The 70,084-nt window shown below is 32.3% G+C and overlaps 8 protein-coding genes across 13 annotated transcripts; 4 read left to right on the top strand and 4 right to left on the bottom strand.

Annotated features, from left to right (window-relative positions):
* Positions 1–1,121: 1,121 nt before the first annotated feature.
* On the bottom strand, positions 1,122–6,426 carry LOC7486676 (uncharacterized protein At1g10890). 3 transcript variants are annotated; one of them, XM_024608450.2, is made up of 5 exons: positions 6,299–6,426; positions 5,970–6,144; positions 4,671–4,892; positions 2,417–2,636; positions 1,122–1,765 (listed from the first exon to the last, which is right to left on the bottom strand). In XM_024608450.2, the coding sequence occupies exons 2-5, from the start codon at positions 6,092–6,094 to the stop codon at positions 1,499–1,501; spliced, it is 834 nt and encodes a 277-aa protein (XP_024464218.1). In that variant the 5' UTR covers positions 6,095–6,144; positions 6,299–6,426; the 3' UTR covers positions 1,122–1,498. The 3 variants fall into 3 exon arrangements, with proteins under 3 accessions (XP_024464218.1, XP_024464223.1, XP_024464230.1); XM_024608455.2 differs by having other exon boundaries at positions 5,970–6,199; positions 6,299–6,351; XM_024608462.2 differs by lacking the exon at positions 6,299–6,426 and having other exon boundaries at positions 4,671–5,056; positions 5,970–6,286.
* Positions 6,427–11,742: 5,316 nt separating this feature from the next.
* On the top strand, positions 11,743–14,200 carry LOC7473007 (transmembrane emp24 domain-containing protein p24delta3). The gene is made up of 4 exons (XM_002298137.4): positions 11,743–12,099; positions 12,952–13,164; positions 13,654–13,730; positions 13,834–14,200. Exons 1-4 carry the CDS (start codon positions 11,887–11,889, stop codon positions 13,976–13,978), a joined length of 648 nt encoding a protein of 215 aa, XP_002298173.3. The 5' UTR covers positions 11,743–11,886; the 3' UTR covers positions 13,979–14,200.
* Positions 14,201–18,377: 4,177 nt separating this feature from the next.
* On the bottom strand, positions 18,378–20,906 carry LOC7486677 (F-box protein At1g10780). The gene is made up of 4 exons (XM_002299633.4): positions 20,595–20,906; positions 19,354–20,096; positions 18,917–19,197; positions 18,378–18,804 (listed from the first exon to the last, which is right to left on the bottom strand). Exons 2-4 carry the CDS (start codon positions 20,093–20,095, stop codon positions 18,568–18,570), a joined length of 1,260 nt encoding a protein of 419 aa, XP_002299669.2. The 5' UTR covers position 20,096; positions 20,595–20,906; the 3' UTR covers positions 18,378–18,567.
* Positions 20,907–31,245: 10,339 nt separating this feature from the next.
* LOC7473008 (uncharacterized) lies at positions 31,246–36,460 on the top strand. Of its 2 annotated transcripts, none has more exons than XM_024593895.2 (5): positions 31,246–31,867; positions 33,375–33,484; positions 33,577–33,945; positions 34,431–35,021; positions 35,751–36,460. In XM_024593895.2, the coding sequence occupies exons 1-5, from the start codon at positions 31,459–31,461 to the stop codon at positions 35,754–35,756; spliced, it is 1,485 nt and encodes a 494-aa protein (XP_024449663.1). In that variant the 5' UTR covers positions 31,246–31,458; the 3' UTR covers positions 35,757–36,460. The 2 variants fall into 2 exon arrangements, with proteins under 2 accessions (XP_024449663.1, XP_024449662.1); XM_024593894.2 differs by having other exon boundaries at positions 31,260–31,867; positions 34,431–34,953.
* Positions 36,461–37,254: 794 nt separating this feature from the next.
* Positions 37,255–42,085, top strand: LOC7486678 (protein RETICULATA-RELATED 1, chloroplastic). Its single transcript, XM_002298139.4, has 8 exons — positions 37,255–37,854; positions 38,820–38,984; positions 39,093–39,185; positions 39,262–39,377; positions 40,060–40,158; positions 40,246–40,548; positions 40,686–40,850; positions 41,454–42,085. Exons 1-8 carry the CDS (start codon positions 37,483–37,485, stop codon positions 41,734–41,736), a joined length of 1,596 nt encoding a protein of 531 aa, XP_002298175.2. The 5' UTR covers positions 37,255–37,482; the 3' UTR covers positions 41,737–42,085.
* A 2,059-nt stretch (positions 42,086–44,144) lies between these two features.
* LOC18094904 (pathogenesis-related thaumatin-like protein 3.5) lies at positions 44,145–45,558 on the top strand. The gene is made up of 3 exons (XM_006369294.3): positions 44,145–44,448; positions 44,534–45,203; positions 45,329–45,558. Exons 1-3 carry the CDS (start codon positions 44,361–44,363, stop codon positions 45,468–45,470), a joined length of 900 nt encoding a protein of 299 aa, XP_006369356.1. The 5' UTR covers positions 44,145–44,360; the 3' UTR covers positions 45,471–45,558.
* A 199-nt stretch (positions 45,559–45,757) lies between these two features.
* LOC7486681 (uncharacterized) lies at positions 45,758–60,426 on the bottom strand. 3 transcript variants are annotated; one of them, XM_024604106.2, is made up of 11 exons: positions 60,203–60,426; positions 59,808–60,048; positions 59,520–59,667; positions 58,747–58,839; positions 56,578–56,735; positions 54,108–54,273; positions 52,382–52,518; positions 49,016–49,703; positions 48,207–48,319; positions 46,981–47,236; positions 45,758–46,314 (listed from the first exon to the last, which is right to left on the bottom strand). In XM_024604106.2, the coding sequence occupies exons 1-11, from the start codon at positions 60,348–60,350 to the stop codon at positions 46,042–46,044; spliced, it is 2,421 nt and encodes an 806-aa protein (XP_024459874.1). In that variant the 5' UTR covers positions 60,351–60,426; the 3' UTR covers positions 45,758–46,041. The 3 variants fall into 3 exon arrangements, with proteins under 3 accessions (XP_024459874.1, XP_024459881.1, XP_024459887.1); XM_024604113.2 differs by having other exon boundaries at positions 59,808–60,042; XM_024604119.2 differs by lacking the exon at positions 60,203–60,426 and having other exon boundaries at positions 59,520–59,675; positions 59,808–59,957.
* Positions 60,427–65,744: 5,318 nt separating this feature from the next.
* Positions 65,745–67,274, bottom strand: LOC7473010 (non-specific lipid transfer protein GPI-anchored 31). The gene is made up of 3 exons (XM_002299636.4): positions 66,786–67,274; positions 66,650–66,688; positions 65,745–66,048 (listed from the first exon to the last, which is right to left on the bottom strand). The coding sequence occupies exons 1-3, from the start codon at positions 67,126–67,128 to the stop codon at positions 65,900–65,902; spliced, it is 531 nt and encodes a 176-aa protein (XP_002299672.4). The 5' UTR covers positions 67,129–67,274; the 3' UTR covers positions 65,745–65,899.
* Positions 67,275–70,084: the final 2,810 nt, after the last annotated feature.

Genomic DNA, 70,084 nt, shown 5'->3' with positions numbered 1-70,084 from the left:
TGATTGAAGAAAGAAAAGGCAAGCAATATCATGGCCAACATGGAACAACAAATCCAACCACAAAAAATGGATTACGCGTTGGCAAGCAAAAGAAGCAACGGTTGCGAGTAGTGAAGTATGGAGGATAAAGATGAAAAATGAATCAAGAATAATAGGAGCAGAAATAAACATGAAGGACAGTAGCACAAGCATCCAAGAAAGCAAGTTGCCTTTGGATGAGGATAACCAATTGCTGATGCAGAGTGGTGGAGGGGGTAGAGGTGGTGCTGGTGGTGGGATTGGGGTTGGGATTTGGGAATAATGGCTTTTTTAATGAAACGGGAGCAGCTTTCGGGGGGTTGTTTTTTTAAAAAAAAATGTATTATTTTTTTATATTTTTTAATTGGTTATTAATACTTTTTAAAGTTCATTATATAAATATTAAAAAATTATTTTATTTACAACATGCATAGCCTATATTCATATAAATTTTTTTTAATTTTTTCATATGAAATATTAAAACTTTAAATATATTTTTTTAAACCGGGTTGACCTAAATTGATCCAGATTGACCCATGAAACCCGGAACTCGGCCCCTTGACCGGGCCAACACCCAGACCGGGTTTGATAACCATGGTTATAACTGTTCATAAAACAAGTGTTTTTCTAAAGTAATATTTTAAAAATTTCAATGAAAATAATATTTTTATTTTTAAAAAATGATTTTTAAATAGCATATCAAATCAAAATAATTTAAAAAACATAAAAAAAAAAAAAACTAATTTCAAACAGAAAAATATTCAAAAAATCAAGAAACGTGAGCAAAAACAAACCGTCCTAGATTATCTTCCTCTAAATCTTCACAAATTAATCAAATCATTTAAATCCAGTTTCAATGATTCACAAAAAACCACCATAGGAAAACCTCTAATATTCCTAGTATTAACTAGGGAAGTAACGAGGGCAACAAAAGCATCTTATTGACATCTTTTGAGTCTTTTTTTTTTTTTTTTTTTGGTGAAGAAACCAGCCAGCTCCCCTGTAAAATCATCCATCAAAACTTGAACAAGCTAAGCATTTGACACGTCCAAACTAGACCTTGTCCATCCAGTATAGTCTACAAACGAATCTGCAACACATCCTACACGTCAATCTCTCTTAACGTAGATTAAAAAAACTCACTGTTGAGATATACAGACAAGAGTTGAGCTCTTCACACTCTGTTTTCGCTACCAAAAACAAACTAAATAAGAAGCTCTGAGCTTGTCTCTCACAGCCATCAAAGAACATGCCCCGGGCTTGCTCCGCTATCAAATCGGTCGAGGACCGTCCTTACCGGCGGGCTACGGCAATGAAACGGATCTAAGAAAAATAAACTTGCTAATGGCAATCTCGGAATGAGGAGCCGACACCAAAAACTACTAAACATTGCAACATCCCTCGAATCACAAATGCTAACATTAATAGAGCCTTTATCACATACATTTATAGAAACTGAAATCAGCTTCTTCAAGTGTTTTCACTTCGAGCCAAGTGCAAATGACAACTTGGGCCTAGACTTGTTCTTACCCAACAATTTCATCTGCTTTACACGTTCTTCCTCCTCTTGTTGCTTCTTCCTCCTCATTGCTTCTTCCTTTTGTCTTTGGAGCTCTTCTAGTTCTCGATACCGTTCCTCCTCTCTCCGTTGCTGCTCCAAGGCCTCCTTTCTTTGACTTTCTTCAATCCTTCTCCGATTCTCTTCAAGCATCCTCTCCAGCTCTTCTTTCTCTTTCCGAGCTTGTTCCTGTACATGAACAAAAAATTGAGAATGATGCTTAACTCACTGAGAATAACAAAAACTACATTCATAAACCAGCTGCTAATGGCTGCCATTTGCGTGCACGTGCATGTTGTGAGTAAGCAACGAAAGGATAGCTACCTTTAATTAAAAGACAAAAACACAACTGCACCAAGATTCTTGGTCATGTTATCAATAGAAATTAACGGACATTGCCTGCAAGATTTCTAAAAAAAATCCATGATGACAGGAAGAGTGCAAGTGAAACAGAAAAATTCATCAGCCAAACACACCCTTATCATGGAAAAGGTTGTCGACCTTGATGGCATTAACCATTTGACCTAGACAGCAATTATGCTCCCTTTTGCAATCTTTCCAAATCCATCTTAGAAACCTCGCCACCATAGCTATAAATTAATTGGTGTTTCCTCTAAGATACTGTAACAATTTTTATGCAGATCTAGAGGATTGACCAGTAAACAACGATTGCAAACAACAAAATAAATCAAATAACAAATAAATGATATGGATGTTCACCACAAATACCCCGGACAAAATCAGGGCATCATGGAAAGAAAATATGCCACTGAGAGAATCAATGATGGCAATGGAGTGAACAATATGTTAGCTGTAATTTATTACAATGCAAACACCTACCTCCTTTTGCCTAGCCTCTATTAGAGAAGCTTCTTTTTCTTTCTCAAGTTGATCGGCAACTTCATCAATAAGTCTTTTCCGCCCCTCTTCTAAACGCCTCTGTATCTCCACCTTGATCTCCTCAGAGTTCAAGCTCTTTTCAACTTTCCTCTGAATAGCTTCTTCCACCCTCTTTGCTGTCTCTTCTTCTATCAGTTTTAGTTCTGCTTCCTGCTGGCGCCTGAGATTATAAAACAAGTTAATCCACAAAATGGTCACTCATTGAGTCATAATTGCCCATTTATGATTCCAAGCGTCCCCGCATCCACACAAAATGTTAAACAGCAATTGGCATTCAAACTGCCCAATTTTTTGCTTCTCTCGCTATTTTTTTCTGAGCTACAGTAAATTGCAAACTAACCTGCATGACAGCAAAGGTACTACATATAATAATGCATCATGATGAACTATAGCATACCTCTAACCGAATCCTGATCCAAACAAATGAGTATCAAAACTGGTGAACAGTAGATAAAGGAGGCACCCAATTTCATCATCAAATATAACAAGTTGAACTATAGCAGTATCTTCCTTCAGAAAAGCCTGTGGAGAAGCATGTCAAGTAACCTGCTGCAGTTTTAAAACTAATTACCGAATTACTTCAAATCCTCAATTCTGGCACTAAAATACATTTTCAAGATCTTTATGTTTTAGAAACATACGAACTTTTCTTCTTTTGTGCATGTTATTGACAAAAGGCCAGTGATTCTTGAAAATCCCAGCATGAATAGAATATACTAATTGATGCAACTAAGCAGACCAATCAAGATTCAAGAACCAAGAAACCAAACACTGAAGGAATTTCAGCCTGATCAAAGCAAGCAGCTCAACCAAAGTTTAAACTGGGACTTGGATCTTTCTTCTTTTTTTTAGTTTAATTGATGGTAGGTTGAAGAGCCTCTGATAATGAGAAATGCTAACTAAACTGCTAGATTCTCAAAACACAAAATCTGATATTCTCAAAACTAAACTGCTAGATTCTCAATAGTGTTTTGGACTTGAGATAAGTATAAGTTAACACATAACAGACTACCTCAACAAACAAGAAACTTGAAGCCATAACAAAGAGATGAGATTTAGCAGTGAAGCAAGGTACAACGTTAAAAGACAAAATTGAAATGGAATAAATTTATTCATTTTAACAAGTTAGCACAGCCAAGTGTAATGGGCGAAAGTTGGTAAAAGGACAGTTGTCTTGCTTGTGACTACTTGTCCGCTGCCAATGTGCCTTGTCCTTAGTGTAGAAATAGGAGGTAGGCTAGTTATCGAAGAGACTACCATAATTAGCAAATATTTGCCCAAGTATAGCATTGTGGCAACTCAAGAATAGGTCATGTCTTCTCTGACCATTCTTGTGAACCCTAAATGCTTAAGTGGAGGTAAGAGAAAAATTAAATCCCAACTCCTAATCCTAATCCATAGAAACTACACACTGACTCGCTATTTAGTCACCTATCACACTGTAGCATGTGAATATTCTTACAATCAACACAAGTAGGCAATTGTCACCCCAAGCACCACCTACCTTGCCCAGTGTTATTTCTTACTTAGAAATGTGACATAAGTGTTGAAGCAATCAAGTCTAAACTTTGTTGGCTGTCTAGGTTGGAAAAGTTCAAGCCATGCGAGCCTAAGTGCCAATGAAAACTTTTGGAGCATCATACAAGGCATGGCCATATCAGTAACCAAACTCTATAATTTGGTCCCTAAACAAGCACCTGAGCTATCTGTAATCATGACATGTAAAACAGAGAATAGAAGTAACATTAGCTTGTAGTTAGAGCAAAAAAAAACACCCTCAATTAACACATGTTGTATTTACTTGCATTATAGCTAAAACAACAAACAAGGGGTTTAAGGACTAATGCAACTGGTGACGTAGAATTTCATGTTCCAAAGCAAACCATGGGTTAGCATATCTCCCAGTCACTTTCTTTGACTGCAATGGGACCAGACTACATGAAGCTAGAATCTCTCAATTAGAAGGCATTATATCTCTTCTGATATAATGCCTAATACAATAATAGACAACCATTTTCTATCTTGCTCAAATCTAACAATGTGTATGCGATCAATACAGCAATCCCAAAAAAATGCATAAATATTCCGAAAGTTCAAATGAAAGATAAAAACAATAAAATACAAAGCTGAAATCTAGTAACACTAATAAAAACATGATATTAGACTGAACTAAGATGCTTGAAAGTTGATATACCTCTTCTTCTCTTCTTCTTCTTCTTTTCTCATTTTTTCACTAACAATTTTGCGCTCCACTGACCCAAGACTTGGACTAGAAGATTTATGAGTAGGAGACATTGAGGAACTACTGCTTCTTTGCCTCTTATAACGCCTTGGAGTTGGAGAACGACTTTTACGGCGTCTCGGGGTTGAAGAACGGCTTTTGTGCCGGCGAGGAGAAATAGAGCGACTTCTCCTTCTGTATGATACAGAAACATGATTAGACGTAAAAAATGTTAGTATGCACATCAACAATGTGCAAAGCAGTTTTGGATCCCCCCACCATCTAGCACAATAAACATAGAAGCATATACAGTTACCTCGTACACCATCATGTGCTCCATCTTTTATCACACGAAGAAGCTAATATCACAACCGAGCAATGAAAAAGGACACCCATCAGCACTCATCACCTGCTCACTTCCCACCCAATACAATGGGAGGGCACTGAGTTTTTGTAACTTTATTATAAAGAACGTGAATCCTATGGCACCCTTACAGCGCTCTGTATGCTTTTATCCAAATAATTATATTTGATATCTCTCCACCTTACATGCAATATTAAGTTCCCCAAAAGCAGATTCCCAATGAAATACTACAATTCCATACCAGTAGATCAAAATATTCCTCGTATTTTTGTGAAAAAATCAACAAAGCAATTGACTCTGTCAATCAAGAAAGGACTCATGCACAAACCCGTGTAAAGAGAAATCATTTTGAAAGGCAAAATGTTGCCAGAATACACCAACTTGAACAGTCAAACTATCAATCTCCATCCACTGGAGCAATTAAAAAAGGAAGCCAAATAACATGCAATTTCCACGTAAAAATCCAATTCAAAGCTATGTTCTGCAAAAAGCTTTTGGTGCAGTGTGATATGCACTCTGTCTTTCAAACTATAGGCTAGCTAAGCTATAAAGAACACTGGCATCGCATAATTATTATCCCGCGGAAGATTTCAACCAAACCAGATTATCGAATGTCAGACATTGGCAACATGTTAAAACACAGTAACAGCAGAACGCGAGGAAAGACACGCCGAACAAGACACGGAAACCCATGATCTTATTGAATACTATCTATTGAACAAGACACGGTAAATCAGACCCCATTTGCAAGCATAGATAAATATGTACAACAAAATAAATCAATAAAGAAGGATAAGATCACCGTACATATCTAGCTCGAACAATTTGCAGTAACGAAAGGAGTCCTCAATCTTTGTTGAACAGTAAATAAAAAGAAGTTAAGAGAGTAAAAACATAAACGGGATCACCTGCTATACGAATACGGAGAACGGCTCCTCTCCCTTCGACTCTTCTTCCTGTTATACCTACTCCCCACAAGCGACGGCGAACGCCTTCGCCTATATGAAGGCGACCGCGACAAATCCCTGGGCATTTTATGCTAACAAAAACTTAAGCTTCAACAGCAAAAGCAACAAATTCGACCTGAAAAATCAAAATTATTATCAGCTCTCTCGCCAATTCTTTTTCTTTCAATTTCCTGAGGAACCAAACAAGGTCCGAGAAAGTCAGATAGCCGTCAGTATCTATCTATCTATATATAAATCTCCAAAAAGAAATGAGAGAGAGAGAGAGGTACCAAAATCGAAACCCTAAAATACGACACTTGTTTCTTATGAGATTGAGAGTAAGAAAAATAAAAAGAAAGATGATAGATTTATTTATTTATTTATATTTTCTATCCGTAGCATTCCCACAGGAATACCACAGATTTTATTTTATTTTAAAATAAAATAAAGCAAAAATGAAATATCTAATATTTAATATTTAATATGTCCTTATACTTTGGGCTTGCTTCAAATTTGTCGTATTTTATTCTTATTCATATTTCATTACATTTTTTTTATATATTATAAGTATATACTAGTTACATTACCCGCGCGATGCTGCGGGTTAATTTTTTTAACATAAAAAATATAAAAAAAAATTAAAATTTAAAAATGTTAGGTTTTTCTGCAAAGTTATACCCAAGAATCTTGAGTTTGGCTACAACGCTTGACCCAAAAGTAATATTTATAATATCAATAATAATATTAAACTTACATGACTTAAGTTTAAGTGAGTCTAGCTGCAACACCGGACCCAAGAGCATTGAATGTGGGTCTGGCTATAAGGTCGTGCCATAAAAGTGTGATAATTAAATAGATTAATTAAAAAGAAAAAATCCAAAGAAAAAAAAATCAATAGGAAGAAAAAAAATAATGAAGAAAAAGAAAAAAATTCTGAATTAACTGGGTTAACCCTTTAAACCAGTTTAACCTGTCAAACCTGAGATTCGCGTCATGAAAGTTTGATAACTAAATAGAAAAACAAAATTGACGGGTTTACCCGAAATTAACTGGGTTAACCCGTCAAACCAAATTAACCTGTCAAGCCCGAGATACGTGTCATGAAAATCTGATAATTAAATAGAAAGAAATGTAACATTAATAAACTAAACTAAACAAAAAAAATTAATTAAAAATAAAAACAATTTCAGGTTAACTCATCAAACCAGGTTAACCCGTCAAACCCGGGATCCGTATCATGAAAGTTTAATAAAAAAAAATAAAAAAAATTAACATTAACAAACTAAATTTAAAAAAATCATTAGAAAAAAAAACACCTACAATACTTTTTAGGATATGTTATAATATAATACAATAATATAATAATAATAATAATAATAATGGAAAAAGTTAAAATGTGTGGGAAAGCTACAATATTTTCCCTATGTTTTTTAAAATATTCTTTGATTAATAATGAATAATTATATAGTTAACGAGTTATGCATCCGTACTAGGCTATAGAGTTTTTTTTATTATGTTCAGGCACTATAAATATATTTTTTAAAATAAAATGGTTTTATTTTAAAAAGACAATAAATAATAAATAATAATACTAATGCTAAGTGCATCAAATTAAAAAAAAGAAACATGACAGATAAACAAATATTTTTAAAGGGAGAAACGATATAGCATGAGATTGTGACAACTTATCCAATGCGTTTCTTAACAGCAAATGCAAAAGAAAAAAAATTAATGGGTGAAATTAAAAATAAAAAGATTTAATTAAAAAAACATGAATAAACCAGGATTAACTTGTTAAATCCACAATCTAGATCCTCGATTCTCTTGGATTTCATAATTTTTTTATTTAAAAAATCATTTTTCATCTTAACACATTATTTGCTTTTTTCCAAAAAAAAATTAAGGATGGTGTATGAGCTTGAAAAAAATAATCTACTATTTTTTAAATTTTATAACAAAAGGAAGATTTTGGGAACGCGGCTGTGGCTGTGTTCCCAAAACATTTTAATTTTTTTTTTACTAAAATTTAATATAATTTATATGTTTTGGATCGTTTTGATGTGCTGATGTCAAAAATGATTTTTAAAAAATGAAAAAACATCATTGACATGCATTTTGACACGAAAAGTTATTTGAAAAGCACCCGCAACCACACTGTCAAACACGCTCTTTATATCTCAAGTTAAATAAAAAAACCTTTAAAAACAAATAAACAAAAAATAATTATTTTTTTAATTTTTAAAATTTGACCCCTTCCTCGCATGTTGGCACATGATTTTCAATTGCTAGCCTTTTCTAATTATTTTTAATACACTAAAAAAAGACAAAACTCACTCTCATTCACATTAATTATTATGAAAACAAATGAGGTAAAAAGTACAAAAAATTATTTATTTATTAATTGAAATATGATGATAATCATGTAAATAATCTGATTTTTTTTATGTGTTAAAGTTATAATGTAAAGTATTATAAAGTTATAAACTCTAGAATATAAACAATAATTTTTTTTAAATAAAAACAAAGTAAAAAAAATAACTAAATTATATGATATTTTAATTTACCCTTCTTTTTTTAGATGTCACTAGTGTATTAACCCACGCTCTGCAGTGGGTCAATAACAAAATTTTTTAAAATGTAAAAAAAAGTATTTTAAATTTTAAAAAATATTTTTAAAAGAGACTTGGGTTTGATGACCATTTCGAGACCCAAGCTCCTTGGATCTGGCGCCCCTGCTAGATCCTAGTTCCTGTTGTGTCATCATGCCAAACCTAGGTGTGATCCTATTACTATTTTTTTACAATAGCAATAATATTTTTTTTCACATTTGTTAATAATTATATAAATAATATTAACAATAATGCAAATAATAATAACAACAACAAAAATAATATTCATAATTTTTAATTTAACCCTTCAAATCAAATTTATGGTTTCTTTTCAATAGCAATAATAATTTTTTTTTCAAATTTATTCATAATTATATGAATAATATTAAGAATGATGAAAATAATAATATTTATAATATTAAACAGGCCTGACCCAAGTTCTTACAGTTTTTAATTTGTCCCTTCAAATCAAATTTATGGTATTTCTTCAATATTAATAATTTTTTTTTAAATTTATTAATAATTATATAAATAATATTAACAATAGTGATAACAACAACAATAACAATAACAATAATAATTTTTAATTTTACCATTCAAATCAAATCAATTTTTTTTATAGCAATAATATTTTTTAAAATTTAATAATATTAATAATAATGAATATAATAATATTATTAAACTTGTCGGACCCAAGTTCTTACCGTTTTTAATTTTACCCTTCAAACCAAATTTATGGTTTTTTTCAATAGTAACAATATGTTTTTTCAAATTTATTAATAATTATATAAATAATTTTTTAAAATAATAATAATAATAATAAGAACAACAACAACAACAAAAATAATAATAATATTTTTTAATTTTACCTTTCAAATCAAATCTATAAATTTTTTTCGGTAGCAATAATATTTTTTAAAAATTTAATAATATTAATAATAATAAATATAATAATACTAATAATAATATTAAATTTATCGAACCCAAGTTCTTATAGTTTTTAATCCCTTTAAATCAAATTTAAAGTTTTTTTATAGTAATAATAATAGTTTTTTTTAATTTATTAACAGTAATAGTAATAATAATAATAATAATAATAATAGTAATAATAATTATTATTATTACTATTACTATTACTATTATTATTAATTTTATTCTTCAAATCAAATCTATGGTTTCTTTTCAATAGCAATAAATTTTTTCTTCAAATTTTTATAATAATTATATTAATAATATTAACAATAATGAAAAAAATAATATTTATAATATTAATAATAATATTTTGTTAAGCCATACCTAGGAGAGCGTGTATATAGACGTAGGCGCGGGTCTTTTCAGACCAAAGTAATTTGGATCTGGCGTTCCTTTCCTGACCCACGTATCTTGGGTCTACCGCCCCTGCTAGACTCAAGGTACTCGAGTCTAGGGATGGCATACCCAAGGTACTTGGGTCTGATGCCCCTGCTAGATCCTAGTTCCTGGGGTGTGGTTGTGCTAGACTTCGGTGTGACATTATTACTTTTTTTTCTTCCAATAGTAACAATATTTGTTTCACATTTATTAATAATTATATAAATAATATTAACAATAATACAAAGAATAATGCAAAGAATAACAATAATAATAATTATTATTTTTAATTTTACTGTTCAAATCAAATTTATGGTTTCTTTTCTATAGTAATATTTTTTTTTCAAATTTATTCATAAGTATATGAATAATATTAAGAATAATGAAAATAATAATATTTATAATATTAAACAAGCCTGACTTAAGCTCTTATAGTTTTTAATCTTACTCTTCAAATCAAATTTATGGTTTTTCTTCAATAGTAATAATTTTTTTTTTGAAATTTATTTACAATTATAAAAATAATATTAACAATAACAATAACAATAACAATAACAATAACAATAATAATTTTTAATTTTACCCTTCAAATCAAATCTATAGGTTTTTCATATAGCAATAATATTTTTTTTCAATTTAATAATATTAACAATAATAAATATAATAATGTTTATAATATTAATAATAATATTAAACTTACCGGACCCAAGTTCTTATAATTTTTAATCCATTTAAATCAAATTTATGGTTTTTCTTTAATAGTAACAATATGGTTTTTTAAATTTATTAACGATAATAATAATGATAATAATAATAATAATAATAATAATTTTTAATTTTACATTTCAAATCAAATATATGGTTTTTTTCAATACCAATAATATTTTTCTTCAAATGTCTTTAATAATTATATTAACAATAATGAAAAAAATAATATTTATAATATTAATAATAATATTATATTGTGCCAGAACCAGGTCAACGGGTTTGCTGGCCGGAGTCCCTTGGATCTGGCAGACATGCCTTGTTATAAAAAAAAAAATTATTTATCTTTGGTTATAATTATTTAAACAAACATATAGTCACTCGGAATTGTCAATAATTTTATTGCACTTGTTATTTTGAGTTTACAATGTCAACAAAACTACTTTCTTTCGGTCTTCAATTGAAAATGTTATCTTTCTAAGTTTAGAAGGAGACGCTACAAAAAGCTAAGTGAAAATAAGAAGATATTTACAATAATAATATTAAATTATTATTTTTCTTCTATATTTATTTTATGATAATAAAATAAGATTTAAGCTAAAGGAAACTAGTTATAGCCGGAAAAAAAATATTATATATATCAATTTGGCTTGAGATTGATCCAAAACAAATCTTGAATTACTAATTTATTAGTTAATTCTTTGATCACCATATCAATTCAATGATGACTCTAAATTTATTATTTTTATTTTAAATTTTTTGATGTTGAATCCATCAAGTTTGGACGAGATTTAATCGAGTTAACTATATTTCGAGCTAACTTGATCGAGTCAACTACACATGTCAAGACTAATGTCAAAACTGACTCAACTTGAAATTTAACTCATTATAATAGATTTTCCGAGTTAACTCACCTAACGGGCCGAATGTGTAACAAGATGAAAATTACTAATCTCCAATTTATGTAAAGGGATAAGAACTGGGCGGCCCAGTGGTTTATGGAAGCCCAAGAACCCTCTCATTTTAAGTGGACCGGGTCCAACCGAAGAATCAATAAGTTTATGAATTCAATAATTTTAAAAGAAAAATTAAAACGGAAGCAAAACGGTGCATCGGTTACCGGAGAGAAGTGCAGAGTATATCGTAACTCATCATCTCCGTTTCTTTCATTTCGATCTCATAGCCCAATAACCAGAAAGAAGGGAGGGGGAGAGATGGGGGTGCGTGGCAAGTTGGGATTGGTTTGCATTTTAGGAGTATTGATCTGTAGCTGCAATTTTTTCATGGTTAGCGAAGCCGTATGGTTGAATCTACCGGCATCCGGTACTAAGTGCGTGTCCGAGGAAATCCACAACAACGTTGTCGTTTTGGCTGATTATGTTGTCGTTTCCGATAACCATTCCCACATCCCTTCCATCTCTGTCAAGGTTACCAGTTTTTTTTATAATTTTTTTTATTAGCAAGTAATTTCTACACTTTTTAATTAATTACATTGTGATTTGTACCTCTTTCATTAATCTTTTTTTATTAGAATCAGTTTTAAGCAATTATTTCACATGCTCTTGTTTCCAATTTGCAAGATTTATTATACGAGCAGCAGTGGTTTTTACCCGTCCATGGCTGGGTCCCGTTTTGATGCGGGTAGGGGAAATATTGCTCCGGGGAACCCATGATAACATAGTTATTAGACCCGGTCTAAGAACCGGGTTATTAGATTGCCGGTCAATGTGGGGTTTATCCCCAAAAGATGTTTTTTTAAGCAATTTTTTTCAAGAAAAAAATTAAAACAACAATAAATTTTTTTAAAAAAAATCTTTAAAGTTGACTAGTAGGTGGTTATTAAAAGATAGATATAGAAGAGGAAAAAAAATTATTTGGCTGAAAAATAAATTTATCTCGGGTGTAGTTTTGGAGTGAATTTTTATATTTTTAAAATAGAAAATATAGAAAGACATGTCTTTGCTATTTGTATGGTGGTTTCCGTCTCTTCTATTCAAGATAGTAACCAAACGTTAACCATCGAGTTGTGCTACCTAATCCTTTAGTAAGTTTGCTATATAATTTTATTTTTTACTTTTACATGAAATTGGAATCCGTGAATAATTCTGGGGTCTTGTGCTTATGCAAGAGATGATTTGGTCTTGGAGAGTCTTGAATTGCATGATTCAAACTCTTTGGAAGAGTTCTTAGTCTTTCGAACTTGAATGACTAAATATCCATTTTTCTTTTGTTAATTTGCTCGAAGTGTTATTATCCTCAACTGTTTGTTTCTTCTGTAGGTGACATCACCATATGGGAACAACCTTCACCATAAGGAGAATGTGACTCATGGGCAATTCGCTTTCACAACTCATGAGGCTGGCAATTACCTGGCTTGTTTTTGGGTGGATGGCCACACTCAAGGGAGCGGAGATGTGAGTGTTAACATTGACTGGAAAACTGGAATTGCTGCTAAGGATTGGGATTCAGTTGCCAGAAAAGAGAAGATAGAGGTAAGCTTGCTAAAGATACCCTCTTTCCTTGGCCATCAAATTCTGAAAACTGCTTGTAGTCTAGTAATGAATTTATCTGAGCCAAAAGCTTCCGCAGCTTTTATTTATGCACTCTTCTTTATCTTTATTTCAATATCATATATTGGAAGTTTTGTATTGTCGACAAGATGGAGATGGAGAACCGGTGTTTATATGATCCTTTACCTTTCTAAAAACTACTTGGAAAAAAGCAAGACATTGAGGAAATTGTTAGTTGAAGACCCTAGGACTAGAACTTTGTGTGTGCGCGCGCGCGCGCGTGTTAGATTGATTTTTTTCATGAATGTTGAATATATGTGAAAGCTTGTTAATCCATAATGAAGAAGTTTCCAATAAGCTTATAGTGCATTTACCTGGAGATACAAACATAATCTGTGTGTCTGTGTAGTTTCCCTCCTCGATTGCTTGACATCATGATGTATAACTTTATTTTAATTTGTCATCCTGTAGGGCGTTGAACTTGAGCTGCGGAAACTTGAAGGAGCAGTGGAGGCCATCCATGAGAATCTACTCTATCTCAAATCCAGGTTTATTCTTCTCTACATTCCAAACGCTTTCTACATTCTTGCAATTTCCCTCCTTCATTCAACCTAAAAGTTTTTTTTCCATCTTATTGGGTGATACTGACAGGGAAGAAGAGTTGAGGTCTGTGAGTGAAGTAACAAATACCAGAGTAGCATTATTTGGTATCATGTCTTTGGGTGTCTGCATTGCGGTTTCGGCATTGCAAGTGTGGCACTTGAAACGATACTTCCAGAAGAAGAAGCTCATTTAGATATTGGTAATCAAAGTTTTGTTTCTTGCTGAAAGAAATTTTGCTACTCTTTTCTTTTCCCTGCACGTAGAAGAGGCAATTATAATACCATGAATAGAGCAAGGTTTACTTTCTTCTCGCCGTTAATTTTAATTTTTTATTTTGGAACGTTTAAGTTGGATGTTTGTTATAATTTTATTTTTAACTGATAGAGACTAATGCTTTCGGGCTTCTTTCTTGACATTTGCCATTTACATCCGACTAAGGTGTGTTTAATACATAGTTATCAAACTCCTTGCCAACTTGAAGCTCTCTTTTAAAACCTTTATCGTTAAATAGGGTTAAGAATTTATGTTTTATAAAGGAAAATGGTAGTGATTCCAAAGTCACGTGTAGAAGTTTTGTCTAATTTAAATTTATTAAAAAAAAATTAATGAGCTCAATTTTTCACTTTGTACCCATTAGCATTTCATTGTAGATAAAATTATTATTTTACATTTAGAAGAAAAACTCAATTAACTTATGATGTGCACCTCTTGATCATGTGGTTAAGCAACCCCTAGCGAAGTACATAAAAACTTGAAAAGCTGAAAATTAGATTTGATAGAACTTTAATCTAGAGGTAACCATGTATCCAAAAACCAAATGTATTTGAAAAAGACTTGGATTCATAAATAACTTTGTATCTAAAAATTTTAAGTATGCAAATGACGCTGCGAATCAATTAATATTTGATAAGTTAGTGTATGATTTTTATCCATATAAAAAAAAGATTATTTTACCACAAACAAAAAAAAGAAAAACTTACGATTATTCTTCAACTTGTTACCCAAATTTGTAGCTCAAAAAATAATATAATATAGTCTTCTCTAACTAACTCTAATGAACTTCTTTTAGGTTACAAGCTAAATGGTCTAAACTAGTAATCAATTAACATAAGTTCAATAATAAAATAAATCTCTAAATAATGTATAATGAGCTAGAACAAACTTAAATTAAAAATAATTATTCAATATCAAATAAATAAATAAAATAGAATAATAAAAACAAAGTTTTCATGCTAAAATTCCTCCATGTAGCTCAAATTTCTAATTTTTATACTTTTTTAGTAGATTTCAGTCATGACTTCAAACACGTTGTTCTCTTGTAATCTGACATACTTGACAAGGTTTATCTAGTAACTCCGAACCTCTAAAGTAATATGTTCCCAAACTCCATATAACCTGAAAATTTACCACAATATAGTTCCATGTGTCTAGTATCTCCTTGTAAAATTTCAGCTCGATTCGATGTATGATTTGAGAGATATATCTGATCTCGCAAAACTGGTTAACAAACATTTTAAGGTCAAATTCGGACCTGACTTGATTCGTATTAACTTGACCTTAAGGGTAAAAAAATCTTTTCAATGAGATCCATTAGTCATTATTGTTTTTAATAGGAACAAGTTTTTTTGCATTTTTAATGAACACAATGATTTAAATACCCTTAAAAGTTAAAAAAAAAATTAAAACCGGAGAGGTCTTTATCGTCTTTGATGCTCAGTAAAAGAACCATATTGCCCTTAAAAGTAAAAATAATAGAACATATGTTTGGGGGCACTTAGGTCTTTTTAACACGATTATTTTGTGATTATGTATTAGGATAGGGAGTTATTGAGTCTATGACCATGTATAAAAATATTTTTTTAAAAAGTGGTTGATGCGTGCACGCACTAGCAAGTGAAAAAAACTTAAGTGTTTGGGTGATGCGCACGGCTCCTCTCGATGGTTAAATGTCGTTGCCACCAATGACGTTAGAAGTCGCAAGTCGTCCTCTTAATGGTGATAGGGTGCGTGTTCATAAGGGATATTCGATTAACCTTTTTTCTTTTCCTCTCTTTTCTTTTCATACCTAGAAATTCACGCTAGCTCTTTTAAAAATTAATTGTTCTCTAGTTTGTGTTACAATCAATTTTGGTTCTTATTTTTTTATTGCTATTTATTTTGCTTTTAATGCTTTCTAAACTTTATTTGTTTTTCAATTTCGTCATTGGACATTTTATTTCATTTAATTTTTATATTCAATATGGTCATTGCTATTTTTTTTGTTTTTATCATTTTCTTGATTTATTTATTTCTTAATTTAATCCTTCATAATTTTATTTTTTATCCAATTATGGTCATTATTCTTTTGTTTGTTGTTTCTTTATCATTTTCTTAATTTATTTTAATTTTCATTATAGTCTCTTATTATTTTCTTTCATTTAGTTTTCATGTCAGATTTTGTTCTCATTATTTTGATTGCTATTTGTTTTGTTTTTTTTTAATTCTAAAAGATTAGGGATTTTTCTTAGTATTTTTTAGTGTTTGCCTTTTATAGGGTGATCTCAATCTTATGAACCGAGTCACTAATTTTGAGAATTAGTTGGGTTGACTCAGTTTTTTTTTTTACATTTCTTTTTATTTTCTTCAATCTTTTCTTCTACATTTCTTTATGTGGGGGTTGAGCCGAGTCACGGGTTAGTCAAGTTAACTCTGGTTTGCTCAATTTTTTTAATGTTCTTTTCTAATGATTTAAGTTTGTTCTTTTTATTTGTCCTTTTTTTAAAAAAAAAATATTTGTTTAGCGTGATCTCATATCACGGGTAGTAGGTTGTTGAGTGAACCTAGGTTGAGTTTTGTTTTTTTCTTCTATGTTTATTTTTTTATATTTTTTCAATTTTATCCTTTGACGTTATTGAGCCTTGAACTTTATTACTTTCTTTTCTTTTTTTGTAGGGTTTTCCTAATTTGTTATGTTGGGTCAAGTTAGTCAAGCTAACTTTAGCTTGACTCGAGTTATCACCATCTAGATTTATTTTCTCATGTTAAGAAAAACTTTACTTTGCTCACGGCATAGCGTGAACGTCTATCTAGTTTTATATATATAAAGTTTATCAAAAGAGAGAGGATTAAAGCCTGTTTTCGGAGTAAACTTTATAAACTTTATATATATAAAACTAGATAGACGTTCACGCTATGCCGTGAGCAAAGTAAAGTTTTTCTTAACATGAGAAAATATATATATATATTACTTTATGGATTTCTCCCACTAAGTAAACAATTAGAGTCATTCAATTATATTCCTTTTCAAAAAAAAAAAAAAAAACAAACCCTACTACTAAAGGAGAGGGAGAGTGGGTTGTTGAGGAAGCCTATGTTGAGTTGAGTGTTTTTTTTTTTGTCATATTTGTTTTTTTAATTATCCTATGACATAAGATTTTGACATAAAGTTATTGAATCTTGAATATTTTTACTTTTTTTTTTGTGAGGTTTTCCCGATCTGTTATACGGGGTCAAAGATTTGTCAAATTAACCCAGCTTGACTCGGTTTATTATCATCTCGACCTTTTTTTCTCATGTTATGAAAAACTTTACTATGCTCACGTCATAATGTGAACCACCTATTTAGTTTTACTTGGAATAAGTTTTATTTAGTTTTATCTGATTAAGTAGTTTACTCCGAAATAATGCTTTATTCCTCCCTCCTGTGATAAACTTTTTTTTATATATATTTAGTGATTAATTAAGACGCATAAAGAAAATTACTCTACAAATTATTTCCACAAAGTAAAAAATTAGAGTCACTCAATCGTATCCCCTTCCAATAAAAAACCTACTAATAGCTTGAAAAACAATTATTACTGTTTACTTGGATAAAACCATAATTATTAAACTTGATTTTCATTTGGCAAGTTGATCTGGTAATTTATCAACACAAAATTTAACTCGGGCTATTCTTTTTTTGAACCAGAGTAGAAGTAAATCAATCAAATTTGAATAACTTATTTGATAAACTCAGCTAAGACAACTTTAAAGAATTTGATTTTAAATTGGTAGCATTACTTTTGATCAACTCATGACTTCATTCACCCGGCTAAACTAATAAATTTACCTGAAAAAACTTGAGAAACTTGGAACATGGGCATTTGATTTACTATGAATATAAATAGTTAAACAGACCTCAGTTTTTTATTTATTATTATAAAATCTAAAAATAATATATTAATTTGATTCACTATTTATACAAGTAGCTAAACTGATCTCATTTTTTTTATTTGTTTTAGTAATGGCACTTGGAAAAGGTAAAATTAAAAAAGAGATGATGATATTGAAAACAAGGCGGCAGACAAGAAAACATATACATAGAACAGTTATAAACGATTCTTTCATTTGAATAGTGTGCGAATCAAAGGCCACCATTTTGCTTAGAAATTTTGTCGGTAATTTACTGGTAAATGACTTGTGCAGTGGGTTTCAATCACATTTTCTACAAGCAATTTTGAACCTTAAAATTCGTGTTTCATCTTGACTAGCTTTCAACAATTCAGCTGTGCTCTGCAAGCATGCCGGATTTTTCAGTTGGAACACAGACAATAGAGCTCTAATTAACCATGGAATGCAAAATCAACGTGCTTACTTCGAAGAAAAAAGTTATGAAATACAACAATTTGTCAATAATCAAGTTAAAAATTGGAGAATTTGTGAATCAAATAGTTGAAGAATGATTAAAGTTTTGAGTAGTGAACCGAAGGGACAGTGTGGATCTAATCAGCAGCATAAAAAAGGGAGTGACTCGACCAAGAGTCTTTATTCTATTTGAACAATTTTATGATTCATGCGTTGAAACCTGCAAATCTCGTCGAAGAAATCGTCTGCACTGCTATGGCTGCTCCTCATCCGAAGAATCCTTATTGCCATTGACTTCATAACCTTTCCATACTTCAAGAGCGACTCGAGGGTGCTTATCTTCTGCTCTGCGTTTAATGGCGATCTGACTGTTATCACCACCTCCTCCAGACAAGGAATCACAAACCCAGACTGCACCTGCAAAGCAAAAAAGTGTAGAGCTCTGTTAATGTGTGCAATCTTGAAGTTTCACTACAGTATTAAAGCAAAGGTATAGATTTGTCAATTCATTGTGGGTTTTCTAACGCACATTTTTCAGGCTGTTCTTTTGACAGAGAGCAGCGAACATGGCTCCATGGATATCGAATTTTTGCAGCTTAGGATGGCTATTAAAAAAATCAACGAGGTCAATCTCCGGAAAGGGTTGCAGGTTATCAAAGTCCCCGGTAAATTCAACCTTCATGTATAGATGCTTCACCTCGCTTGCCAAATGAAGCATTTTACTTATTGCATTCCAACACCATTGGACTCCCCTGATAGACAGGAACTCCAGAGCCGCCAGTTTTCCAAAATCTACCATGTATACTCTCCCTGCAACAAATTACAAGGGGGGGAAAACCAATTACACCGTATCAAAACCAATCATCAGGTGGTTTCTACTGGCAAAAAGGGCAATATAAAATTAGAGGTGTAGATAGCATTTCAAACTTGTTGCACAAATAACTGAATTGAAAATCAAAATATTACCAGCATTATTTGAAATTGAAAGATTCCTCAAGCGAGTGGTCTCACGAACACTGATCCAACTACAACCTTGAACCTCAAGGAATTCGATTTTAGGGGAGGTCAAGGTAAGTGAATAATTACCCCCACCATAAAAATCCAGCTTACATTGCTCCAAATTCAGCAACTCAAGCGAAACTGATCTAACCCCTTCACACCCAAGTAGCAACAAGTTTTTCAAAATCGGACATGCCTGAAGGGCAGCAGTTAAAGCGGGATCTTCCAATCTAGCACCAACAATTTCAAGGCTTTGAAGTTTTGGAAAGGCATCCCACTTGGGAGATTTTACCATCAGGACGCCCCAAAGCTTTAAAGACTCCAAATTCTTTGCAGCGCTAATGCAATCCAGTTTCGATGGGCTCTCGATGCAGCTCTGGTATTCAGCGAGATTGTCCAATCTAAGCTCAAGATGTTTGAGCGATGAGCTCACAAGCAGTAGCCACGAGGCTAGGCCTGTGCTCGAAAATGGGCTGTACACGACAAGCTCTTCTAATTTAACAATCGATGATATCATCTTGCATACAATGGTATCCGGATGGTCACTGCCATCGTGGTTATCAAAAGAGTTCCTGGGGAAGAAGAGGCTTTTGATAAAAGGCAAAGACTCTTTCCATCGCTTCGAGACACAATTACAGATGGCCACATCCTTGGCATTGTTCATGTGCGAGAAAATGCATTGAACAATCGCATCGGGGAGAGATTCCATCCTGTGAGGACATCAATCAAACATGTTTTAGTCAAACAATAATATTACATGCAGAATCTAAATTTCAAAACTTTCTTTTCAAAGCTTAATACTTAATAAGATAATTATTTACTACTTTCAATTTGATAATTAAGAGATAAAGAACATCCCCTTTTAATTTCTCTTGAGTTCTTCGCTAATTCATAAATTAAAAATGAATTCTCAACAAAGATTAAAAGTGGGCTGCTCCTAAATTGTAAAAAAAAAAAAAATCCTTAATTTGGTTTAAAAAAATCTCCCATTTAGCACATTTGCTTGTAAGTTCCCAAATTAAATGAATTTAAGAGAAGAACAAGAAACAAAGAGAGAATCCAAAAGGCAGCATAAAAATTTCAAGAACCCAGATGGGAATCAACATTTTTAAGATGAACCCAGGTGAAATTTTGAATTTTTTAAAGAATTTCAGACAATTCTACAAATAAATTCGCATACAAAATATACCCAGAAACAAATTGCTTACTTTGAATGACGGGATTTGAAAGAGAAGAAGATACTGCCTATAGACGAGAGAGAGAGAGCTGAAAGAGCTTTTTTTTTCCTTTGTTGATACTTGATAGAGCAGGGAGAGAGAGAGGGAGAGGGAGGGAGGGAGAGGGAGAGGTATTTCCAAAAAAAAAAGAAAAAAGAAGATGTATGTCTACTTTCTTATTAGAGCGCGCTTATACATGGAAGGAAGGAAGGTTGTTGCCATTTGAGGGTTTTTCAAATTTTGAAAAGCTGAAAGTGGGTGCTGCCGCCGCCTTGCTCTTGCTCCTGCTCTTTTCCTTCTTTTCTGTACATTATTTTAAATTAATCATCACATATTTATAATCTCAGTGTTAGAGTTTGATTAGTATTGTAATAGTAGTTTTTAAATGTGTTTATTATTTGAAGATATATTAAAATAATATTTTTTTATTTTTAATTTTAACATATTAAAAATATCTAAAAACACTAAAAAACTTAATTTAAATAAAAAATTAATAAATTTATAAATTTAATAAAATCATCTGAATACATTATAATTATATTAATATTAATATGAAAGGTTTATTTTTTTTAAAAAAAATATGTAAATAAAATCTAGGGCTGATACATGAATTTACAATATGATATCCTATAAAAAAAACAAAGTACGTATAAGACGAGTGCTGTCACAACTCACAAGTGTAGGATCCGCCACGTACTTAATAATAAATTAGGTGAAATTTTTCAAAAATTTGAATTTTTTGACCGTTATGGCTACCTCAGCTGCTACACATACCACATGACTAGTCCAAATCTTGAAATTTTGACTTTAACGTATTTAGTGTATTCACTCATTTAAGACTTCTATTAATTACAACAAACCACAAATAATATACGCTGGACTTTAACATAAGTAGGCATAAAATATAAGAATAGGTGAATTAGATAACTTGTTGATATGAGATCGTTATTTATCAACCCGTGACTCGGTTTAAATTCAGTTTGATTTTTTAAAAATATCAATGACATCATTTTAGTTTTTTTTAAAAAATCATGAAATAATATTGTTTTAGATTAACCGGAATTAACCCGCCCGCTCAACCCATGACTTAATTCTTGGACTCTATTGAATTTAATAACTTTGTATATAAGTTGGCTTTTCTTGAATCAAACACTCAACATGACAATAATTATTTATTCTTTTGATTAAGATTGATGGTTTTAATGTGGTTTTAATGTGATCAATGCATTAATAAAGTCATAATTATGGTTTTTTCTTAGGTAATGTTCGATATTGTAGTAGCGGTTGTTTTTCAAAATATTTTTTGTTTAGAAATATATTAAGATAATATTTTTTTTATTTTTTAAAATTTATTTTTGATATCAGTACGTGATTCAAAAATACCTAAAAAAATAAATTCAAACCAAGAAAAAATCATTTTTTTTTTGCAAAAGCACAGCATAGCCTCGTACCCAAACAAGGTCTTACATGATTAGAAGCTTCCATATGATTGTAGTAAAATTTGATTTTCTCAAACTAAATTACATAAAAAAAATGGCTATGAGCTTTATAATTTTCTAGTGCTGAACTTTCTATCTTTTTTTTATTGTCAATTTTTTCTTCATGTTGTATTTTTATAATAGTACTAACCATGTTGTTGAGCTACTTATCTTGACATGAAATCATAAGGTAACTTAATGTTTCATTAAAGAAATCCTTTAACATATCTAATTATGAAAAAAATAGACATTACTTTCTATTATCCACCATGTTTTTGCCATAACTGCTCAAAGGTCTCAAGTTGTAAATGAGTTCATTTATCTCTAATATAAAGATATGTTTGGGTGAATTCAAATAATTCATGTGTATGCTTATAATAAGTTGATATAACTAGAATATGATCATTTGATTCATAGTTGAAGTCAATCTCATCAATATCTTGCTCATCTTCAATTATTACATGATGCATTATAATGCATGCATTCAAAATATCATCAGTATTTCTTAATGCCAACAACATGTTGGTTCATGAATTATGACAAACAGTGCTTGGAGCACACCAAAAGCTCGCTTTATATCTTTACTTGCAGACTCTTAAGTTGTAGCAAAGAAAATTTTCTTATTTTCTTTTATTTAATTTCCTATCATATAGTTATGACCATTTAATGAATGTTTAACACATGGACCACGTTCTTTTGCTAATTCAAAAAATAAAATGAGATTGTTCTAGAATGCTAATGTCATTGCGAGATCCTATTAACCTAAAAAAACATGTAACAATCTCAATTATTTTTCCAGATAAAAAAACACATGTTATATATATATATATATATATATATATATATATATATATATATATATATGCAATAATTTCAATCTTTAAGAATTCAATATAAAACTCAACATACATAAATATTAAAGAACATTTTGTTCAAGTAACTACAACAATAAACTATGAGCATTTATGTTTACATGCTAAAACAAAATAATATTACAACTCAAAATGTAAATATTATGCCTAGTTTATATGAACAAAAGATATAAAACATTAGCCTTCCAATATCAATTCCGAATTGATATTTCTAATCATTACTTAGAACATGATTCAATTAGAATATGCCGATATCAGTGATTATTATTGATATCATTAGCCTTCCATTTATGGGAACGACTAATTAAGTTCAATTAATGTCGATATCAATGATTATCATTGATATTATTAGTCTTTTATTTTTCAGGAACGACTAATCAAGTTTAGTTAATGTTGATATCAATAACTATAATTGATATCATTAGTTTTCTAATTTCAGGAATAACTAATCAAGTTCAGTTAATGACAACATCAATACTATCATTGATATCATTAATTTTTCAATTTTGAGAATAACTAATCAAGTTAAGAATTTCTTAATTCTTTTATTTATTTATCCACCAAATCATTTACTTTGTAATTCCATTTAACAAGATGTAAAGAATTACATTAATAGTTTTGACAGTGTATTAATTAACTATAATAGGAGTTAGACACCTACTTGCAACATGTGATATCCCAACTCCTGCTTTGAACTATAGTCTGTTCACAGTAGTATTCTCTGCCACCACAATATAATTTTATCTTCATTAATTTTTTTTTTCTAAAATCTTTAAACCTCTACACAAAGTTTTCTAAGTAACACCCTTCAATTATTTTTTATGTGTGTATATAAATTCAATTTTCATTCTTTTTTTTCATAATTTAATATCAACTAAACATAATTTAAATTCAAACCACATTTCCTAAACATTTCCTAAACGTAATTTAAATTCAAACCACATTTCCATGATGATTTCTCACGCATTTTACAAATATTTCCCTCCCTCTCCTTTTATAACGCAATATGGTTGAAATATGCAATAAAGGGAACCACGAGTTCCTTTTTGTTTTCTTTTAATTTTCTACATTAATTTATCATCCTTAGGTACTAGAACAATCTATAATAAAATTTATATGTCATTTAAAAAAACCATCATCTCCTCTCATTTTATCTATTTAGCTGAATGTAACATCCCCAAATTTAATTAGCAATTCATTAATAAACCACGAATATATATATATATATATATATATATATCAAGTTATCAACATTTATATTCTCAATCACAAACATCAAATTCCCACATCACATCTCAATCGAGACCAATTATACATTCAAAATCGCATCATAAACAATCATATATTTAATTAACCATATGGCATAAAAATTTAAAGGAATGTAAAATATAAACAACTACTAACCTATTTTCGAAGTAAAAATATACAAATCTACAAGTACATATACATACATCTACTTGACATCTTACATTAAATCCATATCAATATACCTCTAAATATAATTTTAACTAACAATCCTTTAATTATTACAATACTTAAAATAAAATTATTTAATTTACATGTTGCAAACATTATTATATTTACATACCCATTGTCATAACCCAATTTTGGCCCTTTGGCTTTTAAATTAATTTTTACAGGGTTAAAATGGAAAATTAAAAGATCAGAGATTTATTTCGATGAAAAGTGTGATTTGTCAACTTTCGTGAAAATTAAGGACTACAATGTGCTTTTATCATTCTATCTTTATCTTCAAGATAATCCCTATCTTCAAGATAATCTTTATCTTCGAGATAATCCTTGTCTTTAAGATAATGATAGTTATCCGCTTTCAAATTTGATTCTTAATCAAATTCAAACTTTAAAGAAGAGAATGAGTTTGATTGAAACTTGGTTTCTCACACGCGAAGGGACTCTGACACTATAAATACAGATCTTAAGGTATGAAGAAAAGGGGGAGGATGATTTGAGAGAAACCCTAAAAGACACAAAAGAAAAAAAACAGAGGATAAAAACAGAAACAGGGGGGGAGCTGACGAAAAAAATCAACCCAGAAACCAGAGCAAAGACAGGAGGAAGAACACTGGAAACAAAGGAGTGGAAGACGAATAACACAGGGGACTGAAACAAGAAAAAATAGGGGGCAGAGCAGGAACCGAAACAGCAAAACTGGGGAAAGAATCGGTAGATCACAGAGCCGAACAGAGACTAAAACCTGGGGAAACAGAGAGAGGGAGAGACTGGGAACGAATAAAAAACCAGAGACAGAGAGAACAAGAACATAGACACGCAGAAGAACAAAGACGGAGAGAAACAGAACCAGGGGAAACAGAGAAACAAAGAACGATCAGAAAGAAATAAAACGAAAAGGGAAACAGAATGTTATTGTCCAGCCAGCGCGCCTTCGCCATCACCATCGTCTTCGTCCCTTTCGTTTCCTGCACTGAGGTAAGCGCCGCTCCCTTTGCATTTTAATTCACTGCTACAGTAGCAGTGAATTATAATTCACTTGCTACTGTAGCAAGTGAATTGTAATTCATTGGGCAGGCGTGCGTAACGCACGCCTGCCACCCAGCCGGGTCACTGGTCTAGACCAGTGACCCAACCGAGTCAGCCCAGTCCCAAAATAAAAAATAGAAAAATAAAAAGTAAAAAAAAATAAAAAAACAAAGATGTGTGTATGTATAAATAAAAAAATAAATATGAATTTATTGTTTTTATTCATTGATGCCAGAGTCAGAATAAAAATATTGATTCAAATTTATTTCATTGTATTTTATTTAAATTACATAAAAATTAAAAAAATATGCATGCAAAAATAAAATAAAATAAAGTAAATTTATTGGTTTATTCACTGACGCCAGAGTCAGGAATAAAGATACTGATGTAAATTTATTTTATTTTATTGTATTTTACTTTTATTTAGTTACATAAAAAATGTGTACGCGTAAAAAATAAATTTATTTGATTTGTTTATTCACTGACGCCAGAGTCAAGAATAAAAAATATGGATTTAAATTTATTTTATAGCTACGTACTATTTATCAACGCCAGAGTTGGAAATATCTGTAGTTAAATATTCACTAGCGCCAGAGTCAGGAATATTACACGCAAACCATCATAGCATAAACCAACAAAATGTTAGCAATTTATGACAAAACCAGCAATGCAGCCTGCCTCAGGCAGGACGTTTAAGGGGTAATAATATCTTCCCTTTTGCGTAACCAGTCCCGCACCATAGAATCTCTGCTGACCAGTCAGGGTTCCTAGTAACCATAATACTAGATGGCGACTCCTTAAACAAGACCATTCCCCATAAAAGAACAGGATGCCAGAAATCCGTTCTTTTCCATGAAAATTTTTAAGGCCGTCGCGATGTCGGGTGCGACACCCATTCACAAACAAATCTACAATATACATTATTACATTGATTTATCTTATCAACTAGGTTGATTATAACCCTACGCCTTATTAGTCTTACCTGACTTATAATGAACCTATAATTAAACAAATAAAATATAAATATATAATTATTATTGTAACCATGATACTTATCATCCATATATGAGTCTTTAAGACTACATTTAACACCAGTTTTATAACTCAAATTTTTTAAAAGAAACTATTATTCATATTTTTAACTAATCAATATTAATTATAACATCTCAACAACAATCTCTTCTAATTGATATAATTTCAACTATCCTCTCATGGAAACCAATAAATTCGACAATCCATTCAATTGTCAGCAATCCAACTATCCCTTCATGAATGTCAATAAATTCAACAATCTGATTATCCTCTCATAGATGTCAATAAATCTGACAATCTTTTCGATTATCAACAATCCAGCAATTCCCTTACGAATGCCAATAAATCCAGTAACCCTTTTCAGATTACCAATACTTCAAATATTATTTCTTTCTTGATTTTTCATTTCCAACAATTAATACACATCCAATAAACAAAATATTTGAAATAAAACTTTGTAATAAATTCTAAAAAGTCAGGTGACGTGGGTAACACCTACCTATTTCTTGAAAGGGTCCTGCTCCACCAGCCTGAGATCTTGCTCTCACGAGTTCTCTTGAATAAACAAGATTTTACCACATTAATTCATATCCTTATTATCCAAAGTGTTTAAATTCTAATCACACATAATCTTTTCATTTTCATCCAACATACAAAAACTCTTTTCATCCAATTACACATTTATTCATAAAATTCTATAATTTCTCATTTCTTTTTCCTTGGTTGGCCAACACTTCTCCCTTTGTTAATAATAAATTTTCCTCTCTTTCATATTATTTAACTACTTTTACCTTCCTTTAGGGACGGGTTTAAGATCCAACTTTAGTAGGGGCAAAATAATATAAGTATATAACTAAATTAATTAAGATTTAAAAAATCCAAAAATCATAAACTTCTAATATAAAGTTAAAAACTTTACATATATTATAAAAAAGATGCTTCATAAAATTCTATTTTTTTTCTTATAATTCACAATTGATCTCTCGATACTTCATATGTTGAAAACATTATAGAATCCACTCATTATCAACACTTTCAAATATCTTTTTTTCAATATAAGTAACCAAACTATCATTCAACTAATTATCCTCATAACTAATCACAAATTATTTATTTTAACCAACCAACACATAACAATAAATTATTTATTTCATCAATTTCTCATGATCTTTTTCCAAGTTATATTGAAAATTCAACTACAACTAAACAACATTATTAAATTAATTTCAATCCTAATCAACACATGTTCCACATACTAAATACACATAACTAACACATATTAATTTTGGTTCTAAAAGTTCTCATCCCCCCACCCCCACCCCCAATTAAATGGCTAGCTTTACTTTAACCATAAACACCCAGTTTTTCTTTTTTAATTATGTTTTATTTAGAGTCATTTACATCATATTCAATTACAAGAACATCACATTTTCACAATTTTACTTTTCCCCAATTTAACATTTAAAAACCTTAATTTAAAATTTAAGAACTTCACATAAATTTTGTCAATCTTTACTTAAACTTGTACAATCGAGTTTATAATGTCTTACCCAATTATGATATGAACTTCGAATGTTAACCAGTCGAAGTTTTCTAGTCCTCTTTTTTCCTCTTAATGTCATGAGTTTTCTCTCTCTATTTCCTTTTCCTTACTTGATTTTCCTCTTAATTCTTGAATTAAATGTGTTCAATACTCACCTTTTCATTTATCTTGCCTTAAATCTTGGTTTCTCTCTGGGGTTATAGTGAGGAAGCTCTCGATTTTTTTTTCTCTTCTAATTTTTTCAGCACTCACTGGCATTTAAAAGGGAAAGAAGAAGCTGAATTTTGAGTTTTCCAACTTATTTTTGAAAATATCATTAATAAGCCTATATGTTATTTTTGGTTTGACTGTTGATATTCTTGCATGACCTTTCCAAACTTAGATTATCCTGAAACTTTAACCCAATATATAGCAATGTTTCAAGAGGATCTTCATAAAATTTTAGTCCAATGAGAGTTATGCTCGATAGCGTAAAACTGGCCATTAAGTGATTTTACGTTAAAATCCAAATTTTCTTATTCAATCATTGCTAAAACCATGTCAGTTATTTTACTAAGTTATCGAGACCATTTTTTTTTATTCCAAAACATATTTATTTTTCCTTTTCATCATTTTTTTTATTTACAGATTTGCTACAGTTTCACAGTAATGTTATTGATTTTTAATCAGGGTTTATACTAACACTTTTTTCCCCCAATTCTTTCATAACTTTTATTTCTCATTTGCGTTATAATATCTCAATTATTTTCTCATTCTCAAAACACATCAATTTAGAAGTTTTTCTAATTCTTCTATCCGTCAAAACCGGTTACTAATTTCAACATGATATATATTTCATTTGATTTTTTTGGGCACTTGCCTAAATGGTGGATCCATTCATGCCTCTCTCTATTACAATTCCATCTTTTATTATAATTTACATACAATTTTCTTCATTACATAATTTTTTTATTTTTATCTTTTATACCCGACTCTTCTTTCCTTAACATCACCATGATTCCTTCGTTATTTTTTTTAAAAATCACATTCACAACACATTTAGACATGTAAATATTTCTTCCATGTCCCTCCTTTATACCTTTCATGTTTTCTAAGTAAATTTTTCCTTGATTCCAACACTTGTTTCTACTAGCTTTAAACTAGGCCATATCAAATTTTCTTAAACTATATTTCACCATATTTATTTCATCATTTATTTCTTTTATATGTTTTTTTTATTAATGTTTATGTGTTTTTTTTTTTTGCTGTTTTTCATAATTCATTTTAAAAAAAACAATTTCATACATAAACATTTTATTCCAATTTTTCACTTCTATCATCATCCCCCTAATCTAAACATTCACTTTATTCATTTAGCATGATGTTTTCCTTATTTATTTGACAATGTTTTTTTCTCTCTCCTAGGGTTTACACTGAACTTATGGCTAATAAGGGATGCAATATTGTTTTTTTTTCATTTTGCCTTAAATTAATACTTTACCAATTGTTTATTTACTCTAATAAACATGTTTCAAACATTAAACTATTCATTGAAAAAATCAATTCCTCTATTTCATTTTTTCCACAATGCAAAACAATACATAATCCATTAAATCCATGTTAAAACTTTAAATCAAGCTTTGATTAGGATTCCTCACCTCTTAACCATAATTTTTTAGGAAGAAAATGACAAGAAAACAAGTTTTTTCCTTCCCCTCTCTCTCCCTTCCTTTTCTTCTCCAAACCGTCCCCTCTCAAGCAACCATTTCCATAGTTTTTCCTTTACTTCCTAGCTAAATTTTCCACTAACCCCCTCTTGATCTTTTATTTCAAGTGTTTGCTTGGGATTTTTAAAGAAAAATTGAAGAAATTTGGCAAACACCTCCTACCTCCTTCTTCTCCTAATGGCCAGCCATCCAAGAGTGTATTTATATCACCCATATACTACAATTTACAATTCCATCCTTTTCTTTTAAATTCGGGTGTTTTTTTAATCAATTATTACGTTTTGTTAACGTTCTTAAAAATAAATCACATCTAGAAGTTTTAATCCTTAAAACTCTATTTCTAAAATAATTATCATTGTTATATTTATTTTATTATCATTTTATTTAATTTTTATTTTAACCAGGAGTTCACAAAACTTTATTTAATTTTTATTTTAACCAGGAGTTCACAAAACATGTCTTATCCAAAGATCATACAAGGTCACGACTTCTAGAATAATTGTTGGTTCATAGACAATGAAGAATAGAAGGATCACATCGGCATGATGGTCATCCTTCACTAACTTATTTCTTTTTTTTTTTTCAATTGTCGCTACTGCAAATAATTCAAAATCATAGTAAAAGTCATCACCATGAAAAAGCATTTGGAGTAAGAAATTTTTAGAAGCCATAAAGATGGAATGAAAAAAAAAATAAAAAAAAAAGTAGTTGGGATGGAGGAAGTGTGCGAGAAATGATGAATGAAAATGAGAGTTTAATTGAGTTTTTTTTATAGGTGAAAAATATTGTCATTAAAAGTATAATCATTGTAGTATTTGAATTTTAAAAATAATAATTATTAATTGATTAAAATAATAATAAAAAATATTAATAACTTTTTATTTTAGAGAGCATGAATGTAATGATATTTTTTGCTATTTTAGCTGAAATATAAAGAATATAAATATAGATGCTCTAAATGCAAAATGAAGTTGCGTTCATAAACAAAGTAAAGCTTAGCCTTTATTATAAATTCTTTGTGAATTTCTGAAGATGATCCAAATAATAGTTTTAAAATCCGGTCCGGCTCAGCGGGTCGATCCAGGACTTGGCCGACCCGGGGCTGGAACCGGGCCGGGTTGAAGAAAAACAGGGGAAGAAAAAACCCGGTATGAACCGACGACCCCGTTGACCCGGCAAGACCCAGTCAAAAACTCGGTTGCAACCCGTTAACTTTTTTTTTTTTACTAAAACGACGTTTTTATTTTTTTAAAAAAAATTGACCTGGATGATTCGGTGACCTGGTCAAAACCCGATGACTTGGTCAAAACCTGGAACTCGAGCCTTGAACTGGATCGAGTCTAAAAAAAACTATGATCCAAATACATAAAAACTTTAGAAAACACACACACCATTTGAAAATAGACAGTAAAATGTTGTTATGTCAATTTGGCCTTGTAATTAAAAATAATTGACTAGAAACTAATATATTAAAATAGACCCAATTAAAAATTAAATTTTTATGTTAAGAAATTAAGATTTTTATCAATCTAAATTTTATCCGTGTCGACCGACGCTCAGCTTGTGCAACAAGCATATCTCCATGTCGAAGCTTGTTTCCGACGGTGTTAAAAACAAATAAAATAGTGAAGTAGCGTAGGAGCAGAATGATTAGTGAAAGACAAATTGGAAAAAGACGAGAAAAGTGAAGTTGACAGGGTTTTCGTAAGTTTAATCATTTAATTAATGGAATATAAAGAGATGGAGAGGGCATCGACACTTGTCTTTAAGTACATTCTCCCATCTCCTCCACCAGTCCCACTACTCCACTTTTGTCCAGGGAAACCAAGTGGGTTTTTAGAGAGAGAAAAACGAGTGACAGATGCAATTTCTTCAATGGGGAAAGGAGATTCTTCTTATAATCAGGAGCAGCAGCAGAGGCATGATGATGATGATGATGATGAGAGGAGAACCAGAAGATTGTTCCTTTGTGAGAGATGTTCGATGGGACTTTCAAGAATCAGTTTTAAATGTGTTTTCATTTTGATGTTGAGTTTGTGCCTTTTGGTCTCTGCTCTCTTTTGGATCTTTCCTTTACATTCTTCTCTACATTCAGTTAGCGGGTTCGATGCTAAAGATGAAGTTAAACTCAGTGGTAATTATATATTTCCTTTTTGTTTGTTTGTTTCATTAGGGTTTCTTCTGTAATGATTTGGGCAAGTGGGTTTTCGTTATTTTCCTTTCTTGTCATGTAATGGAGGTTTTCAGTTGATGGGTGTGTTTCTTCTCTTACATTCTGGCTCTAGTTGTGAAGTTTACCTTGTTAGAAGCTAGTTTGGTAGATGGATATTTCACTTGCTTTTAAGTTATCTGTTTTTTTATTTATTTATGTTTTTAAGCATATATATAGATGTTGTTATGTTTTTTAGCATTGTGCTTGTGTGTTTGTGATGTGTTTTTGTGTTTGAAACCTTCCTCTTCTTAAAGAGGTTGTTCACTTGTTTAATTAAATTCAATTTATATGCAATTTGAACGGCTCTGTTCTAATCTTGCATCATTTATAAGTGGGTGCTAGGATAAGTTTTTGGATTTTTCTCGTATACCAATTTTACAGTGTTCAGCAATTTGTTGCGTCCAACACATTGTGAGATACAAGACATGGATCATGCTATTATGATAAAAGGGAACTTTCACTTCTTATATCTATGAATTTGTTATCTGCTTGCAGATTTAGTATCAGGAGCTTGTTGAAATGTTTCATTCTTCTGCAAGTGGCTGATGAATCTTGCTTGCTGAAGGCTTTTGCAACTACTGCCTAAGACATATACACATGTGCTACCGTTTTGTTTTTCTGTAGCATATGTTGTATGTGTTATTGCATTTTTCTATTGGGATATCCCTTGTATTGTACCTTTATAGTGGCTATGGTTTGAGAAAAAAAATAAAAATCAGAGCTTTTGATTCAGATGGTGGAGATTCACTTATCTTATGTGCATCGCTGGCCTTTTTTTTTATTTAATTTTGGATCATTTTCCACCTAAGCTCAAGATAGATGTTGACTGATATTGTGAGATCTAATGGTTTTCATTGGAGTTAACAACTTATATATATATATATATATATATATATATATTTCACTTGAATGTAAAAGATCTGATTCTATATCAAGCTTGGAAACGTTTTTATTGTTTTACATTTCTGATTGCTCTCCCTTCGCATGGCTCATGTTTCACCAGACTCTGTATTGAGAGATTGAAAACAAGCCTGCTGTTTAGTCTTCAATGAAAATGGTGATTGCGATATGTTTTAAGATGTTATACTGGCCGACCTAATAATTATATCTTGTCCATTGCTTTATATTGCCTTAAAGTTTGCTAAATTTGATTCAATTTTTGGCTTTGCTGCGATTTACCTTGTTTTCTACTTTCTATTCTAGAACAAATTCTTCTGAACAATGTATTTAACAAATTAGAGAAAAGAAAGATACTTTGAAATGAACCAAGGCCATAAATTTCCGGTTTATTTTCTTGTTGAAATGCAAAGATTTTGTGTTTGCTTATTGCTGTATTTCTGTTAAACTTGCATCTAAATGAATTTATTTTTATCAAGTAACTTAGACTGTTTTGGCCATGCTGTTTATGTCATTTAATTCTTATTTACAGCTACAGTACAAGCATACTTCAGACTTCTAAAGCCAGTGGTGCAGCTTGTTACACACATTGCAAGATTAGAATATGATATCAATGAAGAAATAGGCATCCCAAACGCAAAGGTTGTACTTCAATCTTCTGCTGTTCTGTCATATTTGCATCCTAAGTAATGTCACCTTGAAAATTGATTCTAAAACTAATTTGTTGTCAACAGGTGGCTGTTCTATCCATGCACCGATTAGCTTCTAATTGGACTGATGTGGTGTTTGGTTTTATTCCTGATCCAGTAAATGTCCCAATAAACATGGTGTCCTTAAGTGTGCTGAGGTCGTCACTGGTTGATCTGTTCCTTGAGCAATCCAATTTGACTGTGACTACATTGATTTTTGGGCAACCATCTACATTTGAAATTTTTAGGTTTCCTGGGGGAATCACTATAGTACCGATGCAATATGCTTCAATCTGGCAGATGCCCCAGATTCTCTTTAATTTTACTCTTAACAATTCCATATCTGAAGTTCTGGACAATTTCGGAGACTTAAAAGATCAGTTGGAATTTGGGTTGCACCTAAGGCAATTTGAGGTATAACATTTTCAAAAAGCTTATTGGTATATCTCACTTTTTGGTGTCTGGTGCTGTGTTTATTTTAATCCATGCCATGGTTCTAGCTTTGATTCTTATAGTGTCCAATGTTACAATTTGCTAGATACAGCAATTTCTCAATTCAATAATATGGAAAACTGAAGCTAAATCATTTGATTGGGGAAGTAGAACCCTTCAAAAGTCTGGAAAATTTTGGAAATAGAAACTTTGCATAACTATAAAGTAGCCATGTATTGTTGGGTGGCTCTAATTAGGTCCTATAATTCTTCGAAGAGTACAAGGTTCAAATATGTTCCAGTTATTGAGTGGTTTTGTGATGTACTGTCACAGAAATGAATTGAATTTGCAGCCTTAATGTATACTGTGTAAGTGCTAGCAGACACTGAGGAGCTAACAATGTCCTTAAGAAAGTTGAAAATTATGCCTGCTGTTTGACTCCCACTCTTTTGTTTCTTGTTGTTCAGACTGTGTATGTGAAGATAACAAATGAGGATGGTTCCACAATAACTCCCCCAGTCACAGTTCAGGTTTCAGTCATGTCGGATCTGGGGACCCTTCAGCTACAGAGGTTGAAGCAGTTGGCTCAAATAATCACAGCTTCTCCTGTAAAAAATCTTGGCCTCAACAACTCGGTCTTCGGCAAAGTAAAGAGTGTTGTTTTGTCATCATATTTAAAGGATACGCTTCATGGAACTCCTCCTACTCCTTCACCAGCAATTTCTCCATCTCTCCCTCCAGCAATTGCTCCATTTGCTCCTGTAAATTCCCCTGCACCTTCTGTGATACCTGCTCTCCCTCCTCAGCCCTGTCCACAACATAGTTCTGCAACTCCGCCAAGCAACTCTCCATCTGGTTCTAACCAAACTCCTCGTTTACATCCAGAGCCCCCAGATGTGTCTCCTTTACCTGGAGTATACTATGGTTCTGGTCCAGGGAAAGGTCCATTATTGTCACTTGCACCATCCACATTGGCTCAAACGCCATCATGTAAGTCATCACTGTCAAGTTATAAGACTTTTCCTGTTTCTGCTTATCATGATATAGTTAACAAGCAGGTAATTTGCATATTTTTACTATTGGTTATGCCATTTCTTTATCACCCAATTTTTTTTTTTTTTGATGGTTCGGAAATAAAATCTTACCAGTGAAAATAGTTTGTACCTTACAAGTTGATGCCTGCTGCATTTTAGGCATGAGATTCACATCATCAAATAGTTTATTATAATATGAAATTCCCTATGATCAAGTGTTCATCAGCTATCTAGCTGCTGATCCCATTCTTTTCATTGGAACAAACTTGTCCTCTATGCTCGTTAATGCTTGTTTGTTGTTCTTATTATTATGATGGATGCTGGCGTGCCTAACATATCATGAAAGACCGTTCCTGTTTTATTTTTTATGTGGGACAATGCAAGCTTGCTCAGGATCATTTGACAATTTCTAGGTAACATGATACTGATAACGCAAAGGATTAAAAAGGTGCCTCCCCTAAAACAAATCCTTGTAATATACATCGAGCCTGGAGGGACCTTACGTTGTTTGTGTTTTGTGGAAAATGTTTTCCTCCCTTTCCAGTGCAAAACAAGCACTTGAAAATTAGTCAATCGGACAGCATTTTCCAATCAACCTTTTAATAGTAGTTATTTGGAGGAAAATATTTTAATCTCATGAAGAAAGGGAAAATATTTTTATGTGATTTAGGGCACTGCTGATAATTTCGATGTGTTTATATACTTTTGCACAAGTCTTCGTATTATTCTAAGCAAGGTGCATGGTTTTTGCAGCTCTAGCAGTAGATCCTTTCTACAGGAAGATCTGGCTATTGGGCTTCTCCGGGCTCTTCATTTTTAATCTTCTTTGTTGGCCTCACTAACATTACACTTCTCATCATGCAACTCAAGACAATTTCCAAGGCTCAGTTGGTGTCTATCGATTCCCAATTTTTTCTCTGGCGAGGATGGTAGAAATTCCAGTGGAAAGTTTACAAGTTTTCTTTCTCTTCAGGCAATAGACAAAAATGCAAATGAGCTAAAAAGATGGAATGCAGGTCAAAGCCATAAAGGTGGCAGGCCTCTCATCCCCACTTCTAGGATTTGTGTTATCCCAAGAAATATGGGAAGTTAAAGCCATTCCCAAAGGGGAAGATCCTCAGACTGTGAACAATCAACAGAGAGTAAGCAAAACATTGGTACAGACATGAACAAGAAAGATTCCCTGCATCAGGCAAGTGTAACATATACAATTTCCTTTTTGACTGCTTAGTTGTGCAGAAGCAAAAGATACAATGTAGAAGCTAGTGTCATAGAATATATCCATAGTTAAATTCAGTTTACGTTATCAGTGATGTAAATCAGTCCTGATATATATATATATATATATAATGTCAAGGTAAAAAAGAGGAGCTCAAACAAGGAGGAGATTCCCCTTGGGTTCAAACTGTGATCAACATTGTAAACATACGCACGATAATTGCAACACTAGCCTTTCTTATTCATTTGTGTTCGGCATTGCAAAATTATGATATCTTTTGATTAATCAAGACTATGGTTAAGTCGAAACGTAATTTCATTTGCATCGCACCATATCGAACCTTGCCGCATCACACCATATCGGATATCGTCTTTGTAATGGATCTCTACTAACTTGTTTTTTGAGGAAGGAATTGTTTTTTCTTTTCCTTCCATTAAAAACCAGAAAACGCTATATGGAAAGTCGTGTTTGAGAATGTTGTTTTTTTTTAAAGTATTTTTATTTAAAAATTAAAAATATATTAAAATAATATTTTTTTAAAATTATTTTTGATATTAACATATTAAAATGATTTAAAAACAATATTAATTTAAAATAAAATAAAATAAAATTTTTCTTTTTAAAAATACTTTTAAAATATAAAAATTAACGAGTTTGAAACACCACTGATGATTATCATCTGCATGAAAGATAACAGTTGTCATTGTTTAGAATTATAAAACACATTTGAATTCAATTAAACAGAAAAGTTCATCAATTAACTCTCCATCTAAACTCTTTTAAAAATAAACCTTAAATTTGCTAAAAAGACTTTGTTTCTTATGAAAAACATACCATAAGAACCAAACCCATGAACGAATAGATGGAGAGACTGAAATTGAGAATAATTAAAATTATAGGGATCGATTGGAGATAAAAATATAATTCGAGGAGTTAATCGAGACTACCTATAAATTGGATGACTTATCATGACTCTCAAACTTGAAACTCGCAAATCAACTCACTCTCTCGCGATGAGTTAGTCTAATCCAATCCAATCCATCCCATCCATCCATCCATCAAAAACCCCACCCATCCTTCCTCCTCTCTCCCTCTTTTCTTCTCTCTCTAAAACCACCTAGTTTCTAGAGAGAGAAACACACGCCCCCTCCTCTGGTTTCCTTTGTCTTAGTCTACAAAGAAATGAGACAGAACCCTTCTTCCTCCTCGTACTAAATAAACAAAACCCTAAAAAAGTTGTCTTTTGTCCTCCAAAGAAGCTTAAAGATGTCTCACTTTGTGTTCCAAACAACACAAATCCCTACCACAACCACCAAGACCACCTTAACTTTAAAACCCACCTCTCCGATTCCTCAATTGTGTCACCTGCGCGGTACTAGGAAGAGGGTTAATCATAATCACACCATTAAGTGCTCTTCTTCTTCCTCCTCCTCTTCTTGTCCGACAATTGATGGTGGCGGAGATTCTGTAGCCGGGTTGGAGCGCTGCTTTTTAGCCCCGTCTGCCCCCGTCTTGAATTCCTCTCCAAAGGGTGACTTCGGTCCGGTTATGAAAGGAAAATTCGGTTCTTTAGGTGCCGTTACTTTGGAAAAAAGCAAACTTGATTTGACCCAGAAGCAATCCCAGTCTACCCCTGAGGTTCTCTTCTTTTTTCACTTGCTTTCTGATTTAAATACATAAATTTCTTCTGAATTAAGCATAACCAATTTGGTGGTTTGGGATGTGTTTTTGGTTTTTTTTCCTCTCCTTAGTTTTCAGATTATAACCTAGGCTGTTTCTCTTTGAGGATTGTCTTTAGCTCACATTGATTATTGAGGCTGACTTTGTTCCAGAAGGGCAGGGTGCTAACAGGATATAGTGAAGTGTGTCGTAGATTATTGATTTAGTGCTATATCATTGTAACTCGAACAGGGGAAAAAGGGAGGATAAGAAGTACAAAAAGAAGCGAAATCATAGATTAGAGTTTTGACGAAAGTGAAGGACCATTGCAAAGACATGTTCTTCCCACTCAATTGCTTACATGATGCTTGATCAGCCCAGAGCAGCATCAGGTCCTTATTTTTGGAAAGCTAACATGAAAACATTTACTGTTAATATGGTCAACGAAACAATCACTCGTAATCCCCTTCACTCAATGAAACTTGACAAACCTCAGTGCAACAGAAACTTCATATGACACTAAGTAATTTTATTTCCATGAATGTTCCCTCCTTGAATGACTGTTTTGCGTTTGCTTTGAACATTGAAGTGCCTGTAATGGCTCTAAATTTAGTAGAAATCTTACTGATTTTCTATTTGAACTAAGAGCAAATGTTTGAAAATTCAGATTGAGCATGGTTTACTCATCATGCCTGAGTACAATGAAAAACCTGTGCTTGTCCATGGATTTTATTTAACGACCTAACATATTGGATCTACAATTGTTTCTCTACAGCGTGCAGTAAACATTTAAGCTAACTGCCTGCACTGAATTGCTTCACTCACCTCTCAGTAATTATGCTTGTGTTTGGTCAAATCTGTTTTGGGTATGCCTTTGTAAGAGTATTCAGTCACCAAGTTTGAAGGGTCAATGGCAAAGCCCTTAACATTTTTGATAATTTCAGGTAGCACTTGGGGGAGGTGGCGGAGATATTGGAAAGCATATCAATCATGGAGGTGGTGATGGAGGTGATGATGACGGTGATGATGATGATTACTTTGATGACTTTGATGATGGTGATGAGGGTGACGAGGGGGGACTATTTAGGAGAAGGATGTTTCTTGAAGAGGTTGGAGTGCTGCCTAAGAGACTTATTAACACATCATTATGACGATGCAAATATTCTCTGTGTAAATGCTTTTACTTGACCATAATTTCCATTTTTGTCTGCCGGCAGCTTTTCGACCGAAAATTTGTTGATGCAGTGTTGAATGAGTGGCATAAAACTGTGATGGATTTACCTGCTGGGTTCCGACAAGCTTATGAAATGGTGCAGTGCTTCTCTTATTAGTTTCTTTTTGAATGATGTTTCCGTGGTTAAGTATTTACTGTAATATTGCTTCCAGGGTTTGGTCAGCTCAGCACAAATGGTAAAATTCCTAGCAATAAATGCCAGACCAACAAGTACTAGGTTTATATCCAGAGCACTTCCTGAAGCAGTCTCTCGGGCATTTATTGGCAGGTAACTTGGATATGGTGCTCACCTGCCCCTATTTTCATTATTGTTAACTTTAACTTAGTTTATCAATATTTTTGACTCTGTAAGCTATTCCTCTTCATTTGATCCATGGGAAGATGGGGGAATAGTAGTACACTTTAAGTCACTGGGCCAGGCTTCTCTGAACTATTGATAGTTTGTTTCACAATTTAAGCTAGCAGATTCTGCCATTCAATGTGCTAGATACTCATTTCTGTGCCATCTTAAAAAAATTATTCCTTTACCCAACATATCAGAAGCGTGGTACAGAGCCATGGATTGATTCATTGCAAAGTTGAGATATTTTCTTGTAAATGATGTCATACTTTACAACCTTCATGCAGCTACAATTTTCTATTCATTTTGTGTAGAGAGCACTTCCTGAAAATTTAATGCTCTGCAAAGCTGGTGGCAGTCTTGTCCTTGTAAAGTAGGGTCAAACATTGGTGGATAGACATTCTATCTTTACTATCAATGCTCAAATGAATTTTGCATTATTCCCCCTGCTTTTCTATTTGTTGCACTGTTTAATACTTTGAGTGTGTGAATTGTGCATCTCTCTCAATATTACCTTTCATACATGTATCAGATTTCCCTTTGACTATGCAACCAGGCAGCTCGCTGTCAAGTTTTTAGATTTTTGAGGATTTGATATTCTGTTATGCAGGATGCTTGCAGACCCTGCCTTTTTATATAGGCTACTTTTGGAGCAGGCTGCTACAATTGGTTGCTCTGTTTGGTGGGAGTTGAAAAATCGCAAGGATAGGTATTTGTTACTGCCCGTTATTTTGAAATTCAAATATCTGCTCATTTGGTATTGAATTGATAAATAGTTTATTTGTTCTGATTATAGGATAAAACAAGAATGGGATTTGGCTCTTATAAATGTGCTAACCATAACAGCATGCAATGCCTTTGTTGTTTGGACGCTCGCTCCTTGTCGTTCTTATGGAAACACATTCCAGTTTGATTTGCAAAATACATTGCAGAAGCTCCCAAACAATATCTTTGAAATGAGTTACCCTCTTAGAGAGTTTGACTTGCAAAAGAGAGTCCATTCATTCTTCTATAAGGCTGCGGAGTTATGTTTGGTTGGATTAACTGCTGGGGCAATCCAAGGTTCATTGACAAATACTTTGGCCAGAAAAAAGGACAGGTAAGCAATGCTTCTGCTTTGGCTTTTCCTTTTTTGTATAAAGAATAGAAAAAGAAAAAGAATGGGCTAAATTGACTCTTTTCTGTAAATCAGTGTAGTTATAATGACTTTTGACGTTCTTTTTGCTTGTTTGGAAGGTTATCCGTGACAGTCCCACCTGTGAGTACCTATGCTCTTGGTTATGGTGCTTTTCTTGGACTTTATGCAAACCTGAGATACCAGCTATTATGTGGATTTGATAGAGCAGTGGTCAATCATTTTGATGTCATTGGAGTTGCATTGTTTTTCAGCACAGCTTTGAGGTTTGCTTTTAGACATGAATATTTCATATTTTTTTACATCCTTCTTGAGATTTTTTGTTAAATATTTTCCATGCTTTTGAATTGGCTTCATATTTCTTTAAATAGTATTGATACTGCATTTGCTTTGTTTTCTGATGATGTTTGACTCATTCAATAATTTAGGGGCAAGATATTGGTCAAGTTATATCCAAATTTGCCTTAGTTCTCATGCCATCTTACTGCTGACGAAAGGGGATTAGGGGAATCATGCTACGCAGAAACCTCGTACAGTCAACTAAATGGGAAAAAAGAAAAGAAAAGAAAAGAATAGAAGAGATGGGATGATAGAAAATTAAAGTGTCGACCCCTAGGCTCTAACTATTGATGTTTCTCTCACGATTCCCTTGTTCGTGTGCTTCTTTTTGTTTGAAACCAAGTTTTAGTTACAACACATTTCTTGGTCACCAACTATATGGCATTATGTTTTTCTGTGAAACCGAGATTTGCTGTGATTTTGATCTGACTACACCACACTAACTTGCTTGGTTCCATTTTACCAGCCTTCAACAAAACATGTGAAAATGCTCAGTTGCTGATATTCGTTTTGTTTTGCATCTTCCACAGGATTTTAAATACCCAAGTAGGAGAGACATCAAGACTAGCTTGGCTAGGGGTAGAGGCAGATCCCTTGGTTCAGTCAGATGACCTTTTGAAGGCTTACAACAGGTCTCCTTCTGCAGACGCTGACTCGTCATCTTCAAAATGGTTTATCTCTAAGAAAACCCTAGTTTCTGGGCTTGGACTCCTCGGCATAAAACAAGGCAATACTGATTCCATTAATGGGGAATCACCAGCACCAAAGGTCCGTAGAAAGAGGGTTGTTCGGAAGAAGGTGTCTGCAAGCTAAGTGTAATCTAGTTTGATTTAACTATTGTTGCGTCCAATCCTGCTCCCTGCTCCCTGCTCCCTGCTCCCATCAGATGACAGGAACTTGGGCATGGTCTTGGACGTTAAAAAGTAGGCCAATAGAAGTTTCACCTTTATCCCTGAGAGAGAGAAAGGGGGGAGGGGTGTTCAAATGGCACCAACATAAGAACGTTCGCCTAGAGAATTTTATAGGGGGGAGGATGTGTTTAGATTTTTCTTCTCATTGTTTTGTTTTTGACGTTACAGCATTCCAAGTTGTAGGCCTGCACTCATAATTTCCATGAACTGGGAGTTTAATTTCGTGCCCTTTTGTCTTGGCAGTTGTTAAATCAAGGGCCAGTGCATGGTCCCTGACTCCCTGCCTCTACAATTTTGTGCAAGCCAATTTTCAATTCAACCAACTATTTGATAAACTTGGAGGCATGGCCAAATATTTATGGATTTGAGGGATTTTTAAAAATTATTTTTGATATTAACAAATTAAAATGATTTAAAAATATTAAAAAAAATTAATTTAAAGCAAAAAATTTAAATATTTTCAAAAATATTTTTAAAATGTATAGATTAAAAAAAAGAAAAGAAAGAGAAGATGCTAGGCTTCGTGGTGGGTAGGGTATTTTTTAATTCAATGAAAAAATTGTAATGTTGATATATTACAAGGGTTTTTCAGTAGTTAAATAAAATATAATAGCATTTATTTATTTTTGGCACGCAAGCTTGATAATGTAAACCGCTACAAACATATAAACTTTATTATATTGTAAAGTGTAATTTTTAAAAGAATTGAAATAAAATGAAAAAATAAGTAAATTATAGGAGGCTTTTTGTAATTATCTCTTTTAAATAAAAATATAAGATAATTAAAGTAAATAATCACAAAAACTTAATGATTTAAATAAAGGAGTGAAAAATTTTATATGTAGAGGCGTAACTCTCGTTTCCTTAATAACTTATTTTCTGAAAAAGAATATCTTTTTCTTGTTAAAAAAAACTCATAATAATGTAAAATTCATAAGACTTTGAAAGATTTAAATTCTATAGAAGAGAAAATGCATTTATTAAGTTGAAAGCCTCATTCTTTATCTTCTTCATTTTTATGAAAAATATATTTTTTATTATCAATGTTTTTTTAATAAAAATCCAAGATAATTAAAATAAATATTCACAATAATTTAAATAAAAGAGTGAAATTTTCATTTATAGAGGCAAAACTCTCATTTTTTTTGTTAACTTTTTTTCTTCTCACCAGGAAAAAAACCTCTCAAACATCCTAGAATTCTAAATCACTTCATTTCATCCCCCAAAATATCCTAAAATTACTTTAAAAAATTAAAACTCAAAATGGATCTAAAAACCTTAACAAGCCCTGATTTTTTCTTTTCTTCCGACATCTTTGATGAGCAAAACCTCCATAAAATTTTTTTGTAGCTAAAATGTGTTCGTCTGAACTCTTTCTCTCTCCTTGTTATTCTCTGACGACTTTCTTTTTAATCTCTCATAGTCCATGGATTGAAAAGCCATGAAAATATAGTTTGAGGAATGAGATGTAAATCCATAAAATTTCAGGGACCAAATAATAAATAATAAAAATACAGTGACTATATTCATTTTCTTCACGACACGTGAGCAGTGGATACATCTCAGGTGCTACAAGGAAACACTGTTTTGATTTAGTGTTTTTTTTTTTTAATGTTTATATTTATAATTATAATGTGGTCTCCCTTTTAACACCATAAGGGCAGCCACTCTTCACTCCTCACCACCTCAAGTGCATATCCCAATGGGCTCTGATATAATACTTCAGCCTTTAAAATGGCTGTTGGGTAAGTAAGTATATGTTTTTTAAGAATAAAAATTGTTTTTTTTTATATATTAAAATAATATTTTTTATTTTTAAAAAATTATTTTTAATATTATTACATCAAACGATCTGAAAACATTAAAAAAAATTAATTAAAAGTAAAAAATCAAATAAAAAAATTTTTAAAACACAAAAACAAACGTGCTCTAATCATCAACTCGCTAGGTCGAAAAAAAAAGAATGACGGGACCTATTTTCCTCACTGTCCTGCGTAGCCATGGAGATAAATTTCCATATATAATTCATATAAATCTTGGCATTTTTTTAGTTTAACGTGGGTGTCCGAGTCAGCTTGCACGCACCTCGACTAATCCCACGGGCCCTGAAGTTAACGACTGTGTAAGCCTCCAGTGGCCATCATATGAGCAACTACAAGACTCGAACTTGAAACCGCAGAGGAAGCCAACCTCAAACTCTTATTTAATATCAATGGTTTTGGATCCAAGGACATTAGAGAGCATGCCATCAACAAATTAAGAGATAAAAAGATATGGCAACAATAATTTAAAAGGTCAAATAAAGTGGAAAGTGTACTGTGCTAATGAAATTAGATGTGAGAGCAAGGTATCTGGATTTGGTTAGGCTTATAAGCAAGGAACCCTTTCTGAGTTGTCTATGAATATTGCAGATTCACTTGTGATCTCTGCCACACGCATTCTCCCAGATAGTTAATTATCGTATATATAAAAGCATCTCTTCCATTGTCTCAAGCTTGTCACCCACTAAGAAGATATCGTCTTGAGATGGCCCAGAATCCAAGGGTACATGATCTTCTTCTTCTACTCGTGCCCCTGTCAGTGCTCGTTCTCATGAATATTACTGTTGCAGCAGGTAACATTCTCTACTCATGCCGTAACTATCATCAGTTTCTGTAACGTTGTTTTGTGTGTTTAGTTTAAGTTATGATGATGGGCAGGGCAAAACGCATCCACAAATGCAAAACCTTTCACGTTAGTTAATAACTGCAAAGAGATGATATGGCCTGGAATAATAACAAAAGGTGACAGCAATCGTGGTGAAGGTTTTGCTCTCAAACCAGGCCAAACCGCCATCTACAATGCCACGGTCGGATGGAGTGGCCGGATATGGGCACGCACCGGTTGTAATTTTGACAAGACCGGCACTGGAACATGCCAGACTGGTAGCTGTGGCACCTCCCTGAATTGCACAGGTCCAAGCAACCCGCCCAACACCATTGCCGAATTCACTCTCGGTGATGATGTTGATTTCTACGATCTTAGCCTTGTGGATGGTTATAATTTGCCTATAGTTATTTCTCCTATTAATGGCAAGGGAAATTGTAGCATTGCTGGTTGCGAAGGAGACCTGAGACAGAATTGCTCGTCTGAACTGGCTGTTAAGTCCAATGGGAAGGTCATTGCTTGCCGGAGCGCTTGTAATGCATTCAACACCGATGAATATTGCTGTCGGGGAGCGTTTGCAGATCCTGCTGCATGTCAGCCAAGTAACTATTCCAGGAGTTTTAAACAAGTATGCCCTGCAGCATCCAGTTATGCATTTGACGACCGAGCAAGCATCATAACATGCTCTGCATCAGAATACATCATCATCTTTTGTGCCTCGAGGTGAGCAGCTCGCATATTTGATGCCCCTTTTGATAGAACAAAAAAAGATTGCAAATCAAGCAAGAAAATATACAAAAGCGTATGAACAATATTCTGACCGACTAACTACTTGTTTGTGATTCCAGGAATCAAAGCGTGTGCTCTTATCACGACAAGAAGCTTGTTTGCAATACATCAACTGGTTCGACCGCACCTCCCCTGGACCTAGGAGGATGGATTCGGATGCTGTCACTGTCTATGTTATTTATTTTAAAAATGAAGTTCTAGCAATTTCTGTACAAGGCCAACTTATGGGTTGGTCGCTAATGATTTGCAGCTCAACTCAATTAATATTAGTGTCCCCTCTCTTCCAAGAGTTCTCGAGTTTGAACCTCTCCTTTGTTAAAAAAAAAAAAAAATTGTTTGTTTATCAGTTTAAAATTGCCCCATTTTCATCTAGAAAATGGTGTTTTTCATGTGTATCATATATATATATATATATATATATATATATATATATATATAAGAAAAGAATAGGAACAGATGTTAATCAGCTCGTAACCAAGACCAAGATGTAACCAGTGGAAAAGTTTTTTATTCATCACTACCTGGGCATTTCGATCGTTTAACTTCATTGGCAAGGATGCATTGGCATTGAGGGCATTTAGGGAGAATCAACAGTTTACATGCTGAACCATGTTAAGAGGAATGAGTTGTACAAATTCCCTGAACAAGATTCTGAATTGCTTCCATTAATGTCTTCCAGTCCACTCGATAATGGACCAGCAGGCTGCAGGTGGCTTTTTCATTATAGCCATTTGCCATCCTATATACATGATTACCTCTACGCTTGCCACTACTATAGCTTCTTTTTTGTCTGCTCATCTATTTTCTTCTGTTGATTACCTTGTGTAGAGACATTACTTTCAAAAGGTAATACGGCTACGGGAGCTGCAGGTACCGTGTCCCAACGCTCCTTCAGAAAGGTAACAAACTTCTTAGCCATTTCCCTCCGGAACTCGAGCTCCCGAGTGAAGAGATCAAAGATAAGACAAGCAGCAACATACTTGAATGGGACAAAAAGCAGAATGGCAGCGGAAGAAAATAGCACCAGAGCAACCTCAGTAGTTATCTGATACAGTTTCATATTAGTAAGTCAGATATTCATCACCATATAGAAACTGAAACACAAAATTCAAACTATCAACGATTTTTTGAGCAACTCTAATCTCCAATAAGTTACAGTTTTAGTACATGGAATAAGAGAAGACTAAGATTAAAAGCGAAAAACCAACTCATCTCAAACATGGAATGCCAGAACTGCTAACATTTTTTGTTATATATTTAATTGTTTCGCAGCGTATTTGATATTGGTTATTGAGGTGTTTGATCATACAAAACCAATTTCATATTCAAAATGAATGATATCAAAACATGGTTTGCACTCCCTTTTCTCTGTGATAAAAATACAATTTTCATGTGTCTGCTTTCTTTGTGATAAATACTATTTTCTAAAAAGTTTGTGTAGAGTTAGTCTACAAACTCACCCATAGACTAGGCCAAGAGAGACAAGGCACGCGGATAAAAAAATCAATGGTCCCACATGATGATACATGATTTTGTTCATGTGTCTTGTCTCTAATGGCCTAGTTCTTGGGTGAGATAGTAGACTGGGTCTACACAACAACCATTCTCTTTGATTCTAGGTTTCCACAAAGAAGAATTATATTTAGAAGTCACATCATGCTAAAACTAACACGCCTTGTGTTTGCATATTTCAGGAGTCATTACAACATACCTGAGGATAACCTGCAAGAACAATCGTGCGTATTTTTAGAAGAGTGACATTCATATTCTGGAGATAATTTTCCACATCCTGCATAGCATCTCTTAGAGCTATGATCTTTTGAATAGTATTTGATGGTGGTTGATCACGGATAGTAACTTTTCCAAACAATCTCCCCAAGCGTCCTTGATCCTTGAGCCTCTTCAATGTCAGCATCGCAGCTGCTAAAACCATCAGCATCATCGGAAATATATAGGGGAGCAAATTTCTGAAAAGATGGTCACTATCTAAGCTTAGATTTTAAACATAAAATGGAAAGTTTAATTGCTTAAAAAGTAAACAAGAACAGAGCAAAGTTCCAAGTATCATCTTCTGGTTCAGAATACCAATCAAACGTAGCTTTTGTTATTGCAACAGAGAATAATTTTGCAAGCAACTTAATACTCAAATCTTGCTGGCACAATCTGAAAACATGTGATGACAAGATGAACAAAATAAGGTTCAACAACATCATGGTACTGATGCAAGAAAGATAGAGATGACATGGAACATATGGTAGTTTTAGTTATGGACTAGATAAACAAAGCAAAATCCAAGAAGTCTGGTCGTGTCAAAGTTTTCTTCTGATATTCAACCACGATCAACCATTGGTCATAATTGGTCATAAAAAACCAAGATCAAAGTTTCCTCTACATAATCGACCACGATTGACCATCAATCATAATCGACCAAGATCCAGTTGTGAATTGTATTTATTTTATTGCTAGTTAAGTTCCAAAGTTTTAATTTGATTTTCCTAGTTTGGAGCAGAGTTTTATTTTATTTAGGTTTTTCCTGTTTAGATTTTACTAATTAAAAAGGGATGGTTTAGGCTATTATATAAACAACCTCAAGTATTATTTTATGGCAGAGATTAAGATTAATACTATTGGCTTCATAAATTTCTTCAGAATTTAGAGTTCAGAATTTTCTCTACGGTCCCTAGGGCTTGAGAACCCTTAAATTTTCCACTGTACTTCATGTCAATAGATGCAACAATAAACAACAATTCTAAATATGAGAAATTGGTTCAATGAAAAAAACTAAAAATTGATTATCAAAGGAGAAATAGTTTCAGACATAAAAATTTTAGAAGCCATTAAATAAAATTAAAAAATGTTATGCATTTGATTTTGATGCAGTCATAGTATTAAAACTAAATAATTCTCATACATAAGTTTTTCAAGTAATGGATCTACCTGAAAATAATTAAATATGAGAATGCAAGAAAAGAGATGGTCAGATGTGGCTCTTCCCAGCGTCGTAGTCTTTCAAAGTTCTTAGCAATCACAGTCAAAGGAAGCATCAGTTCCTACAAAAGGAAAAAAAAATGCAATTCTAGTTCAACTCACAATTTCATTAACCAAAAATTGATGTTACTGAAAAAACAAAATGAGATAACACTACATTTCAGTCTTCTTGGTACTTGGATTAAATGAACATTTTGTCTCTCAACCTTGCTCTTGATCTCCAAAAATGGCAATCTCATACTTCCAAAATTTGTGCATATCACGTAAAAGATGCTAAAAGAAAGAAAAAAGGAATCCAAGGCCAGGTAGGGAAGAAAAGAGAAATATTTTGGTCAGAACAGAATTTGACAGCCGCAATCTTGGGTCATATGGTCTAGCTGCCTAGACAAGAATACGAGTATACATTTAATTTTCATCATCATGAACGGGATCACCTCTGAATTGAGCCATTGTTGCTAAAAAGGTTAAAATTAACACGCCAACAATATAACATTAAAGAAATATCAATCCACTGTTTCAATTCATAAAAATGGTTGTTTTATAATTGTCAATTCCCTGTGTAACTTAGGTCAATCTAGAAGAGAAAACAACTCATGGAAGTGCAAAACCATGTTTTCTCACAGCATGCCCAACCAAACGATACAGGTTACAGGGTTATCCAACAGCTGGCTTGTCAAAAGTGCAGTGAAGTAATCCAGAAAATGGGAAAAACCATGTAGAAAAGAAGCAGAAAATAGAAAAGCAATAAACAGTCAAACCTTGAAAAGGTCAATGTTACTCGGTATCCCCTTAAGTGTTGCAGCGTCAATTGTTGCTTGAGTTATTTCAACCAACTGGCACTTTTCTTTGCATGTCATTGCTGCTCTCTCTATAAGAGTCACATCTGCCACAACGAGATTTTTACTCAATACCATCCCTTGATTTATTGAGGAATTCTTCCAGAAATTGATGGAAGCACTAGATTCCCAGGATGGAGACCTCTTCCACTTCTGTAAGTAAACACTTCCGTCAATGTCATAAACATGATTACTAATTTCCAGTACCTCTTCAGAAGGACCTGCCACTTGAGATGGTCGATAATCTGTATCGGTGTACTTTTTAACTAATGCTCCACCCCAATAATTTACAGCTAGAGTTTGGTAAACAATGTCACCATAGGGTACATTTTGCAAATATGAGAACTGAACAAGTTTGATGGGATCATCCAGCAACTTCTTTGTAAATTGAAGGGCCTGAAGTCTAGCAATACTATTAATGGCACTGGTGGTAGCCCTTTCCTTCCCTTTTTGGGCACCATACACTTGATTTATTGATTGATCACCCTCCTCAGGTCCAAACTCACAAATGAACTTGTGTAAAGAGATTACTTCATTGATGAATGCATGCCATACATCTCTTCTCAATTCACCTCCCAGGTCAACAAATTCTAGCACCCATGTCTCTGATCTGAAGAAAATCTCCATATTTGCTTAATAATGAGTTATCATGTTACATAGATCAACCAGACAGGATTTCATGAGATTGTATCTTATGTAGATCAATGAGACAGAACCTAAGCAACTCAAGTCAAATACAGCAAGAAGACGGAAGACAGGAGAATGAAACGAAAATAATAGTCGTGTGGTGCGACTTAAGAGATACTAGCATTCAAAAACACAATCCATGTAGCATAAACATGAACAAAGTAGCATATTCAAGTTAGGATGCATTCATTTTTCCATTTAGTCCCTTTGTTTCCATGAGAGCTTTTTAGACCAACAATAAAGATAAATCACTTGGCAAAGCTTTCAAAAATCATCAGTCATGTGACTGTTTTTTGAGTTACTATAAATACAAAAGTTGCAGAAATGCAAACATTGTCTCACACAGGGTAAATAAATTAGCAACAAAGTGTGGAAAATATTCATTGCTTTCTCCAAAAAAAGGTTTTAAAAACCAATAAGCTCACACAACCATAGAGTTTGCCCAGAAGTCATGGTTAGTAATGCCATTCAAAGAGAAAGTTAGAAGTTACATATTTTAAAGGAACAGAATTCCCTGATTGGATTAGCTCTCTCTTTAATAGTATATTATGTCTTATGAATGAAGAGTAAGGTCTGCAAATATGAAATTATGAGGTTAGCTAAGAATTGGTGGTATCAAGTTGAGCATGACTTGGAAAGATTAGGACAAAACCTATTACTACTTGGAAGGGGATGAAAGCCAAGCTTATAGAGAAGTGAATGCGGACCAATTATTTACAAAGATGCAAGAAAATTTACAACAGGGTAGCTTGCTAAAAGCTATATAAGTGGCAAATTTTGACGCATTGAAGTTTAGGAAACAAGAGGAACAATCAAAACAGCAGCTGCAACAAGAAGCAAGTCAGCAGCTTTTAGAAGCACAAAACATCTCAAAACTGGTAGCAAACCCTGCGCTGTCATTCAGCCTGAATAACAAGTTGAAGAACAAGTTCAGCAACCTAGTGCCATAAAAGGAAGGTAAAAACAAAATAATGGGAGACTGGAAGAACTGGAGAAATTTCAGTAAATAGAAACTGACAATAAGCATGCAGGAAAGAGATCGAAGAGACAATTAAAGGAAGAGGTCAAAGAGATCATTACAAGTCTGCCAAAGACGTTGGAAATCATGAAGGAACAAGAGCACAGCATTTTGGATGCTCAAGACAGAGAAAGCAAATTGTACAAGTCAATTCAATTGACATCATTGTTCTAAACAAGTTTGACGATTCAATTGTAGAGAAAAGCAGCATGCATTCCTCATTGTCTCTACTTGTGGCAAAAGGTTGGTATCAAGTTCAGGGGAGTGGCTTCAAGTGACAGGTCAAAGCGTGGAAGGGGTAGTTTTTGCTATTTCGATTCTACAAAAAACTCTAGGTCGAGCTTTCTCTAATCAGTGGAGAATGGTGCAGAAAACAAAAGGATTAGAAAACAAAATCCATGGGTAGTTTTGCAGATTCAGGTTTGCAGGGGTATCTGTGATTTTAATATTTGCTGGAAATTATCTAGATCTAGGTTATATTTTCTAATTAGAAATGTACTAGTCCTAAAGTATTAGGATTTGTTAAGTTTTTCCTATCTTAAATAGGACTGTCAGTATCTTCTTGCATAGGAAGCTAAGTCCTTGTTTGACTAGGAGTATTCAGAAATCTATATAAATGTATGCAAAATCATTCAATAAAGAATCAGAGTTTATGAATAAAATTTCCAGCAGTTGTGCTTTGTGAACGAGCGATACACTCTCTCTTAGATGTGACTCCTAAGAAGAACCATGGGTATGAAGGTTTTTACATGTAATCCTAGAAATCTTCCTTACATCCTTCTACAGTTTCCAACAAACAACACTTCAACCTCCATTGAACTCCTATACATTACCATATTCATAACAAATCAATCCTATAACCGTTAGATATCAAAAGATCAACCCAAACCCCTATTCACGTTAGTGTTCACAGCCTCCTAAAACAGTCCCCAGACAGCCCCTAAGTTGTCCTGCGTCATTGGAACTAATCGAAAACCTGAATTGTGTTCTTGTCTACTTCGATTACATTTAATGTTTTCTTGCTTTTTCTTCTCTCTCCCTGAATTCTCGTTCTTTGACATGTGCTCCAAAAGGGTATAGTTTCATCCTACAAGGTTATCAGTAAAGTTTTTATGCAAGACAACAACATTAGCAGTTAAATCCCTGGCATGCAGACATAATGTTTATTGATTTTGAAATTCTGAATCATTTCTCTGCTTCATTTCATCATAACAACATGAAATGTTGCCTTTAATGATTGCAAATGTGGGCTTGTTCCACCATAACATAACAAGATTAAATGACAAATGATGGATGGAAAATAGAGAATCAAACATGGACACTGCAGAAAAATCTTCAGAAAACAGGGACAAAATGGCAAAAAGACTAACCCCCAAGCTGGCGTGAAGATTAGAAGAAAGAAAAGAGCAAGAAAGCCAAAATGCTGCCTCTAAGCAACAGAGATTTGCTTAGACAAATGTATTAATTACAGCAAGCTGATAAAAACACAAGATAGCAGTCCTTGTTTATGAATGAAAACTTCAAAGCATGAACCACACCTAAATAATTAAACACAAGAGACAGGTTTGGAGAAGCTTACTCACTTAGGACCAGATGAAATGGAAACTGCAGAATCAAAAAGTACAACACCAAAAGGTCCAACTTTTGTTTTCTCCACCTGCATTTTGTCTGTTGTAAGATCGAGCCTAGTAGAATCTTTCTTCCCCCGTAAGTCAAATGCCTACATAAGACATGATAAGGTAAATAATAATGCACAAAAAAAACAGATCACCACAGCATATATAGAGCTGTAAAAATTTCATTACTCTGCACATTAGTACTATAAAATCCATTTCAAGAGTAAAAAAAAAAGATTCTAAATGAAAATTTTAATCAGGTAAGGACTCTCTTTGTCGGGTACAAAATCATTTTTACCAAGTAATGATACAAACAAGCACCAAGCATCTAAAGATGTTATTATTTCCTAGGTATAAATTAAAATTTTGATTTCCGACGTTAGTAAATGTGTTAGACGATGGCTAATAGCATCATTAGTTCATAGCTGTCAAGCAATAGAAGACAGATGTGACACACTTCCTATGCACAAAAATCTAGGGATGTTAACATCCAAAGAATGCAGAATCATGGAACAAGTAAGAGTAGAAAGGACAAAACAAAAACAAATAAAATTTACTTGACACTAGCAGCATAAGTAAAATTTAAATTTCTAACTGCAATGCTACATCTTAACATAAGAATACATGCGGCTCAAACAGAGATAAAGAAGGGGGCATGGAGAAGAGGCAATCAATAAGGAATAGAATAGAACTAGAGATCCCATCACACATACAAGATTAGCATATTTCCTTTCACATTGTTATGCCCCTTTGTCAACGTGAAGGCACCACATTTATCTTAAATTAATCACCCATACCTATCTCTAATGTTTCGAGAGAATGACACCCATAGTCACATACTTTCTATGCTCTTTGAGATTCCCATTTCAATACATGAGAGGACATAATTTAAGCATATGAAACTAAAACTGCATCCAAGTTTATAAAATTGCACTTCCAGTAGCATAATTTATTTCAGTGCTTATTGTAGAGAATTAGTGGTAGACATTGCTGTAGGAATTTACATCATGTTCTTGAAATTTATGCCATCATAAACCAAACATGCCGTTGTTAATTCTAAAAAAATCAAGTACCCCATAAGATATGGATGATGCTAATATGGAAACCAATTATAGTAATAGTTAGGGATCTTATTATAAGAAATTCTTGTATAGTACTGAGCTTTTTGAGCTGGATCAAATTCAATTAAACTTATCTTCTCAAGTTGAAAGAAATTATCCAAATCTAACCAGTGATCCAAAATGAAGAAAACTAAAATCTCATGGGGAATCATAAGTAGCAAGCATCAAGCAGTGACAAACCAAAACCAGAGTTTTGAAGTGCATGCTTTAAGTGATGTTGAACAGTTTGGTAAGTCAAGACTTGAACCAATTGTCACAACAATAAATTTATTTCTTAATAATCAGCCACTAATCAGAAATCTAACTGCAAATATGATAACTTGAATATGATGTCTAAATGAACATGTAGACTCCTGCATTAGTCAAAGAAATGCTTCAGAACAGAAACATTTGAAAATGTTTTCAGTAGAAAGGCTTTAATTATCGACAGAAACTGTTAGTGGGAGGAAGATGTTGGAGATTGTTTATGATATATTAACCACCAAATGCATTGGGGATTTTTATTATGTAAGTGAAACGCCAAACTTGAACATAAAATCACGAGGCATGATGGAAATAATAAGAACATGTACCTCAAAATAGAGTGCCTTATCAGTTAATATAACTTTCCCAGGCCATGCCATGTTATTCTCCCACTTGACAACAGGCCGCTTCTTGCTAGAGCCGATGCATAAGATTTTCTCATCTGAAATCCAAGTGGATTCACGAGTCCCATATGATTTCCGTGCTCCATGAACTCTACACTAAAATCAGTAGGAACAGTCCAGAATTCATGAAAAATCATTTCATGCATGAAATAACTATGCACAGAAAGATAACTAGCATACGTTATGTTAAATACAATTTTATTAGAGGTAACCAGCCAAACTCCACAATGTAGAGGCTTAAAGAATAGTATGGGAAAGGACAAAACAAAAGCAAACACTTCCCTTAAGCTGCAGCTGCAGCTGCCTAACAGTGACCAAAGATACTGTGCAAATGATGCCAGTGATGCATTCTACTTCTGAACAAGTGCCCTGTATACAGACATAATCTTGCCAACTATAAAATATATCAGGTCATAAGAGGAGAGAATAGGAAAGGATAGAAGAGAAGTGAGGCACCAGGGTGTATGAGGCAGGACAGATTTGAACTTCTATCTTACAGGTGCTTCATTGTGGATTAGAGCTTGGAACATAGGGGATCTAAGGGTATAGATTAAGGAATAAAGGAGTTTAAACCGAGTTTATTTCATGGAAAATGTCAAAATATTTGTGGGGAAAATATTTTATGGGGAATTACCAACTCACAACATCTCACTAACACCACCACCTAACAATGTCAATCACTACTACTACCGCCACTTTCCATGGCTGCTAGCACCATCATCTTGTTACCAATATAATTGCTTGTCACCAACATTGTTGTCGCCGCCACTTTTATCATCAACATAACCACCACCGCTACCACTGCAACCACCTAAGCTATCTTTTTCATTCCACGCTAACGGCACGGAAAAGAAAGATCTTCAAATCCATTTTTAGTAGATAGAATCTCATATCAGGTTCAACAATGCAATCTGATTTCAGCTCAAACAAACCACCATTACCTTCACCATCATCAACACCATTACTCCACCACTTATGATGCCACAACCACCGCCACCCCCACCCCTTAGCCACTTGTCATCACTATCTCATCCTCAACATCTATTTTCCTTATACAACAATATCAGAAAGTAATCCTCAACTAGTTTTCATTAACACAGCCAAACAATAGAAAAAACTTTACAGTGAAACAAACACACCCTTAGAGTTTGTAAATTTCAATAAGGAATCAACATAAAAAGCTACATGAATCACACTAGTAGGTTTTCTAAGAGTCTCACCAAGAGGAAGGAAAACATAAGCATCACATCAAAGTTTTAAGAGCACCTAAGATAGACTGCATCAGGCACCTTGGAAAATTCAATCTGAAAATTAAGCATTACAAGCATTTGTATTTATAGACTCAAAATACTCATATAGCTTTAGGTTGGTGGATGTCGAACCCAACAAAGACTACTCTTAAATAAGAAAACCAAATATTCCTAATTAACCCAACTTAACTAAGGACTAACACCGCCTAAATTATAAAATAAAATCCTAATTCTAGGTAATTTCTAGCCAATCTAGTAATTACAAAATCACCCCTGAATTATACAATTCAATAAAACACAAAAAAACTAAAATATCATTGTATTTTATATCATAATCTCTGAAACTAATCAAGCTCCCCGCCCACCTCCTTACGTGTACATATAAGAACAGCTCCTGATCAAATAATAGTTTTAGCCAACCCATTATTTGTACCCTCACCAATTCCTCAAAAAACCTCCTCTATTATCAATTCGGTCAATTGAGCACTTGTAATTTTGATTTCAGCCAATTAAGTATAATTTACAAAAATCTGAAAAGAAACTACTCGGTGAGAAGGGAGGGGATGGGGGGTAATCATATTAGCAAGAATGAAAGTAAAGTTGATGATAATAACTCAAGTAGTGAAGAGGACTGCCTAGATGGTTGAGATAAATTTTCAATTTCAGAAAATCATATTTAATTGTACTACTTAATTGGTCGAAATCAAAAGTACAGGTGCTCAATTGACCAAATTGACAACAAAGGGTTTTTTTGGTGAATTGATAAAGAAACAAGGTGCAAATAATGGGTTTTAACCAAATTTTTCCGATGCACTATGCTAACTTGACTAGATATTGGCTACAAGAACCTCACTTTCTGCTTTAGTTAGCATACGTTCAATGCATTTATCAAGTCTTAGATCATGGCAGTTATATTACCATAATTGCCAGTGATCTCTCTATCTCAATGGACTCGAATTATGGATAGAAAGTCAAGTTCTTTGCTAACCATGCAGTAATATATAATTTTTAAACTTTAAAACATCATTTTTTTCACGTTGACCACAAACAATATAGTATTGATTGCTAAATAATTTCACGTGAGAAATATCAGAAATTATAAAGTACAGAGGTTATATCATCATAAGGGATATGATGAAACTCACTTGAGAAGTTCATCAACATATGTGACCCATGTTCCCAAAGAGATACCCTGTTGATCCCCAGCAAGCGCCCTGAAAAGATTGTGCACCGTGGAGCGATCAGCGATGCCTGAAATAGCAGGAGCAATACGTGCAAAAGCTTCTTCTCCAACAAGCATCCCCTTCAATGCCAGTACGAATGTGTTAAGGTTTTCAAACCATCATTCTCAACTGTAGTTAAAGATACTGAATGAGAAAAATTAACCTGGCAGCTTCTTAAAACTACAACCACAATTAAGTAGGTATAGAGTTTGATACATTCACAATGGATCAATTGTGGTTGTGAAAAGATGCAAGCAAACACTAAATAGTTGATTTGTGACGTTTCCTCCATTCATTTCTTTCCTTTTTATATTTTTAGTGATCATAGTGGTGTACAAGACATAGATAAATAGTGTACAAGCAAACACTAAAGCTTTTCACCTGTTCCGTGTAAATAAATCCCATATTATATATAGTGAGTACAAGTGAAAATTTTATTTCAGCTAGTCAATCCCAATTACATGCAATTAAAGACTAAATAAAATCCTCCCGTTGAAAATGAAGTACTCAAACCAAGCTTTAGGAACTTTATTCCATGTATGTAGTGAGGCCCAAAAAAACCCTTCAAATGATTGGTTAGCAAAATTAAACAGATTTAACGGACAAAATATTTGGGATTATTTAAGTGGTTCGACACATGGACTTTACAATAATTATTTAAAAAAATATTTTGGCCAGTATATTTACTAAATTGCATGGGGATGTTTGACCCCTTTTTTTTTCAGTGAAAAGAATAAGAAAGTAAATTCATTTTGAGCTGTACCCACTACTGAATTTCCACTGATTGTATAACGCTTTATCAAGACAAAATTTAGAACGAATTTCTATAGCTTTTATTAAGTGCAGTCTTCAATAAGACAATCTACAGTAGAATATTCATTTTCACAATAGATCATCTGCAATTCTCGGTGACATTTTGATTATTTCTCATAGGAAATTGAGAGAGTAAAAATATCATTTATACATCTCATATTCTTAACAAACAAAAAAATTCCTTTTTATAGGCTCCTATACAATAAGCCATTTTGATAGACACCCTTTATGGTGCCTTTGAATTGATTGATGACACCCCTTTTTCTGGGAAAAGAAAATATTAGTTTCAGTTTATTAACCATTATTTTGATGAATTATTTTATGACATTTGAAGGAAACATGTGATCTGCACGTGAGTTATAATGGAAATTTTGGATGGAACCTAATAGAGGAGGTCTATTCGCAATTTTCCAAAGAAAAGGATGTCAATCAATGTGAAAAAACCATGGAAGTATCTATCAAAATGACTTATGATACGAGAGTATTCGTATACATTTTCCCTTTTTAGATGTTACTTTAGTTTTCTTTCTTACAGAAATATTGTGCAATTTTTTTTCTTTTTTACTTATTAACTCAAGAGAAGAATTATTTTTTCATGTGATTCATTATTTAAACAAATATACCTTTGACCAAAAGTAAACACAAGTATCATAAATGTGCAGGATCAATGGCAAACTTAAAAAAAATATATTGTTAATGATTCTTGAACAGAAATGTGCAGGATCAAGTGTTCAAAGATCAATACCTACTATCACATTTTCATTTAAGAAAAAAGGTGATCATTTTTGGCCCCATAGGCCGATCGTTTCAATAAGTTCCCTCCCTTTTATTATCCAAATTTATATGACAAATGAAGTTGAATTTCAATGGCAAGATTTATTTTATCTTGGATAAGATTTGTTTTAAGCTTTTCTTATACTATTTTTTCCTCTGCCACAACGTTGATCATTTGTGCTAATAAAGATGAAACTAGGTCACTTGTACCCCATCTAAACATTGCCATACATCATAGTCCATTACTTTTTTTTTTCTGATCACGGGTTCCATAGCATTTTATATTTAAGAAATGCGCCAATTTCATAAATTCTTCATCACCCTCAATCAAGCCATAATAAATTCCAAAGGCACCAGCTTTTCACTTTTCATAGTGAACTACTTTAATGTGTTTAATCAAATTTAAGAACAAAAACTACGATGCCATGATAAAATTTAGAGTCCTGTATTCACGATGCTACAACTGTTCATTCAAGTATAAAGGGAATTTGAAAAAAAAAAAACCTGAAAAGAAGCTTTTTCAGAATCATTTTCTTTGCGGTAAGGATTCTCCCATGCATGCATTGTGATGAAAATTAGTCGCTGGAATGCTGGCTCCTGTAAACATATCAAGCTTGTCTCATGAAATGGAGTAAATAATGGTGCCCAATATCCAACTAGCTTTAAAGAAAAAAATTCAACCACAAGATGACTAAGTTCATATAGTTCAAAAACACAACCACATTAATGAACTTTTAGTAGAAGTCTGAAAATGCATTATTCTCAGAGTCAAAATACTACAAAGTATGACATGAATGTCGTCATAATCCTTCTAGGACCAAATCCAACAAATTTGCTTCAGTAAAGTAGCCTACACGTGAACTTATCACTGAGCCTTTCCAGACATATTCAAGAACCACTAAAATAAATAACGAGCATCAATACCAAGTTGGAATTATAGAACTTTAGGTACAATATCAAAGAGGTGTAACAGAAGGGGAAAGAAAGGACACCAATCATTAGAGAAAACAGCTTAAGATGGGAAATCATTTGGCAAACCCAAAATTAGAGACTAAATAAAAAACGATGTACACACTTTTGACAAAATAAGGTAATCACTAAAAATTGCTGATTTGAACAAAGTTCTTCACTAAAAATCTCATTATAAAGCAAACTACATCTTTTCATACTAAGTATTTTCTTTCCACTCCGTTACAAACTAACAAACCCACTTAACTAGTTTTTAGATAAAAGACAGCACAAAAGAATGGTAAATTACTTGTACCAAGTCCACAAACCTTGAGGCAGGGATGGATAGCAGAGTTATCCCTAGACAAGAACCTAAAACAGCAATACTCCACCAAATTACGTGCATCATTATTAACAGATTCATTGACAAGCGCTTTGAATATCTTCTGCGACTTGTACCCCGTCAATCCATTCATCCTGCAAAGCTTAGTTTTTCAATAGTCAAACCACAATTCCTTAATCAGTCAGATAGAAAGACAAGTTTACAGTTCCATACTGGAGAGTATAAAATGATCGAATATAACAATTCGGGAAAAGAATGAGTTTTTTGTGGTCACCTGCTAAATTGCTCAATAGATACAATAGCTGGTACTGAAAGAATCCCATTTGGTGTGCTGCTGTGAATAGTCTGCTCTGCCATAAATATTTCTTCAAGTTGTTGAGCATCAACTGTAGCTCCATTATCAGGCTTCCCACTATCACCAGACTTTACCCGTGGTGAAGTTAAAGTTAAAGTCACCCCATTCAAAAAGTTTTGGGTTTTTGAAAACCATGAATTCAATCTTTCTTGCACTGCATCTGTCAAGACATGACATAATAAGACAAAGCAAAAACTACTGAACCCTACTTAGCAACTGCCTAGGAACTTAAAGAAAGAAAGACAAGACAACGATTTTTTTTCTCAAACTAAGTAAAAATTAGTGCTTTCGATCAGGCAAAAAAAATCTCTCACTGGGATCAATGTCGTTGATCTTCCATTTGTCCCCTTGAAACTGACTGGCAACCTTAAACCTAGAGCTTCCAATCCTTGCAGAACAGCCAACCTTGTTGTACAAAAGGGAGCAAGAATTTGGGGGAGAAAATGTGACTTTGGAAAGCATTTTTGGATTTGGGTTTTAGCATGTAGCTTAGTCCCGTCGTTCCCTTTTTTTCTGTGTTTATGATAAAAAAAAATATCTATATATCTAAATGATAGAGAGAGAGAGAGAGAGAGAGAGAGTCAGGTAAAAGAATCTCAGCCTTGCATTTTCAAGAATCCATCTCCACCGCTGGTTGGCATAGAAATACTACTATATTTCTATATATATATATCTATATTAAAATATAATATTTTTTATCAAATATTAAATCTCACGTGTAGTACATGTGAATAATGGTCGGCAATTCCTTGTTGCTATCAGCTCCTGACTGACTGGCATCGGCAATGTGAATTCACACATTGCCGATTTTTATTTTTTTATTTATATAATTTTTTTTATCTTCTTACATTGATTTTATTTGAGAATAGTTTTGATGATTTGATCTAATAAGATCTTTTTATATACTGGTTTGTGTATTACACGCATCAATTTTTTTTTCTTTTTTATTTAATTTAGTTTTTTGATTAAGTTCAAAAATTAAATTTATCTCACATGATTCAAACCCTTTTTTGTTTATTCTCTCATTATCTAATAACTCTTTGATTTAGTCCTTATTATAATCCCACTCGAGCTCAAATAAGTTTCAAATGGGGAGAGTAGAATGGAAAGGAAAAAAAAAGACAAATCGTCGATCGGGTTAGCATATTATCCATGACCTGGTTTATAAATTTTACGGTTAACTTGGGTTGACCAAGGTTGATCCAAGATGTCATATTCTTAACATTAAAATAAAAAGAATGTTGTCCTGTATTTTTTTTTCAAGACAAGCTATATTTTCACGTTGCTTTTATACCAATCAAATCGATTAAGTCACGTCACAGAAACTCTTGTGCAATTTAATTTAAAGCTCTATCTTGCAAGGAATTAAGTCAAGAGGTTTCAATATCAATCCTCTTGTCTAGGTTTAATGATATTATCAAAGAGTTTCTCATGAACAGGTTGCACAATACTACTTTACATTCAACAAAACAATATCTTTTATAAAAAAAAATGTTTGGCCAACATTGCCTTCTGATTTTTTTATAGTCAGTTTATGTTTTGACCAATTCAATTTATATGTTGTAGGTTTACTCTTGTTGTTAAAAAAAGATAGCAAAAAAATTACTAACACCTCAAATCCATACTCGTAGTGTAGTGAAGCATGAGCAACTAATATAATGATAGGTTGTTTTCTAAGAAAATTACCTTAATTTGAACACAATAATATTTTGACTTTATCTTTTCATAAATTACAGTTTACATACATGGTAAACGTCGGAATTCAAATTTGATAAAAGACAAAAAATTCCCTAACTTAATTTTATTTTTTTCTTCTTTTTTCTTGGGTGTTTTTCCTTTCTAATAGAAGTGTTAGAGATTTTTGGCAATATAGCACAAGTAAAAAAAGTGGTTGAGAAATAACATGATCAGGAAAAAACTATTGTTTTCAAGTGCAGTATTTTAAAAAACCGCACTTAGAAACTAAAGTATTTTTAGAAAAATATCAAAATGGGCTTGCACAAATTCCAAAGATGATAGAGAAAAGGAAAGGCGAGAAACAATGAGACCCCGAAGATAAATTTGATACCATTAGACTGAGTTTAACAAGACAAATCCATGAACATCAAGGAATGCTACCAATAATAGCTTACATGATCCACATATGCTTCCTAAAATGGCGAGTGGTTCACTTGCATTTAGACGACGTGTGTGGATCATTGCAATCATTATTGGTAGCTTTTATTGGATTCGTCATGTCAATGTATTTTTTTTCAATTTCTATGATTGTGCATACATAAATTATTATATAACATGTACACATTTTACTATGCAGATAATATCACACTATTTCTAAGCCAATTGCAACACCACTCTTCTAGTCGCCCCTAGCATGTTAGCATTTCTTTTGTGCCTACTCTTTATATTTACAATGGCTAGGTTAGCCAACATATCCACTAGTGGAATAACAAAATAATATAATAAATGGCATCACTAATATCTTAACCAATGACAAGAATGATATATAACATATGACTCAACTTTCTAAGAAAATATTCTTTTTATTCACAAGAAATGTTCAAGGACTATGTATATAAATACACATAATTATTAGGTAAAAAATGGAATCTTTGGCTATGCAAAATACAAATTCTAGGTCATACGCCATATAAGCTTTATGCCATGTAAGTTCATGTCTATCTTTTTTCACCAACTTAAGTATCAAAGGGTCCTGTTCCAATAGTTGATTTATTTTAAAAAAAACAACCAAGGTGAAAACAAAGATCTCATTCAAACTCATCACCCCCATCAACCTAGAACGCATCCATGGAAAACCTAATTTATGTCTGAAGTTTTTTCACGACTTCATCAGAATTATGCATTCATAAATTAGTATGTAAAGTATTATCAACTATATTAATAATAGTATACAATTAGTGATTTTTCAAATGTGAGAGAGAAAACACAATTGCGAACAAACCTTAGTATGTTTATCATAATTTTTCTTATATAATAATATAATAGAAATCCTAATTGATATTTAAAAAATTTAAATTTAATAGAATTGAACTAAAGAATAAAAAACATTTTTTCAGAACTATACTTGATAGATTTTAAATAACACGTGGCTTACTTCTTCTAGTGATTTCTTTTCTTTTAAAAGTGGCAATTTAAAAACAAACTAGCAAAAATAAAAATTTTACCAAACAAAATGATTTAAGAAAATAAAATGATATTAATCAAACAAACTGAATCCACACACATAAATAAATTAACCAAGCAAATAAAATAACACTTATATTTAAAAAAATCAAGAAAAATATTTAATGATATTGTTAGTGCCATCCAACAACATTTTTTAACCCTTCAATCTCCATAACATTAGACTTTAAGGCAAACACCAGTAAGAGCTTATAAACAACTTCAATTCCCTCTTGAAGAGGCATGACAAAATGATATGTCATTAAGATACATCAACTATCATACACTCAAAAGAAGCCACACCTAGTATTTTCACACCAGACATTTCAAATAAGGGTCCAATCACAAATATTATAAGTCTCTTTCACCTACTCCTTGCAAAAATATACATAGATATTAAAGAGCTCATGAGAATAAACACTACTAAATGAAAGATTTCACACTTTTCAATGAGTGCTACATACTCACATCTTCAAAAAATAAGTATCCGCAAATGTTAACTTAGATAACTATAATGAACTTATAAATCCTAAGGAGTATATATAAAATACAAGAAATACTTTGGAATTAGTAACACAAAAGGTGATGTCAAGAAAAAATCTTTCCCACAACATTTCATGGATCTTCTCGGGTGTGGTATCACAACCTTGAGCCTGATTTTATTCTTGGCATTCATGTTTTATGTATCAAACTTATCTCATATTTCAACATCAGTATACCAACTAAAAAAGGCATCACTAAGCTCTTTTTCATCACGTAACGTGGAGACAAAACACTAGAGGCTTAATGAGAAAATGCTTAATGTGGAGGATCTATAATTATTTATTATAGAAACGATTATACACTCTTCCTAATAAAAACCTCCTTACAGTAAAACAAGCCATGAAAAATCACATTCGAGTAAAAGAGAAAATCATCACCAGAAAAGGACACACGCTTCAAACCACATAGAAAATAATAATAATAAAAATAAAAATATTCATTGGAATTGATTTTTTATTATTAACATTTTTTTAAAAAAATAATTTTGAACATGATTTGATCACATTATGATTTTTTTAGCTTTCAATCACAAAATATGAAGAAATTATTTCTATATTGTTTGTTAACTTGTTTTAACAATCATAAAATATATATTTTTAATAGAAACAATGATTCCAGTTATAAATATTACATTGGTTAAGATAAACAAAAGATATATTAATAGGAGATTTTGCCTTGACGACGAAAAAATTTCAAGACGACTATATTTTCAGGTTTAAAAAGAACTTAAGCCCCCCCCCCCCCCCCCCACAACGGAGCGCAAGCATACAAACTAGTGATGACTAAAAATCTTTCAATTATAGATTTGTTTTATAAGAACATTAAAATATAATACCAAAGTGAATTTCTAAAAAAAAAAATTAAAGACCAATAGGCACATTTTAAAAAAATCATGTTGTGGGATCATGAAACATATATAGGATATGATGATAACAAAAACATAATGAACATGGATGATATTAAAATAAAAAGAATAGTAAAAAAATCTTTTAAATAAAAAAATAAACAATCTAAAAAACACCAAAACGATATAATAATAATAATAATCTAATTTTTTTCAATACTCAATTTTATCTCATTTTTTTCCAATTGCAATCTTTAATGTCCAAATTAATGACCATTTTGTAAAAAATTATTAAGAATTGAAAAAAAAATCAAAGTGTAAAATAAAAAGATAAAAAATAACCAATCTAAAATTCATGATAAAAGTTTTTTTAATCATCATAACTTCATTTTTCTTTCTCTACAATTCCTATATTTTTTGTAATTTTAATTCTAGCCTGAAAGTTTATTTTTGTTGTATTTCAGTTCTTGAATTATAAATAAGAGAGAAAATTACATTAAAATAACAAAAAGAAAAAAAATCATGGATTTAATTACTTTTCAATGACAAAAAAACATCGTTCGTGTTAAAAGTTTCATTCAATCAAAGAAATTCCACAGTTAAAAAAGAACTAACCTCCTATTACTACACTATTATTATTATTATTATTATTAACATCCACACCTCTTGGAAAAGATAAGCAGTTTTTTTCTTCCATGATCTCTTATATGTTGCCATCAAGAACATGCATTTAAAGTGGACAAAAACAGCATGTCATATGGACCAGACAAGCTTTAGTTGCTGAGGTTGACTTAGGCTCTTGGGGTGGGTCTCAAATTCTTTTCCATCTCAGGATTTTGCAAATACAGCTTGCATCTCCTCACCAAAATGTCCGAAACAAGTCCTTGTTCTTTTTCGAGACGCCTCTGTCGTCTTTCTTTGGGGCCACAAAACACCTCATACCAGGCTGAAGCTGATCAATCCTTTCCCATGGCCGACGAGAAAATTCTAGCTTTGGTCAGATTATCCTAGTCCTCGAGTGTCATCGTTCAAAGGATCCTAGCCGCTGTATATTAATTTCTTATGCTTTATTTCAGGTGTTATGATCCTTCAAAGACTCTTGAAGGATCAAGTAGCTAGACACTAGTAACTCGCCATTGTAACAATCCTTGTCCAGGGATCATTTGTGTGCTTCGTAAAGGTGTTTTTCAATCGAAAATTTACACGTTTTCAAGATTTGAAAAGCACTTTGAAAAAAAAGATAAACCATCCCACAAATATCAAACGCACTAAAATCACAAGGCATAAGATAGAGATAAACAAGAAATCATATCTCAAAAAGATATCCCCATCACAAAACCAGTCTCAGTAACTTTAAAAACAAATGTGCTTCTGCTCAAGTCAACAAATTAGCTCCCTCATGAGACATGCTCTCATAATCATCACAAAAGAGAGCAAAAATCATTCAGAAACTAGAGAAAGATGCAAATACAAATCCAATGATTAGTGATCCAACAGAGATGGAAAACCCAATAGAACCGGAATGACCTGGAGATGGAGCTGGTGCTTGCTCATTTCCTCCACCATTCACAGCTAGTCCAGGCGCAGATCCTCCTGCCACACAAAGCGAGCAACATGATGAGCGGTGTTCAGTATATTTGATTGGCAAACAAATTAATATAGTTCTTAACAAAACAGCAAAATCATATGCGTATATGACTCTGTGAGCAAACCACTTGCCACATTTATAACCATCAACATCCTGTTATTTTCAGCATCAAATTCACTAACTACCATGGCAAGATTTGGATGCCCTTTTCATCCACCACAACCAGAGAATATTGATTGCATGCACCCAGCTGAAGATGTGAGTTGGGGGTCTCTTGTTTCCTCTTTCAAAAATGCGGATGTAAGGAATGCAAAATCGGATGAACAATCTATCTCAAGACCAAACGACCAAGAAAGATGGTCGCCGCTCTCCACAGTGTTCAAGCACAAACAAGGGATTACAATTTAAAAAAAGAAACATGACATGAAATAAATTATACAAAAATAAGGAAAAGAATGGCAGCAAGACAACAGCCAAGCATTCAATTTCTTCTTTCTTCATCTTTTTTGTTCCCTTGATAATTCAGATATGGGCCAATAAGAAAAAATCTACATAATTCAACCAGTGCATCAAATGTCACATGCAAAGATCAGGAAAAGAGCATACCAGGGGCACGGGCACGGGCACCAGAGGGACTAATGGCCACTGCAGCAAGAACAAAAAACAACAAATCATATTAAGCAAAAAAAAAAGAAGTAACTTTCGAGAACCAACAAGAAATATTAAAAGGGGGAGCGCTGACATCCGCAGTTAGAGGCAGGAGGAGCGTGGATTTTGCAGACAGAAGGGAGGGAGAGAGCCTTCGTGACATTCAAAACGATATCAAATCGAGCACTACTCTTGAAGGCCTCACAGAGGCACTCAGCTTTAGTGCTCAACACCGTCTTCAAACCAGCACAGCATTTCCCCTCTGGCTTTGCTGCTGTGCTGTCGTTTGACACAAAAGACAAGCAGTCAGCCATGCTTAATATCAGATTAGTGCAGTCCACCGAGGAGGGTGCTGGGGCTGATGCGGGGCTTTGGGAACAACAAGAGATTGAGAAGGTGCAGAGAAGGATCAGAGACAACACCTTTCTTGATGCCATTTTTCTTTTTTTATCACTAATATTATTCTGCCGCGTAGAGATGGAGAGGGAGATAGTTTTTTTCTTCTTCTTCTTTTCGAAATGCGGTTGTGAGAATGGGATTGGTGAAGTGAGATCAATAAGTGGGGAGGGACGGATGGCAATTATTACCAGGAGAATTTAGTTTCTGTAAGCGTGATCCCACCTGTTCTTTTAAAAAGTTTAATTTTTTTTAAAAAATAATTTTTATAATTTCAATTCGTTTTAATATATTAATATTAAAAATTATCATTAAAAAATAAATAAAAAATATTATTTTAATATAATTTCAAATAAAAATACTTTAAACAATAATTATTATTAATTAATTAATTAAAAATAGCAATAAAGGCAATGGCTTTTTTCTACCCGTTTTGGGCGGTGCATTATGATTTTCTTTAGTGTGGGATACGTGTTGGGCATCCAATCCCACGTGTCTTTTTAATGTCGGTTTTTTTTTTCTTTTTTCCGCCTAGGAAAAGGTTTATAAATTAAAAATAGCAATAAAGGCAAAGAATTGATGTTTTTTTAAAAGTATTTTTTTTTAAATAGCTAAAATGTTGTTATTTTAAATAATTTTTTTTAATTTAAATTAAATTTTGACTAAATCAATTGGATCATAAATTATTCGGGTCAATTCAAATCAACTTAAATTTAACTTATTTTGAAATTTGACTTAAAAATATAATTATAAATGTCTTCTAAAATACTTTTTATATAAAAATTAATCAAAATAAATTTTTATTTTTAAAAAATATTTTTTTATATCAATACATGTAACACTACAAATCAAATCATAAAGGTAGATGTGTTTTTTCTTTTCATAAAAATTTGTGATCTTGAGAGTGTGATTACAGTTGCTTTTTAAAGTGTTTTTCATGTCAAAATACATTAAAATAATTTTTTTTATTTTTAAAAAATTATTTTTAAGATCAGCGTATCAAAACGATTTAAAATATACAAAAAAAAGTTAAATATAAATACAATCGTATTCTTATCTAAAGAAAACAAAAACTAGTCGTGAGATTCGCGTAAATCCATGTTAAAAATCTCAAAAGGCCAACTTTTTCATAAGCTCTTATAATTTATAGAGTTTTGACCTTTTCTGATAAACATAAAAAGTTTTCCCAATAAAAAAAATACCGAACATGGTATTGTGTGTGTGTATATAATTACCATTTGAAATTTGATATTTATTGTGACATTTTGTTTTTTACGAGATGCCTTTTAGAATGATGTGTGTATTAATTTTTTATTTAAAAAAAAAACATTATCTTAAATATAATCTTAATCAACTCGCTTAAATTATTTGGATTCAATTTAATTCAGATTTTTTTAATTAAATCTCATATTTATAATTATTTTAAGTGTCAATAATTAAATTTTAAATGAAATTTAATGTCTAAAAATAGTATAAAAATAAATAAATAATCAATATATTGTTGAAACTAAGCTCTCTAAAATATTCATTTATAGATATTTGAAGAAATAAAATGATTATAATAAAAAAATAAAACAAATTAAATTTAAATGAGATGCTATAATGAAACGAGAAATGTAAAAAAGAGACTACCCCGTTTGTTTGCTGGAAAGTATTTTTTTTTTGAAAAGTGAATTCCGGGAAAGTAAATTATTTTCCGATGTTTGGTAGTGTAATGAAAAATAAGTTGGAAAATATTTTCCAGTGTTTGGTTATGTCATGGAAAATGAGCTGGAAAATAACTTATTAATGTTTTATTTTTTAAAAATTTATTAAAATAATAAGGAACAAATCTTACAAATTAAAAATTTGAATGAAAATGAAATTGAAAAAAAATATAATTTCATAAATTATCTCAAATAAAATAAATAATAATCAAAATAATAGAGATCAAATCTAAAAAATAAAAAAAATTGAAAGATGAAGAAGTTAAAATAATAATAATTAACATTTCATAAATTATTTCAAATAAAATAAATAACAATCAAAAGAACGAGGACCAACTTTGATAGATAAAAAATTTCAATTAAAAAATGATAAGAGAAAAGCAAATAACGATTATAAAAATGAGGATCAAAATTAATATAAAAATTAAATTATAAGGGATGAAATTGAAAAATAAATATTCAAAACAAAATATATATAGCAAACAAAAGTTTGAGGACCAAATTTGATATAATCAGCAAATAATATGACATTTCTAAATTTTTCACAACTTCCATAAAATATTTTCCGCCCAAAATAAAAGGAAAACACTTTCCTGAAAACCAAGCCAAATTTTTCTTTGACTGGAAAGTGTTTTCCATTGACCAACTTTTCTAATGACAAACAAACACAGGAAAGTTTGAAAAATAATTTCCCGAAAATCACTTTTCAGAAAACAAACATAGTCTTAAATGGAATATAATTTGGTATTAATAACTTTTCTTCCTAACGGTCTTCCTTTTGAGAAGTGTTACACTCCTTCAACATTCAGCTTGGTTTTTTAAAACTACATGAGATTAAAAAAATATTATTTTAATATTATTTTAAGTATTTTTTAATTATTTTAATATGTTAATATTAATAATTTTATAAATATATTTCTAAATATAAAATATTAAAAAAAATACATTTTAAAACCATTCCTTTATGCGTGGCATCCTGACTTTTATTTATTGTAAATTACTTTCCAAAATGAACAAGAGCTATATTTTAAAAGTATTTAAAAAAAATAAAATTTTTTATGTCAAAAATAATTTTAAAAAATAAAAAAATATATTATTTTAATATATTTTTAAATAAAAAAATTAAAAAAACTACTACTAGCACAATGCTAAATATTATATAAACTCCTTAAGATTAAGTTAGGTTGAGTTCCACGTCTTATTTGAAAAGTCCCTAGTTGGAAAAATCCCTAACAAAATATATTATTTGAAAAGTCGAGTCCAATTAGTTGACAAGATAAAAGCCTTTTAT

Source organism: Populus trichocarpa, chromosome 1, assembly GCF_000002775.5.
Source record: "Populus trichocarpa isolate Nisqually-1 chromosome 1, P.trichocarpa_v4.1, whole genome shotgun sequence".
NCBI lineage: Eukaryota > Viridiplantae > Streptophyta > Magnoliopsida > Malpighiales > Salicaceae > Populus > Populus trichocarpa.
Note: the sequence above shows the minus strand (reverse complement) of the source record. Positions and strands in the feature narration are given on the sequence as shown.

Excerpts from the sequence above, each read along its gene's own strand:
- LOC7473008 (XM_024593894.2), top strand. The coding sequence starts at position 31,459 with ATGGAATATAAAGAGATGGAGAGGGCATCGACACTTGTCTTTAAGTAC. Across the intron at positions 33,946-34,430 it reads TGCACCTAAGGCAATTTGAG|ACTGTGTATGTGAAGATAAC; the intron begins GTATAACATTTT and ends CTTGTTGTTCAG. Across the intron at positions 34,954-35,750 it reads ATTGGCTCAAACGCCATCAT|CTCTAGCAGTAGATCCTTTC; the intron begins GTAAGTCATCAC and ends TGGTTTTTGCAG.
- LOC7486678 (XM_002298139.4), top strand. The coding sequence starts at position 37,483 with ATGTCTCACTTTGTGTTCCAAACAACACAAATCCCTACCACAACCACC. Across the intron at positions 37,855-38,819 it reads AATCCCAGTCTACCCCTGAG|GTAGCACTTGGGGGAGGTGG; the intron begins GTTCTCTTCTTT and ends TGATAATTTCAG. Across the intron at positions 40,851-41,453 it reads TTTTTCAGCACAGCTTTGAG|GATTTTAAATACCCAAGTAG; the intron begins GTTTGCTTTTAG and ends CATCTTCCACAG.
- LOC7486677 (XM_002299633.4), bottom strand. The coding sequence starts at position 20,095 with ATGGAATCTCTCCCCGATGCGATTGTTCAATGCATTTTCTCGCACATG. Across the intron at positions 19,198-19,353 it reads TTCAATTTCAAATAATGCTG|GGAGAGTATACATGGTAGAT; the intron begins GTAATATTTTGA and ends AATTTGTTGCAG. Across the intron at positions 18,805-18,916 it reads AAAAGAACAGCCTGAAAAAT|GTGCAGTCTGGGTTTGTGAT; the intron begins GTGCGTTAGAAA and ends TTTGCTTTGCAG.
- LOC7473010 (XM_002299636.4), bottom strand. The coding sequence starts at position 67,128 with ATGGCATCAAGAAAGGTGTTGTCTCTGATCCTTCTCTGCACCTTCTCA. Across the intron at positions 66,689-66,785 it reads TCCTGCCTCTAACTGCGGAT|TGGCCATTAGTCCCTCTGGT; the intron begins GTCAGCGCTCCC and ends TTCTTGCTGCAG. Across the intron at positions 66,049-66,649 it reads TGCCCGTGCCCGTGCCCCTG|GAGGATCTGCGCCTGGACTA; the intron begins GTATGCTCTTTT and ends TTTGTGTGGCAG.
- LOC7486681 (XM_024604106.2), bottom strand. The coding sequence starts at position 60,350 with ATGCTTTCCAAAGTCACATTTTCTCCCCCAAATTCTTGCTCCCTTTTG. Across the intron at positions 54,274-56,577 it reads TATGTTGATGAACTTCTCAA|AGTTCATGGAGCACGGAAAT; the intron begins GTGAGTTTCATC and ends ATTTTAGTGTAG. Across the intron at positions 48,320-49,015 it reads GTAACATTGACCTTTTCAAG|GAACTGATGCTTCCTTTGAC; the intron begins GTTTGACTGTTT and ends TTCCTTTTGTAG.
- LOC18094904 (XM_006369294.3), top strand. The coding sequence starts at position 44,361 with ATGGCCCAGAATCCAAGGGTACATGATCTTCTTCTTCTACTCGTGCCC. Across the intron at positions 44,449-44,533 it reads GAATATTACTGTTGCAGCAG|GGCAAAACGCATCCACAAAT; the intron begins GTAACATTCTCT and ends GATGATGGGCAG. Across the intron at positions 45,204-45,328 it reads ATCATCTTTTGTGCCTCGAG|GAATCAAAGCGTGTGCTCTT; the intron begins GTGAGCAGCTCG and ends TTGTGATTCCAG.
- LOC7486676 (XM_024608450.2), bottom strand. The coding sequence starts at position 6,094 with ATGCCCAGGGATTTGTCGCGGTCGCCTTCATATAGGCGAAGGCGTTCG. Across the intron at positions 4,893-5,969 it reads TCTCCGTATTCGTATAGCAG|AAGGAGAAGTCGCTCTATTT; the intron begins GTGATCCCGTTT and ends TGTATCATACAG. Across the intron at positions 2,637-4,670 it reads GAAGAAGAAGAGAAGAAGAG|GCGCCAGCAGGAAGCAGAAC; the intron begins GTATATCAACTT and ends TTATAATCTCAG.
- LOC7473007 (XM_002298137.4), top strand. The coding sequence starts at position 11,887 with ATGGGGGTGCGTGGCAAGTTGGGATTGGTTTGCATTTTAGGAGTATTG. Across the intron at positions 12,100-12,951 it reads TCCCTTCCATCTCTGTCAAG|GTGACATCACCATATGGGAA; the intron begins GTTACCAGTTTT and ends TTTCTTCTGTAG. Across the intron at positions 13,731-13,833 it reads CTACTCTATCTCAAATCCAG|GGAAGAAGAGTTGAGGTCTG; the intron begins GTTTATTCTTCT and ends TGATACTGACAG.